At 39.3% G+C, this 72,089-nt stretch overlaps 1 protein-coding gene across 2 annotated transcripts; it reads left to right on the top strand.

The window, feature by feature from the left end:
* The first annotated feature begins 36,329 nt into the window (after positions 1-36,329).
* On the top strand, positions 36,330-49,920 carry BET1 (Bet1 golgi vesicular membrane trafficking protein). 2 transcript variants are annotated; one of them, XM_059712333.1, is made up of 4 exons: positions 36,336-36,512; positions 44,002-44,114; positions 46,372-46,428; positions 48,676-49,920. In XM_059712333.1, exons 1-4 carry the CDS (start codon positions 36,494-36,496, stop codon positions 48,829-48,831), a joined length of 345 nt encoding a protein of 114 aa, XP_059568316.1. In that variant the 5' UTR covers positions 36,336-36,493; the 3' UTR covers positions 48,832-49,920. The 2 variants fall into 2 exon arrangements, with proteins under 2 accessions (XP_059568317.1, XP_059568316.1); XM_059712334.1 differs by lacking the exon at positions 46,372-46,428 and having other exon boundaries at positions 36,330-36,512.
* The last annotated feature ends 22,169 nt before the right edge of the window (positions 49,921-72,089 follow it).

Raw genomic sequence — 72,089 nt, 5'->3', positions numbered from 1 at the left:
CAACATGAGGTAAATATTAGTGTCTTCTTTTTAAATGTGAATAACTAAATCTCGGAGTGTTTAGACAACTTTCCCCAAATGACACTCTTAGAGGCAGAGGTGAAATTGAATCCCAGACTGATACGACAGTATATGCTCTCCAGTCTCAAACATGTCCTCCCCAGTGGTAGCAAAGAGTAAACATGGATGCCTGTGAAATGTCAGGGATATGCACTAAAGAGACTCCCTTTCTTAAGTCTTGTTTTAAGTTAAGAGTTTGTATTTCCACAATATATGTGTGAAATTAAAGCTAAAAGAAATGATTGTTTTTTCCCCCTCGAGATTTCAGGTAAGATGAATCACGCGTACCCTTTGGTTTGATGCCAATGGTAGATTAGGAGTGTGTGTCATTCAGGGGTGAAGCCTGAATCCAATGCTGCTGGTTTAGCTTTACTATCCAGACCTACACTTGGTCTCAAGTTGGAACTGAAAATTTGAGCCAATAAGGATCAGGAAAAGTAACTCCACCTCAGTATATCAACCTAAAAACCTCACTTCAGTGAACAAGCTCAACATCCAATTCAACAGGTCATTCATCAGTTACCTTTGGCTGTGTCTTGTTTATTATTATACTCAGGTGTTGTCCCTTAAGTTACTCAACTCAAAGTTCAGGGTAATAAATTCTTCTTAGAGATAGGAATTAAGAAAGAGGTTGATTTTATTAGGTAATGAGAGGTATATACCACACTGCTTCTACCTGCCCATCAGATCTAAACTTCCTGAAATCAAAGGTGGAAAGTGGAAGAGGAAGAGATTTAGTTTATGAAATGCTTGGTAAGATATTAAACCACAACAGGGAAAGCAAATGTTTCTTTTGCTTGTGAGGTGTCAGGTCTCCATTTCTAATTAGAATGTAATTTTTTAAATGGAAAGGCATTATTTTTTTGTATTTTTTTTTCTGCAATGATTTTAGGGATGCAGATACCTTTGAGTTAATGTTTTCATTTCCTTTATATAGATACCCGGAAGTGGTATTGCTGGGTCACATGATAGATCTATTTTAATTTTTGGAGGAGCCTCCATACTATCTTTCATTGTGGCTGCACCCATTTACATTCTCACCCTCAGTGCTCCCTGGTTTCTCCACACCATGGGGACCACTTATCTCTTGTCTTCTGGATAATAGTCATTATAACAGGTGTGAGGGGCGATCTCATTGTGGTTTTGTTTTCTATTTTCCTGATGATTAATGATGCTGAACACATTTTCGTGAACCTGTTAGCCATCTGTAGATCTTCTTTGGAAAAATATCCACATCCTCTGTACATTTTAAAATCCGATGGGTTTGCTGTTGTCTTTTGTTTGGGGCTTTTTGTTTGTTTTACTTCTTTTATATTTTGGGTTTATTGTTATTTGTTTGCTGTTGAATTGTGTGGGGTTTTAAAGGGCATATATTTTTATAAAACATATTTTAAAAGTGTTTGGCCTTTTATATAACACTCACTGCTTGGGTTTCATCTTCCCGCACCACAGGCTGAGAATTGTATCCAGGAAAAAAGACTTAATGAAAATGGGACGCACCTTTGTGCCCTCCAGCCCCACAAGCATTGTGGTTCTGCCTTGGCTCCAGTGCTATCACTGCAAACAATTATTTTTATAAGTTTTCCCCAGGTAAGTCCAATACCAGCTACTCCTCATGGCTAAAATCATAAATTTGCTTATGGGGTCTTGGAGCAAGGAAAAACTCGAGTTATTTTTAAGTTACCATTTATTGCTATACTTTTGACAGAGAAAAACCTCAGGGGTAACTTTATAAGCATTTCATAGAATTTTCTGAGGATTTTTCAATTTAATTAAAATCTTATTTGAGAACATTCAACCGATTTCAATAGTCACAGTGAATAGTTATTACAAAATAAAGGCCAACAGACCAAAATAAGCCTTAGCGATCATTATTTCTAAAAGCTTCCGTGTAATTGAGTTTTTAAAAATTCAGAGTCCATTTTTTTTATATAAACAATGTTGACCTTGGCAAGTTTATTTTATCAAAAGTTAACTTAGATTTTATAAACCACTTTTAGGATATATTATCATCCATTTCTTTGGATAATATTGCCCAACATACCAACTGGAAATTAAGAACATCCATGAAATATTTCTGATCACTACCTTCAAACTAGATTAAATTCCTAGAAGAAAACCTTCCCATTGCTTAATTCATATACCTTTCTACTCACCCAATACCAGAGGAATTGTTCCCTTCACCTTAGCAATTTATAGAGGGATCCTTCTCCCTTCTTCTATTTCTTGTTGGCTTCTCAAAACAATCGTAGGCATCCTGAGATAAATAGAATCATTCAGATACGAATTAAATCAAAAGTACTTTTAGAAACGTGACTGGTAGAATATATTTGTAAGGAAATTCAGACATCATTTTAGCAAACAACCCTGGCTTGTTCTGTTAAAGCATGAAGTTGCTCAGAAATATGATAACAGGTAGCACTTTCTTCATGGTGATACTGACTGGACTTATGTTTCAAGACCCATGAGCTTAGCTCCTATATACAGGGTGGGACAAAAGTAGGGTTACCATTGTTCATATGGAAAATAATGCAATAATTAATACATAATAACCATACAAGAATAAACTAGTTCATGCACTCACAACTAACTGTAAACCTACTTTTACCCCACCCTGAATTCCTTAACTTGAAATCCTCCCCAGTTATGTTGTGCTTGTGATCTGAAAAGAATCTATGACTTTTCTGTTCCTTCCAAACAGTCTTTTTGTGCCTCTGTATTTACCAGGTATGTAGCTAGCACATCTGGATGTCATACTGTAGCTTAACTAAAATGATTGTGTTTTGGTGCTAATTCAAACAAGAAAAAAATTTAAAGTTTAAAAGGCTTGGTGTTGGGTCCTTGGCAAATCAAAGAACCTGTTGGGCACCTTCTCTCCTTTTTGAATGAGGCCTGGAGAGGAGGAAGAGGCCCATAATGAATGTTTTAGACCCATCACGACTATTTCTATTCAACCAGGAGCAATAACCCCTGTTTCTATGAGTAGGGAGCACAGAGAGTGGAAAATTATGCCCACATACTTTTGAGCCAACATGGGAGGGCAATACAAATGGAAAGTTACCATAAGTATGCACTATTTAAAATTCCAGATTTAGGATGCATTCAATGTGGGTCAAACATGTCCGTTTCTTTGGCATGTTTGGCCAGTGAGTCCCAGGCCATTTGGGAACTTGAAGTGTTCACTGCAGCCATAAGCAGAGGCACTATTGGCCCAGCCTGTGCTGGAATCTTCTCTTCACCCTCTGTGTATCTAAGTGGAGAGCAGCTGCTGCTTTGGATTGTTCTGTGAATGGCAAGAGAGCGGCTGAGGTTAATTAGGCAATAAAACATGAGTGAGCATGCATCAGCAGTGATTAATCACATCTCAAACCTTGTGCTGGGAAACAAGAGGTGAGACTGATGGGCTTGGTGTCCTGAAAGTGAGGTAATACCTGCTGAGACTTGAGGTCTGAAGTGCCTCCTCATGGCTGGTGGAACATCCAGAGAGCTGCCCTTTGCTGGCTGTTGGACTTTGTGTATGCTCATGCAGGAAGTGTAACATTCATGCAAGGGCTTCTTGTAAGTAGAATGAGTTTGCAAGTGATGTCACAATGCAACAAATTTTATGATGCTTTTCCTGAACAAGGAGGGGCAGGTATCTAATTTTATGCACAATATCCAGAGGAGAAAGCTGAGGGTTAGAGAAATTAAGTGACTCAACCAAACATCACAAGCTACACACAAAAAAAAAGACAGAAAGGAACTAAATGAAGAAATGATGAATTTGCATGGAACAGGCGTTCACCTAGGTAGCAACATGGACCTTCAAGTTAGAAGTAAGAGAATATTCAAAGCAGAGCCAAATAAATGAACGTTTATTTGAAAAGGAATGGGAATCTCTAAATGTATTTTGATATGGAAAGTGATATAGCAGTGTTTAATGGGGATTAGTCTTGTGGCAAAGAACAAGATTGACAGCAAAAAATTACTCCCCTTATAATAACAAAAACTGCCAGGTAGTACTTTTTGAGCAGTTAACTATGTTCTAAAACCTCCACTATCAACTTTACATGTCACCTCCAAGTAAGCTAAAAAAGAAGTGATATTATTAGCTCTGCTATATGAATTAAAAAAAATCATTGGCATAGCATTTCTAAGTAGCAAAGCCTGGCCTCAAAGACTCATGTCATGTTCTCATCCCATGATTTATTTTTAGGAAGAGCAAGTGAAGTTAGCCTTGAGGAGCAACCACTGTAAGTCAAGACATCTTCATCATCATCATCTGTCTGGACTAGTGTAGGAACTTCCTACTACTATTTGTTTTTACCTTCTGTATTAGCTTTTTACTGTTGCATAACAAACCATCCCAACTTTTAGCTGCTTCAAATGACAAACACTATCTCATGTACTTTCTGAGAGTCAGGAGTCGGGCTGGCTTGTTCTGACTTTGAGTTGTCAGGAGATTGACAGGGGCTACTGATCTGAAGGCTTGTGTGGGGCTGGAGGATTTGCTTCCAATTTGGCTGCCTCCTGGGACTATTGACAGGAGGTTCCAGTTCCTTGCCTGAGGTCCTAGTTCCTCACAACATGGCAGCTGGCTTCCCCCAGAGCAAATGATTTAAGCGTGTGGAGGAGGTTACGTTGACCTAGCCTTAGAAGTGATACACTGTCCCTGTATCATGTCCTGTTCATAAGGAGTGAGACACTAAAGCCATCCCACACTCAAGGGAATGAGAATTAAGCTCCATCTCCTGAAGCAAGGAGTATAAAAGAATTTGTAGACATTAAAACTGCACTCCCCTCTTTAATAGATTTTACATCCTACAGTACAGTATTTTAAAAACAAATCCGTTTACAACTCTATTCTTACTTTTCAATCGTATTTCATTGATTTGAAGGCAAAAACCCAACTTCTTTGAGTCCTACTTGATGTGGCCAGTGGCCCTACCCTCTCCAATGTCATCTCTCATTTTTCCTCAGTTCTCTGTCCTCAGGTCACACTCTGGCTTTTAGTTCTGCAAACATGCCAACTTCCTTTTGGTTCAGGGCCTCTGCACATGCTGTTGCTGGAGCCCAGAATGACCCTCCTCTTGCTTTCACTTACTCATCATTCAGTTCTCCGTCCAAAGGATACTTCCTCGGGAGAGCTTCTCTGACTCACTAGTCTTCATAAGCTCCCCAGCTACAAGGTCTTGTTAGAGCCTATACTTTCATCTGTGGGGCCGATCACAATTTGTGACCACTTATTAATCTGATTATTTGGCTATGGGTCTAAGAGTCTGTGACTGCTTTGTTTACCATTAAATAACACAGGGTCAGGTTGGTGTTAGTGCCCAGTAAATATGTCTGTTTCAAATGGGTTACTAGGGAAAAAAATATGAATCCACAGGACAGATACTTCTTTTGCTTTGAGATCCAAGTTAAAAGAGGTAAGCAAATACATCTTTCTCTCTAATTATATTTATTTTTAAACATATATATATTTTTTATTTCAGAGAGGGAGAGAGAGAGAGAGATTGAAACATCAATGATGAGAGAGAATCATTGATCAGCTGCCTCCTGCATGCCCCACACTGGGGATCGAGCCTGCAACCTGGGCATATGCCCAGACTGGGAATCTAACCATAATCTCCTGGTTCATAGGTGCTCAACCATTGAGCAACACTGGCTGGACCTCTCTAATTTTAAACAAAGACCAAAAGAAAAACATTGTGAATGTGCATAAAGTGGACTATCCTGTACCAATGATGGAGACAGCAGCATGGGAAACACGATTAGAGGAGGGTAAGGAAAGGACACATGTAATTTGGACCCTGCTGCTTGGTTTTGGATCTGGCTAGGTCCTTGAAGAGATACAGTTTTGATTTAATCACACCGAACCGGAACAGCCCAGGTTCTGAAATGTTAGAAAGTAGCTGCGCATCAAGGTGCAGCTGCAGATAGGAGGCTCATGATTCCTAGAAGTTTTATTCTAATGCTTTGCTCCATCATCTGCCTGCAACTCCATCTCCCATAAACTGATTTTAAAAGATGCACATATGGTGGTCTCTGAGCCATAACCCATGGACAAGAGCAGCATCTAAAAAGCATCACATCCCCAGTCTTACCCTCCTCATTAACATTAAGGGTGAGACTCCTGGATTAGAACCATTCTCGGCTGTGGGGTGGTCTTTACAATAGGAAGAAGCATCTGGGGGATGGTTGGAAATTGTCCACTGCTCCTCATGGTGTTGTCAAATCCTTTGCACACCCAAGGACTAAGATGCTTGCATTTCAGAGCATCAGTTCACAGAGCATTGCAAGCAAGAAACAAAAATAGTTTGTTGGGAAATGAGCTCAGTCCCAGCAGCACAGCTCTGAGCCGAGACAGAAGACAAACAAAGCTACTGCTAAGAATAAAAGCAAGTTCACTGTTTCTCTCATTATGGTGTCTCTTGCTTGAGCCCCTTAAAACCTCATCCTTTGTGTTCAGGCCTGAAACAAAGGCTCACCAGTGATCTGAGTGAGCCTCTCTAATTGGGTGCTTGCAGTTCATCTTCTTTTATATTAAAAACAAAATAAGCTCATCAGCACTACAGCCTCAGGGGTCTACATGGAACATGTTTTTGGAGAAAAAGGTTTTATGTTTATTAGTATTGCACAAAGCCCATTATACAAAAACTTCGGAAATCTGCCTGGACCTCAGCAAGCTGGGGTTCCAAATGTGCACCCTTGCTGTCACAAGCCATAGGTCACCCCAAAGGTTCTTCACTCACCCCAGGTTATTTGAGTCAGGGGACCTTTAAAGGGACATCCCTCCAACAAGTCATAGCCATTCAATTTAGGATGAAGCTGCAGGTAAGACAATCCCTTCAAAGTGAAAAATTTTTAAGTATGTATCTACTAACCTACTATATGTCCAGCCAGGTAGGTGATATGGGTGGATATTCTCTTCATGCACATAGTCATTTATGAGGTAGATGTGAGTTCCTGTTTTACAGATGAAGTCAGTGAGGTAGCAAGAGATTAATGACTTGCCCCAGGTTCTAGAAGTAAGAGGAGGAGTAAAAATTCAGAAAATGTAAATCCAGGTCTATCTAATCTCAGAGCCTCTTGTCCTCCTACCCAAATGGATAGCCTCGTATATAAATTAGGATTTGAACAAAAGTCCTTTTGCGTGTCTCATCCCAAACTAGGCAGGTAGACTGGTGCCAAGAAAGTACAGGACCAGCAGACCTGGGTTTGAGTTCAGTATCTGTTGCTGGGACGCACTGGGTTACCTGCTGGGCCAGTTTCTTTATCGCTGATTAGGTTGGCTGCTCTACTGGAGAAAGACTTTGAGTACTCGTTATGAATCAAGCAACCGGTATGTCAAGAACTAAGAAATAATGTTCCACAAGGGTAAGCACAGCAGGAAGAAAACCAAATTAATTTCAATTGCTGCCAGAGGGGAAAAAAAGACATTGCAGCAACTGATACCAAATGCTGACTATTATGAGACAGAGCACAAGAGAAAGTGACTTCAAGTTAAACCTGACCAGATAGATCAGCAGTTCTTACCCTGTGGGTCGCGACCCCTTTGGGGGTCGAACGACCCTTTCACAGGCGCCTTAGACCATCGGAAAACACATATATAATTACATATTGTTTTTGTGATTAATCACCATGCCTTAATTATGTTCAACTTGTAACAATGAAAATACATCCTGCATATCAGATATTTACATTACGATTCATAACAGTAGCAAAATTACAGTTATGAAGTAGCAACAAAAATAATTTTATGGTTGGGGGTCACCACAACATGAGGAACTGTATTAAAGGGTTGCAGCATTAGGAAGGTTGAGAACCACTGAGATAGATGAATAGAAGTCTTCAAGTAATTGCCTACTAGTAGCTGCTGCCTGAACGGCACTGGGATGTTTGTAAGGAAGTCACCATTCCACCCAGCCCAAGCATTTCACAACACCTGGAAAGGAGGAACAGATTTTGTGACTCTATTAAATATATATGTAAGCACCATTTCAATTACTGTTCTTAAAGGTGGCTGATTTACATATGCTTCTTAGTCTTTTTCTACTCCTCACACAACAGGTACATAATAAACGTTGAAGCAAGAAAATAATGGAATGCAAGTAAGCAAATAACGCGACAGGTTTGCTCTATTCGGCTTCATAAGGCAAACTGAAGTTGCATTTTGCTAAGACAGGAGAGGTGTAAAGTGAGATAGAAATGTGCTAACATTTTTTTTACCAGTAAGGTGTAAAATAAGATAGAAATGGGTGTCTGATTGGCCAAAAAATTTTAAGGTAGAAACCCATTCCTCAAATATTTCTTGCTAAATTGAGGTGTGACTTTTCACACTGTTTCTATGTGAATCATTATCATAAATCACCTGCCTATAATTAAAATAATTGGTACAGAGTTACTGTGTCAAGAGTCAACATAACTCTTCTTTCATATGAATATGCTAGTTGTATGTTAATATAATGTATGCTAAGAGACCATCTACAAATATCTGACCTGATCTCATGCAGAGACGTAGATCGTGGAGACAGTAAATGCAGAGCAAAGCAGCAAGCTCAGATTAGCATAGGTGCTTTTTTAGGGTGTCTACATCCATAAAATTGTTTCCAAATGTGGGTTTGCCGTAGGAAATACCCAGAAATTTTTATTATTTTAAATCAAATTGGCCAACTATGGCCCAAGGGCCAAATGCAGCCCTTATCTTATCACCTGTTTTTATAAATAAAGCTTTATTGGAACACAATAGCATCCGTTTATTTATGTATTATCTATGTCTGCTTTGAAGCTACAAGGGCAGGGTTGAGTAATTTTGAGAGAGACTTGAAATGCTGGACATATTCACTACCTAGTAATGCACAGAAAAAGTTCGTCCGCTCCTGCTCTAAATGATGTCCACTTCTCCTTCAACTCCTACCACACAGACCCAATCCAATCAATAAGCTGGTTAAGATCCTATTATTGAGTAACTGGCATACTCACTTCTTACTGAGTAATTTGGGGCAAAATCTTCCCCGGGAACATCCACTAACAGGGTAGAAATAACAGGGTTGGCTGATTGCACAGATCAGTACCAGGATCATGGCCAACACTATAATCTCTCAAGCAGCAAATATGGACTCATGGCTTCTCTCTCATGGCTCTTTTCTCAGTGTTTTGTGTGATATAGGACGTATAAGGCCCATATCATGCTATAACACAACTGACATTCTATCTGGATATAATAGATTTACAAGAAATTAAAGCTCTACAAGATTTAAATTTTAGAATTAGCTTCAACAATCTATTCAAACTTTCAAGCACCTTAAGCTTAAAAAGAAGCAAAAAAAGAGCCATTAATTTTTCTTGGGTCATTAGGGGTTCTTTGGTTACAATTATATGAGGGTATTCCTACTTAAATTATTTTGACACTGTAGGTTATTAATAAAAATATACAAAATCCATATACAACTAAATGTGTGTAATATCAACAGAGCATACCAACATGTTTGTACTAGTCTTCTAGCATAGGTCCCAGAACTGGGAGGGGATGATGAGAAAAAAACCCGGGCTTGTTGAAGTCAACAGGGTGATCACTGGGCACATTTCTGCCCTAGTGCACTGCACTCATTAGTAGTTAGAGTCCTAGGATGACTTCTTTTCTAATGATATCTTCATTACTAGGAAACTGTCTATGCCTAAGCAGGATATGACCAATACTTCATTTGACATTTGTCATTGTGCTATGAATACATTTCTCTATTTTGACTGTACAGTTATGATAAAGTAAGGGTTCTTGCTAGTTCTCTCAGAGAAAAAAGAAACAGACATTTAAAACTGGGCAAGTTTTCTGGCAGTAAGAATTCTACAAGGGTTCATGACATTTCCATGAAGCTGTCTATAACACATCACCTATCAACCTCTTTGACACTATCTACACCAAAACATCCCAAAGGCAGTCAGAGGTGAAGGCTCTGGAGTCTAATTAACCCGAAAGTGTCAAGTTTTCAAATTCGCTCCAGCATGAAGACTCTAGGAAACTTCATATGTATATTAACTCAACAAATATTTATTAAGTTTAAGGCAATATTAAGGATACAAAAATGAGGAAGAACAGGTTTTTAATTCCAAGCACTTTAAAATCTGTGTCATAAGGGAGTACTAGTTTGAGCTGTGAGCTGGAAAACCCCTGACAAAAATTATTCAAGGCTTTTCTGTAGTAAATCAAATCTAGCCTTTCAGAAAATAATTTCCTAAGTTAAAAGGATTTTGTTAGAAGGAAAGATGTGGTATACTGTCTTGAAATGGTCATGGGTTGTTGTTTTTTTAACCTATCCTCCCATTGTACTTACTTTGAATTTTTACATAATAAATTTCTTAATTATTTCAAGCAATTCAGCCTATTTAAGTCCCAGGGATGTAAAGTACAGCATAGAGAATCCTGTATAATAAAGAGCTAATATGCTAATTAGACCAGAGGGAGGAACGACTTTCCGGAAGGACCAGTGAATGGGGGAGCAGGGCCACGGGGCTGAGAGCCAGCTGGGGCTGCAAGCCAGCTGGGACTGCGAGGGTCTACGTTTGCACGAATTTCACGCATCGGGCCTCTAGTATAGTCAATAATATTGTGATAACTATGCATGGTGCCAGGAAATATTGGGGGTGACACATTATAATGTATATGATTGTCTAATCAATATGCATACACCTGAAACCAATACAAAATTAACATTGAAAGTAAATTGTATTTGTGAAAAAGATCAGCCTATTTAATGCCTGAGTTTGACACTATTTTTGAAAAAATATGGAGCTTTTAATAACCTTTAGTAATTGTGAAAGATCAAAGCTTTTAAAAAGAGTTATGTGTGTTCATTGTGTTATTTAAAGTTTAAAAGGGAAAAGCAAAAATCTATAGCTCCTAACTAGAACAGGATCCTAGAACAGAGAAAGGTCGTATTTGAAATAACTAGGGAAATCTGAATGAAGTCTGTATTTAATTAATGGTATCGTACCAATATTGGTTTCTTTATTTTGATAAATGAACTGTGATCATATAAAATGTTAATATTAGGGGAAACTGGATGGCAAAGTATATGGAAACTCTTCTGTAAATCTAAAATAATTCAAAACAAAACTAGTACAGATAATGCATATCCCAAATCACTCCAGATGTGAGAGTAGGCAAACAGGAGCACAGAGATAGGACATTACCAGGACTTATTTTTTCTGAGAGCATTGGAACTGCAGGCTTCCAGGGGTTCATTCAGTGTGAAACGTGCCACGCTGTTATGAGATTTAGAGACAAAAGCATATAATTCTCCGTGAGAGTAGAACTAGAGGGACCCTTCAGTCTATCCCAGTGATTCTCAACTTATCCATGGGTATTCCCCTCTGGGCCACTTGCCATGCAACACCTCCAGAGGGTGTGGAGGTTTGCCAGAAGTGACACAGCTGCAGAAACAAACCGTCGTCTTAGTCTCAGGTTTAACTTCAAAAAGTTCACATAACATTTTTTTTTTTACTTTTTACTTATTTACCTGTTACCCCACAGTTTTTATAAAACTGATGCTCAACAACAAACAAAAACCTAATGCTCTTATTACTTAAAATATATGAGCTGATGATACCATGTTGATGCAAGGGTTATCGTGTAACCTTTGACACAACACTGTGAAATCTGGTGTGTATGTGGGAGGGCGGACTTCGATTTGAGAAGGATAGAGCTCCTGGTCTAATAGATGTGTTGCAATTTGGTCAAGATCTCTGCCACCCAAGTAAAGACCGACCACTACACACTTGTGGGTGTGCAGTGGATCCTGTGTATGTGGGTCTTGGGCACCTGGTGCTACTCTCACTTTTCCCACCACCGATTCCTGCAGTCAGAGAAGCTTTCATCTCAGAGAGTTCCTGAGGAGCTTTTCCTTTTTATGTTTGGTGTTTGTTTTTTTCATCCTCTCTCTCCCATATGGAAATAGGAAGAAGTTCTTTCAATATATCAAGTTCAGTCAGTTTAGCAGCCTGGGGGACTGGCATGCACTATCAGGTGCCTGTTCTTTCAGCTTGTTACCCTGTTAAAACCCTCCAAATGGCGTCTGAAACACTGAATGAGACTATGCGTCCTCTAGAGCCACACTTCTGTCAGGTCTTTTAAGTACAAGGTGAAGTTATTTCAATGGGATGACTTCAGGCAGTAAAGATCAGTACGCAACTCTGATTTGAGAAATTTCACTCCCAATCCCACTCACATAAGTAAAGGCAGACCTGTTTGAATTATTTAGATAATCCCCCAATTTATAGATTGTTTGGCTTAATTGCTTAACCTGACATTTATTACTCACGTAACATTTCCCTAATCATTCAGAAAGTTTGATTGCCTGTTTTCCTCTTTAATTCCAACTCATGACCAAAATTAATATGGTAAAAAATGTTCTAACTACTATTTTATCAATTAATTCTAACTGCAATACAATGTACACCGATGTAAATTGTAATTAGTCTGATGAACTAAGAATCCTAAATATTAAATTGCATATCCATGTTTAAAAATTAGGACAGGAGATCTAACAACCCGTGTTTCTGGTAAATGGTTAATTTTGTAACCACAGCTCAAAAAGCATGTTTTGTTTTGTTTTTCTTTTCTTATTAGGGAGGCAGTAAGAAAAATCAAGTCAGCTGGGAAAATCAAAACCAAATAAAAAAAAAACTAAGAACTTTAGACAGCTGTACCAGTTCCTGGATAAGTCTAGGAATGACACCAACTCTGATTCTCAGATTTCAAGCTTCCAAGAAACTTTTGGTAGGGAATGTTAATGAAAGAGGTTTTGGCAATGTGACACTGTGACATTTTAGAATTGTCATTTATCTCCTAGCTTGTCAAAATGTAAGAATGTTTCCTATATTTTCCCACTGATGACCTTTAGGATTCATTTCTAAATACCTTTTATAAATTGGAAAATGTGTTTTCCAAGTTTATAATTTACACATTTTCATGCATTATAAGTTTAAACCAGAATTGTCTTTTGCACATGATATTTGTCTAATCCTACCACATAGTTGAAAGAAAATTGCTAGATTTACCTATACCCAGTATTCATGGAATATTAATGCACTGGATTTTCTTCTCTACATTTCTCTTGAGTTCTTAGAAAAGCAATGTGAATTTTAATCAGACCACATCATATAGGAGCTATGAAAATTTTTCAACATATTTGTAGTATTCTTTTTTCCCATCATAATATATAAAACTGAATTTAAAAAGCATAAGCTGAAAACAAAAATCTCTCATTTGAACTTTTAATTGCTACCCCATAAAATTGTTACCTTCAGAAATCTGAAGATAGGGAAAAATATCCCAGTAACAGAAATTGACTCTAAACCATAAGACATCAACATTGATTTTAGTCCAGCTATCTCTTCTCTCCTCTATAATCCCAATATTCTTAATGCTATTAGTCAGGGCTCTTCAGAAAACACAGAATATTATACATATATATGGAAAGAGAGAGAATACAAATAAGGAATCGACTTACATGATTATAGAATCCGAAAAGTCCCAAGATCTGCAGTTGGCAAGCTAGAGTCCAGGAGATCCAATGAGCCAAAGGAGCTGAAGGCAGGAGAAGTCTCAGCTCAAAGATCATCAAGTAGAGAGCATGAATTCTCCTTTACTCTATATATATATATATATATATATATATATATATATATATATATTATTGATTTTTTACAGAGAGGAAGGGAGAGGGATAGAGAGTTAGAAACATCCATGAGAGAGAAACATAGATCATCTGCCTCCTGCACACCCCCCACTGGGGATGTGCCTGCAACCAAGGTACATGCCCTTGACCGGAATCGAACCCGGGACCCTTCAATCTGCAGGCCAACACTCTATCCACTGAGCCAAACCGATTAGGGCCTTTACTCTACTTTTTGTGCTACTCAGGCCTTCAGCAGATTGCATGAGGCCCACCCACACTGGCGAGGGCAAGCTGCTTTACTCAGAGACTCAAAGTTAATCTCATCCAGAAACATTCTTACAGACAGACCCATAATAATGTTTAACCAAATATCTGGGTACTCCATTGCCTAGTCGGGGATGACATGAAATTACCCATCATACAAATCAACTCATAATAGGATGTTGATCATCAGAGAGCTTCCAAGCTCTCTTGATATTTCAGCGTAAGAATAATTCTATTGGGAGATAATTTATGGGTCAAACTGTATCATCTGTAATTTATATTGTGCAGCCTACTTTCCTTTTTTTAAAAAATCCTCACCTGAGGATATTTTTTATTGATTTTTAGAGAGAGAGAAAAAGAGAGAGAGAGAGAGAAACATTGATATGAGAAAGAAACATTGATCAGTTGCTTCCGGTATGCACCCCAATCAGGACAAAACCTGCAACCTAGGTATGTATGTTCTCTGACTGGGAACCGAACCTTTTGGTGTATAGGATGATGCTCCAACAAGCTGATCCACCCAGCCATGGCTACTTTCCTTCTTTTATCCTCTGATTTCTTGAAAAATACTTCCTCTATTCTACATGGCGGGTAAGAGAGACCATTAAAGAAAATATTTTTAAACTGTAGATGCTGTTGTATCTGAAGGCAATGTTTCTGGACTTTCTGATTCAGTGAGCTAATAGATTTGTTGTTGTTAAGTTCATTTGAATTAAAACTAAGAGAGCCTTGACTAACACAAACTATGTTCCTATGCTAAATAAACATCCTTTTCTCTTGGTGATCCTACTTATATACTGAAGAGTATCTGTTATATGGGTAGATCGTCCTTGCTGACCAAGTGTACAGCTTTGGGAAGGGATCAGCTAGAGCCATGGAGAGGATTAGGATTTTTTAAAAATATATATTTATTGATTTCAGAGAGGAAACAGAGAGATAGAAACATCAATGGTGAGAGAGAATCATTGATTGGCTGCCTCCTGCACACCCCACACTGAGGATCGATCCTGCAACCCAGGCATGTGCCTGACCGGGAATATAACCGTTAACTCCTTATTCAATAGGTTGATGCTCAACCACTGAGCCACACTAGCTGGGCAGGATTAGGATTCTTGGCCTTCCAGCTGGACTGTCCTGGATAACAATGGGATGGTAATTTTATAGCCACATAACCTTCCTGAAAACAAGTCAATAAGATCGTAGGAAGGGTAAGTCCGGAACTAACACCACCTGAATTGCAGACATTTAAAAGAGGCAGCGCTTCCTTCCCTCCCTCCTCCCCAGCGGCGCTCCTCCTGCTTCCCTCGTGTCTCTCTCTCTCTCTCTCTCTCTCTCTCTCTCTCTCTCTCTCTCTCTCTCTCTCTCGTCCTTGGCTGGAATCGAACCTCAGGCCCTTCCATCCCCAGCCCAATGCTCTATCCACTGAGGCAAACCAATTTGCACTCTTCTCCTCTCTTTTTTTAGGGCCTAAAGTAGAGGGTTTCGATCACCTTTTTTCTGTAGATTCAACTAAGACCACTTGTTGAGGTTGAAGCACTCACATTTGCCTCTTGTTGATCACTGAGAGAGAAAGAATTCTACAGGGCCCCTACTTAAATTGTGAAATCCCTACATGAGGGGAGACAAAAGGAGAATATGTCATTTTTTTCCATTTCTCTAATATTCAGAAATATTCCCCTGAGAAAATTGGGGAGAAGTGACAGGGAATAAGGTTATGTGTGCCTAGCTCCTGATAAGTCTTCTCAGACTCTGAAAGGATAACAGGATAACTCCCTGTGGACTAAAAGGCATCTCTGGTCAGCCTCGGTCTGGAAGAAAGTCTTGGCTTAGTAGTCCTTTTCCAGAGAGCAGGTTGCCTAACTTAGTGAAGAAGTTGCACCATGGGTATGTTTTCCATCCCATTCCTCTGACCTCATCCTCTTAGATTTCTTCTCTGCAAAGCCAATTGAACAGTTGTATCTCAGACTCAGGCTAAAAATCTCTCGGATGAGTTGTCACACCTGTATCCTACTCTCACCTCACCCTAGCATAACCACGTGCACATGTTTATGTACATTAAAAGATGGTGAGAACATCAAGAGAGAATATTGGGAGGGAGATGGGTATACTGACTACTTATTATCTCATTCTAATCTCTAATTTATTACTACAGTTCTTCCAGAACACTAGTATTTTGCTGTGCTTTTCTCTGAAGTTTTCCCTGCCCCTGTACTTCACCATGGACTGCACCCACTCTACAGGGACTGTCATGTGTTGAAAGCACAGTGTAACTAATAGAAATAAACAGTGCAATGCCCCCTCCCCTAAGGTACTCCTTCTACATGGTGTCTCTCACTAATGGTCAAAGACAAACAACAGGGTAGATGGATGGTAGAGGGTTCAGTGGGAATGGGTAGCAATTGGAGAAACAAAACCTTAAAAGAATGGTTCTTTCTCTTGTTCTTTTCCTTTTTCTTTTTGAAATGACCTACCTAAAGAAAAAAAAATTGCTATATCATCTGAGGGGGAAACGTCATATTTTGTTCTGTTACTGTATAAAAACTGAAAAATATTATCAAGTTATAAATTAAAAATCAAGGAAAATAAGGAACCTCCTTCATGAAGTGGCCAACCTCTCATTACAGATTGTGCCCTCTCCCATCCTTTTCAAGTTATTCCTTGTCTCTTCCCTGTAGGTTCCTGTGTAGCCATACTAAAAAAGCCAAAGCTTGTCCATCCTCTAGCCAATCCCAGTCAGTATTACAAACTGATATGAAAAGAGACATTATTAAACGTCAGATCTGTGCTCTGGCCAGTGTGGCTCAGTTGGCTGAGTAGCATCCAAGCACCAAACGGTTGCCAGTTCAATTCCTGGTCAAGGGCACTTGTCTGGGTTATGGTGTCAATCCCCAGTAGAGGACGTTCAGGAAGCAGCTGATCAATGGTTCTCTCTCATTGATGTTTCTCTCTCCCCCCTACAACCTTCGTCTCTCTGTAAAATAAATAAAAACACATTTTTTTAAAAGTCAGCTTTGTGCCAAAAGATTTTCCCCCCTGTGATTTACATATTTTCTTGGATCTTCTGAATCCACACGATAACTAACCAAATCGCGCTTAGTCATGTCTTTCAAAGGGTCCTAGCAGCATGAGCACAATAATCCCACGCTCAGACAGATGCCATGTTGACCAACTGCCTTTCCCCAGCAGCTATTACTACACAGTGCAGAGCTATGTCATTCACTCATTCCAGTGAGGCCTCTCAACCAAACCACAGGCCCCTACCAACTTATGTAATCTACCCAACTATGACTTTTGAAGGAATGGTTCATTAGAGATTTACTACAAGTGGTTTTAGGAGACATTCCTTCTAAAAACAGGGAAGTTTGGCTCCAAAAATTTTGTCTTCCCTTTTGTGAACCTTCTGAAAATTTTAGTGTGGAAATAATCCATACAGGTTTAATTTTCTCAGCATCTATTCATCTTTGTGGATTTCCTCCCAACTCCCACACACATTCCTCACATCCTGCTTTTCTTGAAAAGCAGAAAGTAGACTATTCTGGGTCTGCTCAGTGTGGGGCATAACGGAATAGTTCTTTCATGGTTCCCATAAAGTTTGCTTTCAGGTAGGTCCTGAGACTCTGCCCCTCGGCCACAGACTCTGTGTTCTCCTGAAGTCCAATCAGACTCAGATTCTTCTTGGGCTCCTCTCACACGGCCAGCTGCCCAGCCCCTGACCCCACCATGCATGGCTCCTCGTACTCTTTCCTTGAACTTTCCAAGTGTTTCCTTCCTTATGCTGTGTATTCTGACAATTTGCCAGCTCATCATGCTCACTTGAATTCTAACCTCTCCATAATGAGCCCTAGCCTGTGTGGCTCAGCCCTGCCCAGTGTGGTACAGTGATTACAGCATCAACTCGCACACCAAAGGGTCTAGGGTTCAATTCCCAGTCAAGGCACGTACCTGAATTGCAGGTTCGATCTCTGGTCTTTGGTCAGGGCGCTTGCAGGAGGCAACCAATTGATGTGACTCCTTCACATGGATGTTTCTCTAAAAAATATCCTTGGGTGAGGATTAGCAACAACAACAAAAACAAAATGAAACTAATGAGCATGTTCACATCAAATGTCTTAAATCAATAGCTACTTCAGAAACCTGAAGGCTTAAAGGGAAAACCTAAGGAAATACACACATGCATATAAACACTGTTACAAACAGCAATGCAAGAGTCCAAAGATTGACCTTCTCCTATTCAAACATCTCATCTTTCTCCCTATTTTCCCCATATATTTGAACTGAATTTGCTTTCCCTCAAAATGTAGTAGAGCTTTTAACACAGTGGAATTTACTTCTAAGGTATTAAAGTCAATATTAGCAAACACGGTGAATCCTGCTTTATAGTTTATATACATTATTTTATTTGACATTTATAACTACTAAGTAGACCCCAGACAAAAATATATTTATGCGAAAAAATATATTGAAAACTCCTGATGTGCCAAGAGAAGGGAGAGTGATAAAAGACCAACAGTTTGGGATGCTCTATGGAAAATGGATTATAGGGTGCAAGAGGGGCTATGAGAAGAATAGCTGGAAAGCTGTTGTGGTATAGTTGTGACATGATTGTGGCATAGACTAGAGTGACATTGGTGGTGGAGGAAGAGAAGAGAGGCAGATTAGAGAGATACTTAGGATATAAAATCAATAGTCTATGTTGATGAACTGGATTTGGGGTTGAGCAGAATGTAATTTCCAAGTGTAAGTTGTTAAGAAACTCCTAGGGTTCTGGATGTGTTAACTGGCTGGATGAAAGTGCTGTTCATGAAACTAGGAAACAACGGAAGAGTACATTTAGGGGAAGTAGATCATGAGTTTGGTTTTAGACAGATTGAGTTTGAGGTACGCCTAGATTATCCCGAATGAGATCTCCGATAGACCGTTAGATATACAGAACTGGAGCTGAGAGGAGTGGTCTGTGCTGGAAATACAAACATGAGAGGTGTCCGTGTGTGGCTGTTGACAGCATGCACATAACTGTGGTCATATGGCTAAAAGCTGTAGAATGACAAGAGTCTCTAGGAAAGTGCTTCTAGGAAGAGAAACAACCTAAAAAGACTGAGAATATATGACCACAGAGCTAGAAGGCATCAGAGGAGGTTGCAATTAAACAGATGCTCTAACCGTAAAAGAAGGAATGAAAATGTGGCTAATGATACTGAGAAGTCACATTACAGCTTTTTTATATTTATGGGCACGGACTTAAAAGCTGTTTTTTTGTGACATAAGTTTCAGAAAACTAGGAGGGACAGATGAGAGTGGAGTGGCTGAAGTAATAGCGTGCCAGGCAACTCACAAGTGCTTTCCCGATATAACCTTATCTAATCCTCACAGCAACTCTTGCAGATGAAGAAATTAAAGTTTGGAGAAGTAAGACAAGATGACCTGCCCAAGCTCACACAATTCTAGAATGAGTTCTAGCACCAAATGTCAAAGATATTTGATTTTAGTTTTGTTGTTAATTGTTTTTAAATTAAAGATGAAATACTTCTAAAAGTGAAAGTGGAATAAATTTGAAAGTTACTTTTGAAATATTCAAAACAAAGAAATATAGTATTTATTTTAAGGTGTTCTGTTTCATTTTATCAGTACATGAACATAGTTGGAAAGGGTTATTATAAAAGCACCTGCACCCTCACCCATCCTCACATCATTTCTATTCTGCAGAGCAATCGCTTTGAACCCTTTCAGCTGTGTGTTTGCTCTTGGTTATGTTGTATTTATTTTCATCTTGCTAAATAATATGCTTATGCTACTGTTTCTGATTTAATAATTTTTGGATGCTAACTGCACCCTTGGTGTTAGGATAGATACAGCCTAATTACACATCCCCACTATCCCTTGTCTCCCTGGTCAATTTAATTACATCATGATCTCAGTTATAGGAAATCACATTATACGTTAATGTAACTTTGTAAAACTTGTCCATTTGAGACAATTGTATTATTTTTATTTTTCTCTTGAGTTCATGATTGCCTCATTTTAACTTGCATGCCTCGCCCAAACCAGTCACTAGTTGTTCCAAAATGCTCAAATTTGTCAACTAGGCACTCCTGTTTCCCAGCATTTTCATGCCTCATTATGCTTTTATCCTCCCTCCATTTACTTTCTGTCTTCTGGCTTCCCTTGGAAGTGTGCTCTTCTCTTTAGGCTCTCACCTCTTCCTCTTTCAAAAGAAATCTGTCATCAGAGGATGGAAAAACAATCGGATACTGACCTATCCCAGGTCATTGACACTTGGAGGGTTAATCCCTCAACTATGAAAGGTAAAGACTTGTTCCCTGCAGAAGGCAGGTGAATAAAGGACACAGAGATCCTGTTCCCACCATGAAATCAGCCTGAGAGCTCCCCACGAGTCGCTGTGGGTGTTGGAGTGCTGTCTCATGAATTTCACGAGCATTGGCCTGCTGTTGATTTAAGACAAGAACCTAGCAGGCCCCGAGGCCCCGCCCTCCACAGGACCCGTGCCATGGCCATTCTTATAGAAACATTCCAGTGAAGGCTGACTTCAAAACCATCTATACACTCTACATTATTAATCTTGCGTTTAACAAAATCATTTCTTAAAATGTAATCTATGTTCAGTAAGTTGTTTTTCCTAGTTGTTAAAGCACATTATTAAATATTTTATAAGCAATTGCTGTCACTCTGTCAGGAATAAAATGACATCAGGGAATTTTACATTCATTTTTTAGGAAGTCATGATGCAGTCAGTCATAAAGCGAAGCAAGACACTTTGTAGTCACTATTCACATGTTTTTGCAAGGCCCATTGGCTGTTTAAGAACAATTAAGTGACCCTAAATATTACAATTGTAAACTAGATACTATTAGATGTGTTGGTTGTGTTGTTCAACCTAATTGCCACTCTCATATAGAATTAAGCTGGATTTTACAAAGGGTCATATTATCTTGCTCTAAAGACAATGACAGCCCCTGGTTAAGGTTGGCACATAGACCACAGACCAGTAAGTGATAAAGACCTCTTAAATTGTGAGATCTTGGCTGGTCAAATTTCACCAGACAAAGCCTCCCTGGCCTACCCATTGGCTAGGTCAGTTACTCTCAAAGTGAGGTCCCCACAGCAGCAACATCAGAATGACTTAATTACGATCTATTAGAAATGCGAATTCTTAGGTCCAACTTCAGATCTACTAAGTCAGAAATTTTTTGAATGGGGCTTACACCAGTAGTTCCCAAATGACAGTATGCCTTAGAATCCCCTGGACACCCGGTGTTGGGATCAACCCAAATCCAGTAGCTCCCAGGTGATGCTGAGGCTGCCAGTCAGGGGATTACACTTGAGAACTAAGGACCTAGGAAGATAAAACCATATGAATTAAATGCATTACTAAATGTAATGTGACTATCTTTGTCCCGTGATTTTGTTTGGGGGAATATTATTTCCTTTAGATCTATCTGGAAGAGAAAGGGAGAGTCAATCCCTGAACACGTTTATTGACACCTGTTGTGTGGCAGGCATGAAACAGACAAGGAACACACCCCTAGAGTTTACATATCAGCAGGGAAAACAATAAACCACCAATAATGAAACAATAAATTTTAATTATGGGTGTTTTACATGCTTTAAAGTCCTAAAAAATAGTGCTGTGTTAATCAAGTGTCTAACTGGGGAACCGGACTTGAAAAATCGGAAAGTGATTTTCAGCTTGCACTCTGAGAGATGATGTGTTAATTTTCTATTGCTGCTGTAACAAATTACACAAATGTAGTGGCTTAAACAACACATGTTTTTCCTACATATCTGTAGGACAGAATCCTGACAGGGATCTCACGTACAAAATCGAGGCATCAGCAGGGCTCTATTCCTTCCTGGATGCAATAAAAGGGAATCTGTTTCTTCGCCCTTTCAAGTTTCTAGAGGCTGCTCTCATCCTTGGCTCATGCTCCCCTTCTTCTATCATCAATGCCATCAAAACTGCACTCTCTATGTCTGTCTTCAGAGTCCCCTCGTCCTCTAACCTACACTCCTCTCCTGCCTCTCTTTCTTTTTTTTTAAGGACCCTTCTAATTACATTGGGCACACCTGGATAATCCAGACTAATGGAGGTCAGCTGATTAGCAACTGTAATTCTATCTGCAACTAATTACCCCTTAGCTTGGATGCATTCACAGGTTCTGGGGATCAAGATACCGATCTTTTTTACAAATAGCATTCTGTTTACTACAGATGATAGGAATTTAACGTAGCTAAAATTAGGGAAAGAACATTCTAAACATGCGTGGTTCCATAAACAACATATGTGAAGACCCAGGGAGTGACAGGAACATGATGTTTTAAAAGGTGAAGATTAAAAGGTGAAGTATGTAAATTTCTAATGATTATGTTGGCTATCTGAAACTAATATAATATTGCATATCAGCTGTGGTTGAACTTATTTTTGAAAGTATGAATAAATGTCAATGTGACCTGAGTAAGAAAATGAGGGAGAAGTGGTGAATGGTGATTTGGAGGTAGGATCTTCAGAAGAAACTAGGGGCCTGGTGCACAAAATTCGTGCACTGGGTGGGGGGGGGGAGTGTCCCTCAGCCCAGCCTGCCCCCTCTCACATACTGGGAGCCCTCAGGCGTTGACCCCCATCACCCTCCAATCACAGGATCGGCCCCTTGCCCAGGCCTGACGCCTCTGACAGAGGCATCAGGCCTGGGCAGGGGACCCTCATTTCCCCCCATCACTGGTTCTGCCCCCAGCCCAGGCCTGATGCCTCTGGCCTAGGTGTCCGGCCCGGGCAGCGGGGACCCGCAGTGGCAGCGGGGGGCGCCGCGATCACACGGGCTCTGCCCCTGCCCCTGCAGGATGCCTCTGGCCTAGGCATCCGGCCCGGGCAGCGGGGACCCACAGCTGCAGTGGCCCCACGATCGTGGGCTTCGCTTTAGGCCCAGGCAAGGGACCCCTAGCTCCCGGGACTGCCAGCTTCGACCGTGCCCAGCTCCCATCGCTGGCTCCACCCCTACTTCCTGCTATCACTGGCCAGGGCGGAAAAGGCACCTGATTCTCCGGTCATGGCTGAGGGGCAGGGCAAAGGCAGCCCCAGGGCCGCCTTTGCCCTGCCCCCCAGCTCTTAGCTCCCCCCTGGGTTTCCGATCACTGTCAGTGGCAGGGGGCTTCTTCCTGCTTTCCCTTTCGCCTCCCTGCATTGTGCCTACATATGCAAATTAACTGCCATCTTGTTGGCAGTTAACTGCCAATCATAGTTGTCAGTTAATTTTTTTTTTTTGCATATAGCCCTGATTAGCCAATGAAAAGGGTAGCTCATACGCCAATTACCATTTTTCTCTTTTATTAGTGTTGATAAATTTGCAAGCTAATTAATACTATAATTTTTGCAAAAGAGATAAACAAAAATAAATCACCAGAAATATGCTAAACTCATATTACAGCAAATATACCCCAAAACTTTACCCAAGCAATGTCCAAACAGATCCACTTTTCAATTTAAAAGTGAACATTTTGCTTTGTAATAATGATTCATGTATTTCTGGGAATGCTTAAATGCACTCAGGTTTCCTAGATTTCTACCAGAAATATCAACAGAAGACAGGTCACTCTTCTTGAAAGCTACATAATAGATGGAGAGCTTTTAGTAGGAAAAGGAAGCTTCCATGTTATCTTTCTTACCCAGGCAAACTAGATTTTATCTATTTGCCATGATGATACTTTTTAAATAATAATTTATCATTATCAGCAAACATTACTTGGAAATTTCAGTGTAGGAATATTTTTCTTCTGGTGTATAAAATGTCCTGAGAGATACCCAGGAAGATAGTTTGTACATAAGTACTCTATTTTGCCCTTGGGAAGACCCTAGAAGGCACTACTGCTCTGAGCCTAAATCCAATTTTCTGTTCAAGAGCAGGAACTCTTATGTTAGGCAGCCTAAAAGTCCTGCCATTACCTACAAATTTATCCAAATAGGTCCATTTTCCATGTCCAATTTTTTTGGGGGAAAGATAATTGTGGCTTTTATCAAAGAATTATCTTACTTTTAGAAGCATAAGATTTTTAGGGCAGTGAAACTATTCATATGATACTATAGTGGTAGATAATTGTCATTATACATTTGCCTCAAAGTATATAATAATTTAAAATTTTGACACATATTGCCAAACTATTTGTCATAGAGGTTTTACTGATTCACATTTCCATCAACAGTATATTTCTCAAATCAACCAACTCTAGACACTTTCATTTAAAATTTTTGCTCATCTCAAAGGCTATCTATTATTTCCTATTGTTCATACATGATATCAGTATTTTGAACATCAGTAATTAGTTTGAACATTATTGTTAACTTAATATCTTCTTTAGAGAATTGCCTTTATCCTAATAGTTATTGAAATATTTATTTTTTATTTTTGAATTTTAATGCTTATTTCAGGTTATAACATATATTTGGGCAATATATATTTTCAGCTTAATGTGTATTATCTAGTGTAGACTAAATTATTGTAACAATTAGACCCCTACATTTATCATGGCTCAATTTAATGAAGTGGTTTTGGGGCCCAAGTGCCTTTGATCTTATAATGTCACTGTCTGCTCCTTCCTAATCATCATATACATCCGGGTGGGAAGACACCATGGAGGAAGTATACTTGCCTTTCATAAACCTTGGTCCAGAAGTTAGCATGAATTACCTCCACTCATATTCCATTGGCTACACTTGGTAGCAAATGGGATGGGGAAGTTTAGCCCCTGACTAGGCTGTTACTTCCCATCTACAACTGGATAGTATAGAAAGGATGAGCAAAATCTAGCAGACGGATACAATTTCTGATATTTGCAAATTATTTTCTGACTAGGGGCCCGGTGCACGAAATTCGTGCACTGGGTGTGTGTGGAGGGGGGGAGTGTCCCTCAGCCCAGCCTGCCCCCTCTCACATACTGGGAGCCCTCAGGCGTTGACCCCCATCACCCTCCAATCGCAGGATCGGCCCCTTGCCCAGGCCTGACGCCTCTGGCCTAGGCATCCGGCCCGGGCAGCGGGGACCCGCAGCTGCAGTGGCCCCACGATCGTGGGCTTCGCTTTAGGCCCAGGCAAGGGACCCCTAGCTCCTGGGACTGCCAGCTTCGACCGTGCCCAGCTCCCATCGCTGGCTCCACCCCTACTTCCTGCTATCACTGGCCAGGGCGGAAAAGGCACCTGATTCTCCGATCATGGCTGGGGGGCAGGGCAAAGGCGGGGGTCGCCTTTGCCCTGCCCCCCAGCTCTTAGCTCCCCCCTGGGTTTCCGATCACTGTCAGTGGCAGGGGGCTTCTTCCTGCTTTCCCTTTTGCCTCCCTGCATTGTGCCTACATATGCAAATTAACCGCCATCTTGTTGGCAGTTAACTGCCAATCTTAGTTGGCAGTTAATTTGCATATAGCCCTGATTAGCCAATGAAAAGGGTATCGTCGTACGCCAATTACCATTTTTCTCTTTTATTAGTGTAGATTACTGCCTGGGGACATGGGATCTGAGCAGAAAGTGGTAGCCTCGAACTTACAACAGTCGTCTCATTGGGCCAGGGAGACAGAAATTGGAGTTCAGAGCCTCCAAGACAACCAGGACGTGAAGGACCATGGTTTCAGAAAATAAAGGGGACCTGCAGAGAAGTGAGTCCAACTTCTGTACATAATCTGCCCTCAGTGCACTTGCTGACTTCACCCAGTTCAAGTGTGGCTCTGAGAAACCATGACGGACGCAGCTTCTAAAAGGCTAAACCATTAAGCAGATTACACAATGATTAGATGGTACTAGGAAGACAGACTTTTTAGTTCACCAAGGAGAAATGACCCAGGCACAGGAAGAATGAGAGCCTGACGTAGGACTAAAGGCAGATCAAAATTAGAGTAGTTCAACTGGATATAACCATAATGAAATTAAATCTCTGAACACACACACACACACACACACACACATCTGGCAATTCCTCTGAAAAGCTCTCTGTATCTGTATATGAGTAGAGTGATAAACTAGTTATAGGAACCCCAAAATGATTGAAAATTTTTCTCTCTTCTCCCTTCACCTGTTGGTTTTCCTTGGAACACTGAACAAATGCTGGCGAACAGCCTTACATCAGTAGGCTGCTTTTACTTAATTGTCCTCCAGATATGATTTGCTTGTACTACCATGACTTACACAGACTCTGTGAGATGTTAGAAAAAATGTTTTTCTTTTTACCTCTTGTGGCCTTGGAAATCCTGGAATTATGGAATAGTTGGGAGGTCCGTGTCGGACGTGGCTTTGGTTACAAATTGGAATTTTTAAAAATGAAAAATTCATGATTGTCTTTTAAAAACAAACTGTAGAACATGCAATTAGTTTAGGTATTTAATATGAAAATATAGCCCCACTCCTTTATTTAATGTGGCTGTACAACTGGGAGCAAAAATACATTCTACTTCTCAACTATACATACTTCATACTTGCTCTCTGTCATAAACACTAAATATGTCAATTTCCTTGTGTTGAAGTCACATTATTAATTTTAAAAAATACACCTATTTTCTGAAAATATCTTACATTTAATTTTTTTAGAAAAAAAGCTAAAGAGTAAAAAAGACATAGAAATTAAAATATTTTATGCTTCTAACAAAAATAAGAAGGAATAAGCCTGCCTTGTAGAATGTGTGTGTGTGTGTGTGTGTCTGTGTGTGTGTTTTCGGGGGAAAAAGAAGAGGGAAATGAAATTCTAATTATATCTTAGTAAATACACTTTATTTCTCGAATGAAATGGATTTTTAAAAGGTTCTGGAAATGAAGAGTGTAGCAAAAAAAGCAGAAAAGACTTTCTATCATTATATTTGTATCCCATTGTATTTAAACTTACATGCAACATATTATAATTAAATTGTGTGTGTATGTGTGATATGTGTACTGAAAGTAAGGGTCCAATTTAAAATTTAGGCTAATTAGTGGCATCAAAATAACTTCCTTGGTCTGAAATGGAAACTACCCACATTCCTCCACATACATACAGAAATTAGAGTACCCAGGCATACCAAATACAGCTTAAAATAGCTGGGCATTTATATAAACATAAAAATATGTTCTGTAAATGTGGATTAAATCCTATGGGTTATGTGGGGAGAAAATAACTACTTTTGATCTATACTTTTGCCTTAAGGATATTCGTGAAAGTGTTGTTGTTTTTTATTGTGTAGTTATTTTAAATATTTTATAATTAGTTCCTAAAAGAACTGTTAGAGTCATCATAAAGCAGAAAAAATAAATACATTTTTAAGCTCTGGATTTCTGTTATATTTAGATTTTAAATCTAAGTATAGTTTGTCAGTTTCACTCCATCTTTTTGTAACAGAACCAGTTCTGAAATTTGTGGATCAGTCCCAGAATGGTTTCATTTTACCCGTACAGAAAAAGGACACAAATGTAAATGACAAAACACTACTAAGTTAGAGAGCTGCAAAGATTCACATGTCTACTATTGTGCCTCAAAAGTGAATAGTGAAGATCAGATACAGCCTCTAGCTTGGATTATCTCCAAACAACTTCAAGGAAACTAAAACATAGCTCTTCACCCATTTCCCCCAATAAATCATGGAGAATTTGTTAAATGGGACTGAAATCATGATCAGAGAAGATTAGATTTTTGGAGTGTTTGAGGAGAGTGGAACTAAATGCAAGGAAGTTGAAGAAGCCCCAGAAAGATTTGAGGTGTTTGAACCTTATAACAATATTATTAGTTTGGGAATGGAAAGAGAAGGGCGAATCAGTAAGACATGTCCATAGAGCTTGATAGCTGGTTTGATGTTGGGGGCAAAGTGGAAAAAAGTCAAAACGGCCCAGACGTTTTGAGACTTAATCAGATCATAAACAAGAATAGAAAATCAGGCAGGCAAGCTGTTTGAGAGAGAGAACTATTGAGTGTGAAATGCTGTGGCATATCTAAACAGAAATGCTCAAAAGAATAACTCATTGGAAGTAAAGAAAGGGACCACGACTATAGTGATAGATTAGGACGGCAGCAGTGTCTGCAAATAAATGACACATGGCTACTCACTGTCTGTCCCAATTCTCTCCTATCCGTTGGTTGAGTTACAACTGTGGTGTCATCTGCGTAAGCAGATCGCTAGGATGATTTTGAAATGGAGGGGAAGGGACAAGTGCTGATGTGAGCAGAGATTGACGTCTGCTGACGGTTGCCTGCGAGTAACTCTTAAGTCACACAGCATATGGAGAAAATTTTGAACTAACCCTATCTTAAGACCTTCTAGTTAAGGAAATGTTTCAATAGACTTGGCAAGCCACTTCATTATGTCACTAGCAGTAGAATCTGTCAGGTACTTTCTTCCTTCATTTAAGTAAGCCCTCACCCCGAGAATATTAGCAAGGTGTGAGGACCAAAATCCACTTCTTCAGCTGGGCTGAGGGCACTAGTCACCTCTTATGGAAGAAAATTCTCTTTGTAACTCTTCTTTTCCTACTCTCTCTAGTACAGGAATAAGGCACTAGTTAAAAATACTCATGGCCATTGGTGGTGAATGTCATTGGCCACCATCCCTCTTAATAGTTGGCACATGGTTGCACACACACAAAGTTATTCTTTAACGGAAGAGACCCAGATTTCAGAGGAATGCATAAACATGAGTATTTACGTAACACTTTATCATTTAGAAACATCTTTCATTTTTCAAAGCTTTCGCATTGAGATATAAAAGCTTATGCTGGTGTAGAATCAAGCATCCATGCTAAGTACTCAGAAGTGCCACGTTAACACTTTAATAGAGTTTGGGGCGCTGGGGCTACAGTGGCAAATTCTTCCTCCCCCACTCCTATGAAATCAATTGTATAATTCTTTCTATAAGAATTCTTAGTTTCACATATCTCCTTGCTAATAGTCTGTGATCAAACCACTTTTTTGACCTTGGGGCCCTATTCAAGAGAATTTTAGAGTGGGGGAAGGGGAGAAGTTCTTTGGCAAAAGAAGAAATCAAATTTGTAGTGTCTCCCATCTAGCAATAAACAGTTTTTACAGGTGAGTAAAAAATGAAGCAAAGATGGCATTTACTTTATAACTGTAGAGTATAAATTATGAGTCTATATTTATGCCCCAAACGGTCTTCCTATGGGAAAGAAAAACTTGCTAGAAAAGAATTTAAAATTAATAAAATGCTCTATTTCATTAAAATGTTGGGATTTGATTTGATGTCAGAATGCCTGTTGATAACCAATGGGCTACTAAAGAGAGATGAGGGAGTGTGGACTCTCTGTGAAAGTCACAACTTCAGTTTCACTCTCCACTTCAGGGAAGAAGATCATCTTTATCCTTGGCTCCCAAGAGAAGATGGTCTTTCAACCCCAGTAAAGAAAATTCAATGAAAGAAACAGGAGTGAAGGTATAGGGCCAAACTCACCTTAGTTAAAAATACAAGTCATTGTCCTTACTGACAAACCCTAACTTTTATGGCCAGTTTATGATAGCCATAAAGGCCCCAGTAATGTGAGTGAGCACCATAGCCTTTACTTTTCTAAGCTATTCCATGAAATCTGTTTACACAAGTGCTCAAACCGCATACAAGCTTTAATGTACTAATAAACAATATTGTCCCCTACCCCTGCAAACACTTCTTAGAGAAACTGCTGAGCCCAGTTTTAGAGTACCTATCACTCAGCATCAACTGATTGGAGTGACTAAGGACAGACACCTTACTCACATTTGACTAATCTGATTTTCTCTTTCCAGGACATTGCTACAGGGATCAAACTGGAGCATCAGAAACACATGGAGCTGTGACTTTCATTTGGGGACAGTTATAGGAATCTGGTCTTTATAGAGAAGAATGAAATAGGTGACAGGAGAAATGAGAAACTAATTTTGTTTAGGGGGACAAAATTAGCTGCATTAGGTCTTTCCACAAAGAAGCCAGGTTTAAATTTTACGCAGTTGAGTTCCATGATTTCCCCCTTGGAATTCTCTCTCCCTTCCTTCTTTTCTTCCTCCCTTCTTTCCTTCCTCTCTCTCCATCCCTCTCTAGCTATCTATATCTACTTTGTCTGCTCCAAAATGCAAAAAAACTAAAATGTCCTGGAAAAAATAACTTTATAACAATTTTTTACTCATTGTTAACTTTAGTGTTCATTTAATAATTACCTTTTAAAGCAATTTGTAAGTTAGATACTCCAATTTCCAAAGCATTTCTGAGCATGAATGATTATCAGTTCATCCTAGTCAATTACATGAATTACTACTAGCCTGCAAAACTCATGTTAAATTACAAAAACCATTTGAAACTTTTATACATTTAAAATTTTTATTTAATGCTTCTTTTGCACTTTAATATTGGAATTAATGTTGGATTTTACTATTTTGGGGTGGATGGAATATCCAAAAATAAGAGTGTAGTCCCTAAAATAGCCTGAAAACCACCCTGAAGGATTCAAGGACCATGCAACTGATATGGTATCACATGAATGATGCTGGGCCTGAAATGACATCTGCTAAAACTTCTTCAAGAGTTATGATAATGCTTTGTTAATACTCTGATTTAAATGGTCTGAGGTGAGGCCCAAGCCTTGCTAATTTTCTTCTTCTCCTTTTTTCTTAAACTTTTGCACTGTTTATTGTGTGTTCCATATCGACATAAGAAGTTTAATTCTGGATTTCCTTTTAGTAAACTTTTTATTGTTGTATAGCATGCATACAAAATGTACACAAATTATAAGTGCACAACTTAATTACTTTTCACACATTTAATACTCTATGTAATACACCAAAATTAAATATGTAATACATTACCTGTGTCCCAGAGCTACTTTTGCCACCTAAAGGTTGTTTTGCTTATCTTTGAACTTTATGTCAATGAAATAATACTTGTTTCAATCTAGTTTCTTTCACTGAATATCACATTTGTGAGATTCATCTACTGTTGTATGTTGTATGAGGTTTTTCATTCTCATTCCATAAAATTCAAATGTATTTTATCCAGTTTATCCATTTCTTCTTTGGGTGGACAATGTATGCATGTATACCTTTATGTTAGTATATACCTAAAAAAATGAAGTGGTGGTTCATGAGAATATGTGTATATTTCAGCTTTAGTAGATATTATTAAATACTTACCCAAGTGGTTAATTTACATATCCACTTAGCATTTGAGGGTTCTGGTTGCTCCACATCCACATCTCTATCAGCATTTGGCCATGTTATTTATATTGTATTATATTGTATTGTATTATATTATATATTATATTATATTATATTATATTATATTATATTATATTATATTATATTATATATACATGTAGTCATTTTGGAGGAGGTCTAGTATTACCTAATGGGTTAATTTGCATTTTTATGATGTCTGATTATGTTGAGCAACATTTCAAGTATATATTGGCCATTTGGATATCCTCTTTTATGGAGAGTTTTTCAAGTTATTTGCCCATTTTTTTATTGAATTGACTGTCCTCCTTTTTAATTTGCAGAAGTTCTTTATGTATTCTTCACATAAATCCTTTGCCAAATACACATATTCCAAATATTATATTTCACTCAGTGACTTTTCACTTTCTTAATGATGTTACTTAAGGAACAGGAGTTCTTATTTTTAATGTAGCAAAATTTATCAAATATCCCCTTTTAGGTTAGTGATTTTTGTGTTCTGTTTAAGAAATTCTTTCTCTCCCAAACATACATATCTTTTTTTCTTCAAGTTTTATTTTATCTTTCATTTTAGATCTATAATCCATCTCAAATTAATTTTGTATAAAGAAGATGTAGTGATAACTATTTTTTAGTATGTTAATATATATTTAATTCGTGTCATTTATTGAAAAGATTACCTTTGCTCCATTGTACTACAAGTATCACCTTTGCATAAGTCAAGTGACAATTATACATTTTACAGAATTGAGGTCTGTTGACATAGCTGCACCACAAAGCAAATCAAGAAGAGGAAGTCAGTACAAATCAGTTACATGGGGGAAAAATGCTGAAAGAACAAATACATTTTAAAAGAAATGCCAGACTTGATCCTCCTGGAATATGGTAGCAAACAACAATAATTTTTGATACAAGGATTAAATCATTTTAATACTCTCTCATGCTTTGAAGCTGTTAAATCCAGTGTGTAAACATTTTTAAAAAAAAAATATTGAAGATATACAAATCTGATCATCTCAGCTAACTCTAGGATTATGGTTAAGAATAGAAAAGGTGACAAACTGGATCTTTTGGGCTTTGGATACAGAGTACTTCTGTGTCAATAAACTAAGGCTGTGTTGAAACAACTTGTGCTGTGACACAGTCTTGGCCCAATTCTAGAAATCAAGGGTAATGAGATCATTGTGTGCAATAAAACAGAAAACTTAGGGGAATGTGTCCTACATAAAAACTGATGGCATATCTCAAGCCCTGAACAACTTTTTGAAATGGTGTGTCTCTTATATATACATCTCATATATACATCTAATCTGCACTAATGGGGAAAAACATTCAGTGAATGGGGTAATAAAATGACATGTCTGTCAAAGTGTCTAACGGTGCTGTGCAAATAAAACTGAGTTGTGTACTTCATTTTTCCTTTCGTGCTTTGAATGTATCGATATTAAAATCCAATATACTTCTTGAATAACAAATGCTATGAAAAATGACTATCAAGTTGACTAAATTAGTCTTGAATGATAGGTAATGAAGAAACTTAAAACACCAGAATTTCCTAGGCAATGGAAATTAAACCTTTCATCTTTAATCTAACATGTTTTAGAAATGTCTAAGATGTCTCTAAACTTGAGATATTAAAAGGGAAGTCTATGCAAAGTGCCCATTTTGAAATTTAGCTCTACTGTGAGTCCAGATATTTGGGGAGGGGGTGTGTGGAATCAAAGTTACTGATTAACTGACATTAAAAAAAGAATTATTTCCCAGAATGAGGTCTTAGTAACACATCAAAATTGCTGGAGTGAAACACAGGAAAAAGCTCCATGCCTGCAATCACACCCACCACTCAGGTTTGCTAGGATCATGGCCATCTCAAGGACATTTCTTCTACTGCCTGTGCATGCCAAGACACAACAGTTTTACTCATCAGTGGCCCAGTAACCACTTACTGATGACAGAAACCAATCTGGTGGTGGCTGGGGAGAACCTTGCAACTAACAACCTCATTCCTTTCTTAAATTTCAATTCGAGTATAATAAATATACAGTGGGGCCTTGACTTATGAGTGTCCCGACTAACGAGTTTTTTGAGATACCAGCTGTCTCTCCCGCCCGATTTTTTGCATTGAGTTGACAGAGTAATTTGAGTTAACGAGCTCCTTAACGAGCTCGGTCTCCGAAGGAATAAAACTCTTAAGTCAAGGCCCCACTGTACTCTATTTTCTTGCTTCCCTGTAAACGTCACCACTCAGTTAGCTTACCTTGATCAATCTCTCCCTGTGGCTATGTCTGTCTTCCGTATTCACTCGCTCCCTTTCTTTTTCTATACCAATTATAGCCCTATCACCTTGGAAAATATGTGTTTTCCGATGGTCTTAGGCGACCCCTGTGAAAGGGTCGTTTGACCCCCAAAGGTGTCGCAACCCACAGGTTGAGAACCGCTGAAAAACAAAACACCATGACAATTTGGTGGGAGGGGCGGTGTGTAGATTGTGACAAAAGCAAAGCAAACAAACAAACAAAAAAACCCTTTGTTTTTTAGTACCTTTAATGGAGCTTTCCTCCTGCTTTTGAATAAGAGATACTGAGTTTTCATTTTGCACTAGGTCCCACAATCCTGTAGTTGGTTCTGCTGAAGATTTTATCAATGAGGTTCAGCCTCATTTTTATCAATTAAGGCTAAGAAGCATTACATCAGTGCTACAATATTCCTGAATTATGGAAAGGGAAGATCAAATTGGTGGCTCTTTAAAAACTCCTGGAAAAAGTTTTTTGAATTCTCAAGAACTTTTAAGCAAAAGTAATTCTCTAACAAGAATAATCAAAATATTTTTAAAAGTTTGTGTCTTCTTTAATGATATTGCATTATTTTAGGATTAAATTATTTTTCCTACTGCTTTCCCCTGAAAATATATAGCATTTCACCTGTATTATAGGTGACATAGACTTTGGCCAACAGAGGAACCACAATAACCCTGTGTTTTCTGGCTGGGTTGGGAACCTTACCACCATTTTATTCTCCAGCAAAAATGTGTTCTAAGTACAAAAATAACTGACTTACTAATTAACTTTTGTCTCATAACCTGTTTGTAAGTTAAGATCTGATTTTAGTTTGCATTTTCTTACAGTTCAAATATGACACTTGATGCACTGAATTTGCTTCATGACTAGAAAATTTGTTAATGTTTATTTAGCCAGTTTTGAGAGCTTTGTGTGCTATTTTCCCTTGGATTAGCCATGAAATTTGGTCAGGAAGAAGCAGAACAAATGGTCAGCAAGCAGACAAATGGGAAAAAGAAAGTTTCATATTTTGTACCAAGATTCAGATAAAGCCTGCTCATATTCTTGCTTCTGTAATTACTACAAGAAATACTTAAGTCATGTTTAGTCACTAATTTTCTAAAGATTCCCTAAGGTTGAGATATTTTCTATGAAATTTTCCTATGAGAATAAAGAGAATGTTCTAAATGCTATTAATCTCTAATTTTATTGGTCTCTTCCATCAGCAAGAAGAGTTAGGAATTTTCACTTTAAAAGGCAAAGAAAAATAGAAAATAAAGTGAAAAGAATTCCCTCTAGTCTCTATGTCTACTCTGACCATGTTTAATAATTACTCTTCTGTATATTAAATTCATCATATCTGCCTCATCTTTTGAATTTACAATCTTCTCATATGAGATCATCCTATTTTGAAACTGACTAGCAACAGTAGCAATTAACAACTATTTGAATTTTTAGGTCCCAAGCTCAATATAAACCAGCTTTGCCTGTCTTGAGTTATATTCTTGATAGACTTTATTTTTTTTCTTTGACTGTATTTTATCTTTATATCTCCCTACCATGTAAAGAAAGTAGTTGATAAAGAGGATGAGTACACATGTAATTTAAATAGTCTGTTTTGGTAAATTTAACATTCAACTTTTAAAAATTATATGAAAAGACCCTTCTTTATATAAGATGATGTTTCTGACATGTTTTGGTTATAGAACATGTGTACTTTTGCAAAAGAAGAGCCTGTCACAGATTGTAAAGAAAAAAAAAAAAAAAGCTTTGCCATCATTTCTCTTATTTGCTTCATGATTAGAAAATTTGTTAATGTTTTGAGAACTTTGTGTGCTATTTTCCCTTGGATTAGCCATGAAATTTGGTTAGGGTTAGGGTTAGGGGTTTATTTGCAAAAATTGTGTCTGATGCAATCTTCATTTAATTCCATTGTGTTTAGAGAAGAGTGGTTTGTTTTATTTTTTATGAAGACTGTTTTCTCTCAAAATGCTATTGGATTAAGCTTATTTCCCAGGTTAATAGCTGTTATTAAAAACTGTTTTTGTTTGGATTTTACAAAAACAACCTGAAGGCAGAGATTTCTCTGCCACTGCTATAGTCGATGCTCATATTGGGAAACTATGAGGGAAATGATCAGAGCCTGCATTTTCAGAAATCTCTAGCATGGAGATTATTCCACTGTCATATAGCAGCAAAAACAAACAAAAACCCAGTAGTGTTTTTTTTGTTTTTGTTTTAGCATTTACTGTATTTCAGGCTAACACACACACACTCACACGTTATTTCCTTAATCCTCATGAAAACCCTGAGATAAAATGAAATTTAGGACGAACCTCGTTTTCAGGACCATCCCTACCCACCAACAAGCTTTTAAACTCTTACTTAAATTGTATTTCCGAATCCTCTGTGTAAATTAAAAAGGTCAAAAGAGTTTAGGGGTCCTTAGGTCCCTGAACAACTAATACCATGGTTCTTTCTAGAAATGCAAGCAACCTGGAACTTTACTGGGCAACCCGGCACACAAATCGTTAACCCTCTTCCTTCCCTACTCTGTGGTCTCAGATTTCTTACTTGGATGACCAGAAACTTGGAAAAAGCTTCTTCGCTTTTCCCTGAACTAATTTTGGAGGTGTGAGGAAGAGAGAGGCAGAATCAGAAAAGTAAGTCAACCGTCCTTTCATGGGTTGGGAAGAACCGATCTGTTAGCTTACACTCGCTTAAACCGAGAGCAGTGAGTCCAGCAGCAAAGATCCAAGTGTTGCTTGTAATTACAGAAACGCTCACCCTTCTTCTGCAAGCTTGGAGCCGGGTTCACACCACGCCCCGCCCTACTCCCTGCATCTGGGAGGAACTACATTTCCCAGAATGCCATTCAGGCTTCCTCGCCAGGCGCCAAAGAGCGCTTGATAACGCCATCAACCCGCGCGATGTTTAGACTCCACTGCTGTCGTGGCGCTACCGGGGAAGAAGTTGGTGATTTGCCGGGCCCTGGCCCCGAAGACGAGGTCCGGTGACCCCTGGCCCCTTCCTGCCTCCCCTCCGCCTGCCTTTCCTTCTGTCTTCTGCCGGGATGAGGCGCGCAGGCCTGGGTAAGGAGAGGGCTGAGGGCCGAAGTTCGGGGGTCCTGGAGCCGGCCGTGCTGGGCGCAGGGGCGCGGGACGGAGTCGGACAGGTCGCGTGTCACTGGAACCTGGGCCAGAAAGCAGGTGTAAGGAGAGGTCTTTGGAGGCGGTGCCAAGTGGAAACGCGTCATTTGTCTCGGGTCCTAGGGGTTTCCTTAAGTTCGGTTCAGCCCCAAGTTTGAATGGGAGGTTCAGAGAGAGTAAGTAGTGGGGGGCGTGGGGGTGGAGTGGGCGCAGGTGCCAGCTCCGCAGTGAGGGCGTTAGTGGTGGTGACCGACCACAGCCTGGTGAGATGCGCTTGTTCCCCGGAGCCTGGCCCCGGTTCTCCTCCCTGCTGGCCCTGCATGTTCAGTTTCTTCAGAAGCCAAATTTGAGAGAGTGTTGCGTGCGAAGCACACTAATAATAATAATAATAATAATAATAATAATAATAGTCTGGCAATAGTGAGTTACAAAGGTGAATGTACGTGTCATTGCTGTTAAAGTCCGATTCTGACATCGGGGTCAGAGGCCATTTTGCCCAGAACATTTCTTATCTGAGCCTCGTTCCACCGTAAAGGCAGTAAAATGCTTGGCATTTGTTCTGGACCTTTTGGTTTATTTAGGAAGCCTGTTGACCAGCCAGCAGGAGTAAGTTAGGCACGAGGACTCTTACCCGGCCAGTTTAATGCACAGCGGTCAAAACAGCATTTCCTGGTTCTGAAGTTCTCTATTAAGAGACAATTTAAAAAAGAAAAGAACCCTGCTGAATCATCGTACAGTAACCTGAGGAAAAAATGTATGAAATATTTGGGGAAAAAAAAAGTTGTTACATTTTTCAGTTGTTATGATAAGATGGAAAAAGAGGGGGGGGAAACTTTTCAAAAGTGTCAGGAATTTAAAGTTAGTGAAAGTTGACAGTAACTCTAGACTTGTGCATTGATTAATAAATTGTAGTATGAGAAACCACTTTGGAAAAATATAGTTTTGATGAATGCTTACATCAGAAAAAGTTGACCAGCTAAATCATATAGAAAAAAATAACTAATTTTGAGCATGCTTAGTTTTATATGCCTACATGTTTTTCCTTTGTGTCATTACTGATAACAACAAACATTTGTTGTGTACTTGGGTAAGCTCTAGGCTGGTGATGGCGAACCTTTTGAGCTCGGCGTGTCAGCATTTTGAAAAACCCTAACTTAACTCTGGTGCCGTGTCACATATAGAAATTTTTTGATCTTTGCAACCATAGTAAAACAAAGACTTATATTTTTGATATTTATTTTATATATTTAAATGCCATTTAACAAAGAAAAATCAACCAAAAAAATGAGTTCGCGTGACACGCGTGTCATAGGTTCGCCATCACTAGGCAGACAATTGTTTGTTGCCCTGTTTATCCTCCCCAACGCTTCCAGTCTATTGGGGGTAGGAACACCTTCAGAGGTAAATTCTAGTTAGTACAAGGTGGCCATTACACATCCAAATGCCAGGTAAGTTCTACAGATAGTGAATGTTTAGGCATGTCAGAGAGAGAGTGCTGTGCACTTTGTGGAGACATAGGAACTTGACCTAGAGCTTGAAGATACAGGGTGCGAGCGGTAAGTTCCAGCTGGAAGGATGACACCACTCCCCCAAAAAGAATTGTAGGACTGGAATTATGAATGGTCGTTGAAGGGATTATGATCAAGTCAGTTTGACTGAAGTAGGAGACGTGGAACCAGAACTACCACCTTGTGGAGATCTTTGAGTGCCGGGTCAGGGAGTTTGGATCTTATCAGTAGGCCTATTAACCCTTGGAATATTTTGTTCGGCAGTATGTCGTGATAAATTGCAGGAACAGGTGGTGATTCTCAGCCCTAACTATACATTAGAATCACCTAATCACCTGGAGAGCTTTCAAGGCATGCTACCTGGACCCCCCAGCTGAGACTAATTAAATTAGAATCTCTAGGATAGAGCCTTTTTTCTTTCAAGCTCCCTTGTAGTTGAGAGGAAAGATGATTGATGACTTAGGTGTCTGTCCATTGCTATCATTTACATTCGTAAGGGAGGCAGGCTTTTTTTTTTTTAAGTATCAATGTGTATTGACTTGGAATTTTAAACTTGGGATAAAGAAATAGTGAGCCCTATCTGGGTTGGCTCAGTGGATAGAGCATCGGCCTGCAGACTGAAGGGTCCCAGGTTCAATTCCGGTCAAGGGCATGTACCTAGGCTACGGGGCACATCCCCAGTAGGGGGTGTGCAGGAGTCAGCTGATCGATGTTTCTCTCTCATCGATGTTTCTAGCTCTCTATCCCTCTGCCTTCCTCTCTGTAAAAAAATCAATAAAATATATATTTTTTAAAAAAGAAATAGTGAATCTGATAGATATTCACATGGAGAAGCTGCAACACTTTACATGAATCTCTTTAAGTGATTTGGCTCAGCTACTGATAGAAACTACCCAAAAGAAGTAGCATTTGTCTTAATGGACAAAGGCTGATGATGGATGGCTGGCACTCACTAGCTTTCCTAGAACTTTCATAGCAGTGGTCCACACAAAAAGAAGTGGCTAACTTTGGAATAGCAACTCCTAGAATTTTATTTAACACTTTTGTAGTTTTTATAGTGGGGGTGGGTGATAGTATGTGGAAAGTTTGAAATTCTTTAATAAGAAATGTGTATTGAAAGATTGCTGGGTGATGAGAATTTTGCTTTCAATAAATGGAATGATATAGAAGTACTATAAAATTAAAATTAAGGTAAACAAAGAAAATAAAGCAAATAATCATTCATTTAGAAATGAATTCCTTGGTAAAGTTGACAAGTGATTATGTTCAGCCAGTCATTAATTACTTATTGGGCAAATGTTCTACATTTAGAACCTTACTCATAAAAGAAGAAGACATATACCTTTTCTTTAAGGATTTTGGTCCTCATTAAAGTAGAGTCTGTACAGCGTATCATTAACTGATGGTATGGGAATGCATGTTTAAACAACTATTTTAACTGAGTGGGGGAAGTACTATACATAATCACTTGAGTTCTTCACTTTTATAATAGCACATTTGGAGAGCTTTATGGATAATATGTCAGCAGAGGGAAAATTTGGGGAATGCAACTCCTTCTCCTCTGGAATATACTTGTTTGACATGTTGTTGTGTTTTTGTGTGTGTGGTGGTGGAGATTGTGTAAGTGTTTGCTGCATATAAAGTACTCATTATAGGGGATAAAGGATTATGAGATACTGTTTCTGCCCTCAAAGAAGCTTATGATTCTACTAGTGTCCCAGTGCACGGATTCATGCACATTGAAAGGAAATATATTAGAAGAAATATTTTAATATTGCTATTCGCCCTTTCTCTATAAAAGTGTTCATCAAATTCATGATCGACAATGACAGATCAAAATATGCGCCTGCAATTGGCGCTAGCGAGAGCTTTACAAGTATATGTATCATGAATGAGCGAGTCAACTTAGCCATCTACACTAATAAAAGAGAAAAATGGTAATTGACGTACAACGCTACCCTTTTCATTGGCTAATCAGGGCTATATGCAAATTAACTGCCAACTAAGATTGGCAGTTAACTGCCAACAAGATGGCGGTTAATTTGCATATGTAGGCACAATGCAGGGAGGCGAAAGGGAAAGCAGGAAGAAGCCCCCTGCCACTGACAGTGATCGGAAACCCAGGGGGGAGCTAAGAGCTGGGGGGCAGGGCAAAGGCGGCCCTGGGGCCGCCTATGCCCTGCCCCCCAGCCATGATCGGAGAATCAGGCGCCTTTGCCGCCCTGGCCAGTGATAGCAGGAAGTAGGGGTGGAGCCAGCGATGGGAGCTGGGCACGGTTGAAGCTGGCAGTCCCAGGAGCTAGGGGTCCCTTGCCTGGGCCTAAAGCGAAGCCCACGATCGCGGGGCCGCTGCAGCTGCGGGTCCCCGCTGCCTGGGCTGGGCGCCTCAGCCAGAGGCGTCCTGCAGGGGCAGGGGCGGAGCCCATGCGATCGGGGCACCCCCCGCTGCCACTGCAGGTCCCCGCTGTCCGGGCTGGACGCCTAGGCCAGAGGCGTTAGGCCTGGGCAGGGGCGGAGCCTGCAACCGCGGGGAGCTGGGGGTCCCCTGCCCAGGCCTGACACCTCTGCCGGAGGCCTCAGGCCTGGTCAAGGGGCCGATCCGGTGATTGGTGATCGGAGGGTGATGAGGATCAACTCCTCTGGCCAAGGCATCAGGCCTGGGTGGGGGGTGAAGCCGGGGGTTGGGGGGATATGATGGTCCCCTTGCCCAGGCCTGAAGCCTGGGTCAGAGGCGTCAGGCTTGGGCAGGGGGTGGAGCAAGCGATCAGAGGGAGATGGGGGTCCCCTGCCCAGGCCTGATTCCTGGGCCAGAGGCCTCAGGCCTGGGTGGGAGCCAGAGCCAGTGATCGGGGAGAGATGGGGGTCCCCTGTCCAAGCCTGACACCTCTGGCGGAGGCGTCAGGCCTGGGCAAGGGGCCGATCAGGCGATCGGAGGGTGATGGGGGTCTACGCCTCTGGCTGAGGCATCATGCCTGGGCAAGGGGAAGAGCCAGCAATCGGAAGGGTCTGGTGGTCCCCTGCCCAGGCCTGACGCCTGGGCCAGAGGCATCAGGCCTGGGCTGGGGGCAGAACCAGTGATGGGGGGAAATGAGGGTCCCCTGCCCAGGCCGATCCTGCAATTGGAGGGTGATGGGGGTCAACGCCTGATGGCTCCCAGTATGTGAGAGGGGCAGGCTGGGCTGAGGGACACTCCCCCCCCCCCCCAACACACACACACACACACACACCTAGTGCACGAATTTCGTGCACCGGGCCCCTAGAGAGAGAGAGAGAGAGAGAGAGAGAGAGTGTGTGTGTGTGTGTGTGTGTGTGTATATTTAAACCTGCTTAATTAGACCTGCTTTCTGATTTAACTAAACTTTTTCCATCCCAGTGAAGCACCCTAACTTTTCTTTCAGGTAATTGTCAGCAACACAGCAGTAAATATCAACATGAAGCAGATTATTATTGTAGATCACACAGGGAGAACAAAGGGTAAAATATTTAACTGCAGTAGTGTTTGACTATATTCTGCACAGTGAGAAAACCTGAAGTCATTTTCAAGGTCCACCATTTCTTCTTTTTAGTCAGGTCAAGTTTCTAAATTTTCTAAAACTCCGTTTCTGGCTAATGAAAATAGGATTCTACCAAGTCTCATATCTACCAATCCAGGATTTGTATGAGGATCAAATGAGATGAGGCACGGGAAAATGCTTCACAGACATTTGGTTAAAGAGTAAAATGTTTGCACCTGGCTATAAAGTAAGTCGTGTTCCTGGACTGAAGAAACTCCAAGGAGGCTAGTCGCTAGGGAGCAGAAGCCAGGTGACAGCAACTGTTTCCGGGCTGGGCTGGGCTGTGGGCCGCAATTTGCACCATGGGGTCTTGGCAGCGTTGGCTGCAATTTGGTGGGCTGTTGCTCTGGGGTGGTGGCGGGGCCTGTTTCCCACTTGGGGGAAGACGATCGGTGCCAGGTCCGCGGTGCCATTTCTTTGTAAATGGCCAGTGCGCATCACAGCAGTTCCTGTGTTGGGCATCTGCCCCCTGGTGGTCAGTGCGCATCATAGCAACTGGTCGGACGGTTGGAGGGACACTTAGTATATTAGCCTTTTATATATATAGATTCTTGACAAAGGCAGGCACATTAAAAGTTGAATAACCATGACTTCAGATTCTATTCATTCATTCATTTACAAGTTGATTGAGTGTACTTTCCTATGTGTATGCATGCGTTTGTGGGGGATATATAGCCAGGAATGAAAGAAATTTAGTTTCTGCCCATGGAGTGTGGTCTGGTGTGCTATATTAGTGTTTTGTACAGTCAGAGCTGTAAGAATTCAAGTGAGAGAGCTATGCTTTTTAGAGAAAATGAGATTTGTGCTGTGCCTTAAAAGAACTTTCTATGCACGCCTCAAACATCTTTCAACCACCAGCACTGACCACTACTTCCTGTTCTTCCAGATATTCTTTGAGTTTACTAGACATCTGGTTTCTCTATCATCCCATTCCTCCATATTCTCAGGCCTCTATTGAAACTACTACAATCCCTGTCCAATCTAGACCCCATAATTCATATCTTTAACCATTATTTTGGCAAGCAGTCTCAATCTCTTGGTGTTCTGTCCTTCTGCAGCCCAACACTGTAAACCTCCAACTCTTGAGCAATCCAACTATCCAGCTTCTCGTGGGCTAACTCAGGCTGATGAGCTCTTTTTCCCCCCCACACATCTGAGAGGATTGAAACTGCTCCTATACATTGCCTCAGCCAGGCTTATTTTATGTCCCTGTGTATTCCCAATTTCCTCCCTTCTCTTTACTGTTTTTCCTGATTTTCAGTCTTCAGAGACGGCCTTTTTTTTTTTTTATGAGAAAATTGGTGGTATTATTTTTTTAATGTGCTTAAATAACACCCTAAACCAGCGGTCGCCAACCTTTTGGACCTCACGGACCACCTAGTGGTCCACAGACCACCGGTTGGCAACCGCTGCTAAACTATCTTTTCTTTTCTCATTGTCTTCACTGCCCAAGGCTCACTCCACCTGTTTGATTGCCTGATGAATACCAAGTACTATATTAGGCAGTGGCAGGGATTGCATTCCTGTATCTCAGTGCTATTTTCTAGAAGATGAGCTCCAAAAAGTAGCACCAGGAAGAACAATGGACCTGACACATCAAAGTTTCTCAAATGTTTGTTAAGAATGAATGATCCCCTCTCTCAGCTCTCAGCGGTATTCTCTATTAAGTTATTCCACCTCTCTTCTGTTTAAGAGAGAGATGCCAATAAAGGACCCTCCCTCTGCCATGAGCTCCCTCCTGCTAATAGTATCCTCTTTCTCCCTTACTCTTCAGAGCCAGGCTTCTTCCATGGGGAGTCGGTATTACTACTTTTAGGCCTTTTTATTTTTTTATTATTTTTTTAAAATATATTTTATTGATTTTTTACAGAGAGGAAGGGAGAGAGATAGAGAGTCAGAAACATCGATCAGCTGCCTCCTGCACATCTCCCAATGGGGATGTGCCCGCAACCAAGGTACATGCCCTTGACTGGGATCGAACCCGGAACCCTTGAGTCCGCAGGCCGACGCTCTATCCACTGAGCCAAACCGGTTTCGGCTTTTAGGCCTTTTTAAAAATGTATAGTTCTATGGAACAGGAAATGTGTCCTGAATACCCTTGTATGTATAGCAGTACTTATTTGAGTGTGTTGTGGGCAGTCAATACACAGTTAATAAATATGTATTGAAATGAATTGAATATTCTTTGCTTAAGAGAAGGCATTGAAGAAATTGTTCTATTTTGTTATTTTAAAAACTCATTTGAAATGTGACTATTATTGACATACGTGGTCTGCAACGCCCTCCAGGGGTCTTTTTCGGTTCTTTTTTATCAAAGTTTTAAAAGTGGCCTATGTTTGCTACAACTAGACTTGTGACTGATCGTTGCAGGTGAAGGCAGCTATGGGAACTATGGCTATGCTAATAGTGGATATAGTGCCTGTGAAGAAGAAAATGACAGACTCACTGAAAGTCTGAGACACAAAGTAACTGCTATAAAATCTGTAAGTATACAGTAAGTACTTTTAAATTTGTATATTTATATGCGTATATATTACACTTTTATTGGCATCATATTAAGGAATTCAGTTACCCAAATAGTGTGGTTCAGTGAGGTATGCTCAAAGTTTAGACAAGATTTGAGTAGGTTTAAAAATGTGCCTAATGAAAACATATGGTACATTTGTTTATCCTTTTTAAACTTCAGCTGTTTTTTGTCGTTAAATCTAAAATACTGTCTGTGGTGTCCGTAGGAATGTCTCCGAGCAGTCCATCCTCCACACCCAAGCAGCTCTTCTTCTGACCTTTCCTCCTTAGCCTTCATGCTTCTACCTTTTACTTCACAGCAATCACCAAGTCTTATGCATCTTTCTTTCTAATGCTTCTTTCTATTTCTGATTTTCCATTTCTAATACTATCCCCTGGTTCTTTATTGGGAAAGCCTTTAACCTATCTTTTCCTAAATTTTTAACATGTTCTGATCTGAGCTACATACTATCACCAGTCATCTTAGTGTATTTTTAAAATTGTATCCTGCACTCTCAGAAGACTTCACTGTCCTCCCGTGAGGTAAGAAAGTTCACACTCTGTAGGTTGATCAAATAGGTTCTTTAAAGATTGTCCATAACTTCTCAGACCTTATCTCCTGCATTTTCAGGACGTGTGTATACTTTCTGCCAGACACTGACTTTCCTACTCCCACATCTTTGATCGTGCTATCCCTTTGCCTTAGTGTCCTCTCCCTCCTTACAGTGGCTGAGCTTTTGCCTGTCTGAAAGGCCCCACTCCATTGCACCCCTTACTTCCTCTATGCTTTACCCTACTATGACGTCAAAAGTGACATTTTTCTTTATAAAAAGACCATTTGTACCATTTCTGTCATCCTTATTGTATGGTGATCTGCATTGGAATTATTTGTATGTAAAAGAAATTTACTAAATGTAGGGTTTTCTGTTGTACTTATTTTTATATTCTATACAAAACCTAGTATAATTTCTTATCAGTTGTATTGAATTAAATGTATTAAATAAAGGAATGAAAAAGATGGTTTTAAAAGTGTGTGTGATATATTCTGCATTACAATAAACATGTTGTACACTAACAGAGCATTCAGTAGAAGCTCATATTGCCAAAACTTAATTGGTATTTCACTAGTCTTGGAAAATAGAATTGTATTCAGCCTGGAGACTATTATATTCTGAAATGAGTATTGTTTTCAGAGCCATACTAAATCAAAAGGAGTTGATCTGTGAACTAAGCAACATTGTATAATGTTAATACTTTAGCAAATATAACATTGAGAGGGAATTAAGAACTAGATGATTTAAAAAAAAACTCCAATGTTGAATATTTAGGCTCCTTGTTAGAAGAAAGCTATTTCCCCTGGAAATTCCTTTCCGTGGCATAAATGACAGTTGTAGACAGCAGTTAGGTGATTTGGGCTATCAAGCTTTATATATAGTTGCTTTATTATCATATTCTGATCTGTAGAATTCTGGTATGGTTTTGTGTCAGAAATACTCCCGTACTGTGTTCACACAAAATAAGCTGAGAACAATATTTGCAGTGGTTTGCCAAGGTTTTTAGTAGTTGTGATTATATTTATTCAAATATCTTGGAAATGAAGGCTTTGATGAATTTGTCATATAAAGTATTAAACACGTTTTGGTTTGAATAGCAGCCATAATCACGCTGATTTCTTTTGGCTCACCCTCTTTTCTGCATAGCTTTAGAATATGGATGACAACTTGTAATTTTTTTTCAATTTGTTATATTTAAAAAGAAATACCTTAAGAATCTAAAGGAATAATCAATGTAGGCATATATTCAATGTCAATTTCAGAAGGAAAATATTAAATATTTGTATCTGAATTTGAATTGATAATACAGGTACTTATGTACATCTTTAAAAACATAAAGAAAGAAATATATAGATAAATGCTGTTGTATGAATAATTATAAAGAAAGGAAAACCATGCAAAGATAGGTGAATCAGAAGTATATACCAAAATTCAAAAATGGAATTGAATATTAAATGAAATCCAAATGAAGAGCAGGGAAGCAATGTCCTTACTGAGAAGGAGTAAAAGTTCTAAGTTTATTTTCCATTAATATCAGTGAAAATGTATCAGAAGAAGAGAGTATATTTTCTACTTCTAGAATACAGTTTCTGAGAAAATGTATATTTAAAATGGCATTATATTTGCTTTATAACACTTAAATACTTTTATATGAGTAGTAATGTATATGCTTTCTTTATAGCTTTCCATTGAGATAGGCCATGAAGTTAAAACTCAAAATAAATTATTAGCTGAAATGGTAAGTAAGATTTTAACTTTTTTTAAAAAATATATTTTATTGATTTTTTACAGAGATGAAGGGAGAGAAATAGAGAGTTAGAAACATCGATGAGAGAGAAACATCGATCAGCTGCCTCCTGCACATCTCCTACTGGGGATGTGCCTACAACCCAGGTACATGCCCTTGACCGGAATCGAACCTGGGACCTTTCAGTCCGCAGGCCGACACTCTATCCACTGAGCCAAACCGGTTTCGGCAAAATTTTAACTTTAAGACCGAGATCTAATATTCTTAAAGTTAGCATGTTAATCAGGATTAATATCGTTTTAACTTTTATCCATTTTGGAATAGATCTAGGGATTGTATGTCCTGGATTTTAATCCATTTATATCTAATTGGTTTTGAATAACTACAAAGTTTGTCTTTGCCATATTTTTACATTTTTCATCTTGCCTAACACACATAAGTATGAGGAAAAAGGAGAAACTAAGTATCTTTAATCCTGTGTTTAGAAACACAGTTGAAGACTCAGGATAAGTGACTATTTAGAGTGTTCTTTGAGATCTCAATGCATGTAGACTGCCAAGTAATCTAAAAGCACTGTACATCTAATCAACCAAATGCCTTGTACTTAATGTAAACCTATTTCTTTTGCTTGATATCCTAAGGATCACTTCTGAACAAATCAATAGGATTTGAACATAGTAACATCTAGAACCTTTTATCTCTAGTCTAAACAATCTCAGCAATATATATATACTAGTACCTTTTCTTCTATAAGCCACTCTCCATTCTTAAATATTTATTTTCGATGTCAAGCTTCTCCAGACCTTCCCCAGTTTCTCCACATGCTTTTAAAATTGTACTATCCAAAAATGAATATGGCATTGAAATCAATGTTCCTATGAAGGTTGTGCATTAGAATCATGTGGGGTGCTTTCTGAAAATTTTGATGTCTGGTCCTCACTCTAAATATACTGATTCAGAATATCAGGGGAAGGGATTTAGGTATATGCATTTTGTAAAAAGCATCCCAAAAGACTCTGATACATAGCCCTGCTGAAGAACTATCTATCTATCTATCTATCTATCTATCTATCTATCTATCTATCTATCTATATAACATAGAGAAATATGCTAATTAACTGGGACACCGAAATGGTTCGACCAGACAGGAGGAGGTTGTGCACGCAGCGTTGGGGGCAGGGCAGCAGGGGCCTCCACGTGCCTGCGCTGGGGGAGGCCCTGATCAGCAGCGGCCATGGCTGCTTCAAGGGCGGGAGAGGGAGGCAGGGCCGGACGGCGACTCGAGGGTGGGCAGCGCCGCGTGATTTCGAATTACACGCTGGGCTCCTAGTAGATGTATAAAGTGCTTGAGCTACATAGCCAGAGCTATATAAAAGCTGTCATAATGCCAGGACCTTTACATCTCAGCATATTGAGTTCCTATGAAAGTGCAATATTTCTATTCCATACCTAGTCCTCATCAGAAGGCCTTTTCCAGCTATGTTTTAATATGGTAGTTTTCCCCATCCATACTTGTAGTTATTACTCTGTCTCACCACTTCTACATGATATTCTCTTAACTTTTACTCTACTTCAAAGTCAGCTATTTAAATTAAAGGATCTTAAAAGTAAAGGTACATTTAACTGCTAACCAACCATATTACATTTTGGATGAATTGCTATAATGGGAAGCAGACCCATTTGTTCTTGGAGAATATGCCCCAACAAAAAGTGGTAAAAAAAAAACAAAAAAAAAAAACAACAACAACAAAAAAAAACACCAAAATGCTTTTCTGGCAGCTATGAAGCTGGGGAGATCCCAGCCGGCCCAGGACATCAGCTCTCGTCCTCCCAGCCCTTCGACCCTCCCCTGAAGGTCCTCAGTAAAATGGTTTGATCTCCACGCACCCCAAAAAAGTGGGAAACCTGTGTGATAGTAGACAAACTATGTTTATTGTTAATGGTTTTTAATCCACATAATTGGAATAAGACCTAAATAGTTTAGGATTGTGAAGAATTCTGTGGCTGAAAGAAATGTTTATTGGATAATAAAAGAGCTTTTTATTCATTGAGAGAATTACTCAGTTTTGCATGGAATAATAGGGCTGATTTTCTAAGTTATAAACAGGTTTCTGAATTGATTAAACACTAAAAATGTCATTAAGAATGTGTTCTAATAACAATATATCCAATTACTTAAGTGCATATGTAGAGTATTAGATCTAAGCATTATATTCTGTTTTTCTTTTCTCCTCATAGGATTCACAATTTGATTCTACAACTGGATTTCTAGGTAGAACTATGGAAAAACTGAAGATTTTATCCAGAGGGAGCCAAAGCAAGCTGATGTGCTATATGATGCTGTTTTCATTGTTTGTCTTTTTTGTCATTTATTGGATTATTAAACTGAGGTGATGCAAGTAAGTGTCAGTTTGGAATTTGTTCCATCTTAAGTGGTTTGGGGTACCACTTTGGTAAAAAAATCAGCATCAAAACATTCCTCATTTTCAAATATGGCTTTTTCCATTCACAGTTACAGAATTTTACCTGTTTTATAAATCACATTACATAATACAGTGCTCTTTGAATACTGTTTCTTAACACATTAAGTGCCCAGTCACCGGTGTCTGACACTATACTTTCCGTCCAGAAGGGAAAACAGGCTGGGCGCTTAATGACTCATTTTGCCCCTATTTTCAGGGGTATTGAGATAGCCAAAGGCAGTCCAGCCCGAACCATTGTTTTTCTGTTGTTTGCTGTCAGATTAAATAGCAATATAGTGTTCTGTTGTTACCACAAATGTAGGTTTATGTTCCATGTAAAGAAACTTAGTGGGAGGATAACAGAATGGGGAGCCTGACGCTGAGCTCTTGCAGTGGCGGACAGTTTGTGGTGGAATGATAATCACTTTCTTGAGTGACATCAACCCTAATGCTGTACTCCCCTTTCCTCCTTGATTTGGTTAAATTGTAGGCAGATTTCTTTTTACCTATGATGTTTTTCTAATAATTTTTGATTATATGACTCCTCTTCCCCCTTTGCCCGAGGACCTCATTCTTTAATAAATCTTATTATTTTGACATGTTTCTAGTAGGTGCAAAACAAATGTGAACCAGTATAATTGTTATTTTATATTAACTTTATGCATACCATTGACTTGGCTTAAAATAGCTTTATGATTTTAGCTACTTAGGCCATTTGGTTATCATTTGTGACAGAATGTGAAACTAAAGTAATTGCTAAGTTCTGACTGGAAATAACATGTTCAAGAAAATTAATTGTCTCTGCATTATTATGTGCTCAAAATAGATAATTGAAAGTAGTCAGCATTGAACTTAGGGGTAAGAGTATTGTTGTTTTGATCCAGTATATTTGTTTATAGAAAGCAAAACAAAGGTAGAATGTTGAGTAGAAAGAAATATTAAAATGTTCTTAAATACTCTGTATTGCTGTTTTGGAATTTACTCATTTATGAGCTCTAAAAATAAATTTTTAATGAAATAAGTTGAACTTTGTTGCTTCTTTATTCAAGTCCCTTATAGTTTTACATAGAACCTGAGAAATGGTCCTAAAAACTCCGGTTCTAAGCAAAATCAAGAAAAGTTAACATATTTGTATTATTTCAGAACTTTATTCAAACAAATGTGATAAATCATAACTGCAGCTTCAAAAATATTTAATTTTCAAATATTTCTATTTATAAATCTATTATCATTGCAGTACTTTTCTCTAAATACCTATGTTTTCTGGGTGGGTTTGTTGTCATTTGGGCCTCTGCTTGACAGTTAAAACACAAGAGCTGAGAAGGGTTAAGTAACAGCCTGACAAACCTGAGGCTGATGTGACACTGGTTTGAGTTAGGTGACCTGGGTTCAAATATCCATTCCTCTACTTGCTCAGTGTGTGGGGACCTGTTTCTTCATTAAATCACCCATTTCATAGGGTCATTGTGAGAGACAGATAATATATTGGAAAGCACCTTACTCATGATAGTTAATAAATGTTAGTTCTCCCTATTATTATAGACACATCAGAAAAGGGAATTATTTTAAGGGTAAGACGATAAGTTGGTTTCAGGCTGTGATGATGACAGGACCTCTAAGTGGAAATTTCTATCAAACAATTAGAGATTGATTTTTTTCAAGAATTATTTAATTATGTACTCTGTGTCAATTATGTGACAGCCAGAGCTCAGGGAAGACTCAGAAATCGTTGCAATAATTAAAATTGCAAAAAGAAAAGAACAAAAGGCCAAAGAAAAATAACTGGAAAATGGAAACAGAAGGGAATCAATAAGAAGTAAACAAGATCAAGGCCCTAGAAAACCAATGACAGCAAGACAAGGATGGAATTCAAGATTAAGTATTGGCTATTATATGAAAGTACTTTGTAAAATATATTAAAACACTATTTAAATGTTGGATAGTATCAAGGAGGTGATGATAAGGGGCTTGGGGTAATGTAAATGTGATTGTTATCACTGCCTTCTTCAACATTTCTTATTTTAGAATTCTTTTTAAGAACTGCCTAAAATCAAGTCCCTAACCAGTATTTCATATAACCCCTCTCTCATCACTGCCTTTTCTGAGATTCCTGACAGATAGCTCCTGAAAGGACATGCCCCTGTCCCATCACGGGTCCATTTGCTAGCACCCTTTTCTTCCTTGTGTTTGGGGAGCCACTAGGAAATAATGCTCCCAGAAATAAAACTTGGGGGGAAACATCAAATATGGAAAACTTCTAATCCTTTATAATCCTTTACAAGCTCATTGCTAACTCTGAAAAGAAAATTATTGCTAGATGTATCTGGGAAGTTGATTCTAATAAACAGGCAAAACATCCACATTATAATTTTTATTCAAACCACACATGACTTGCATATGTTTGGGTGGTAGGGACGCACTATAAGTCCCATATTTTAAATGGTAAAGCAGATTCAGAAAGCAATTCATAAAAATGTAAACAAATCCCAAATGTCCGAAATGTTCTGCAAAATATCTACTTCGTTTCACTAAGAGTTGGTCCTTGGAAGTGTGCCAACACATTTGGAAATAATAAAAGGTATAACTTATATGCACTATCCCATACAGATATGAGACATAGGTCTCCACAATGAGGGAAGGGACAATTGTACATATTATCGCTAGAATTTAAATTAGCATGCAAATTAATTCTTAGATACTACTTGAGTAGAGAGTACTTGTTAAATCTAAAACAAATATGCAACATTTTAAGCATTTGAATTCTAGAGCAGAAAACCCTGGCACCTGCACCCATAGAAAGCTTTTGGTTCTCTGAAATGATCTAGTTTTCCTAATTTTTCTATGCTCTTAAATTTCAAATCATATGTATTGAATTTGCTTCCTTGTAGAGAAAGTGGAAAAAGTGCTTGATAATTTGGGTTCATTTAGTTAGTAAATAACTTCATCAGGCCACAGTGATGAATTAACTGACTAAATATTTATTGGGAAGCAAATTAGCATTGTAGCTAAGACTGAAAGCTATGAAGTCACACTACCTGAGCATAAATCCTGGCTCCACTACTCACATGATGATTTGGGGTTGATGACCTCGCCACTCTAGTTATTCTATTTGTAAAAGAGGAATAACAATTAAATCTAAAGCAGTGATACAAAATCAGAGGGTTATTGTGATAATATTACTTGTAAAGAATTTAGAAGGGTTCCTAGAACTCAATGGTACTGCCTTCAGGGTAGTTGCTCAAAGTTCTCTTTTCAAACTTTTCAAATTTTAATTTATTCTTCAAAATATAAACTACAAAAATTCATAAAACAAGAGCATTTTAATATTTACTATGATTTTAATACGCTTGCTTTAATTCTTGTACCTTCATATAACCTAGAATAAATCTCCAGGAAGTTCTCATGAAATAAAGTTTAATATAAATTAAATATGTATGTAAGGAAGTGAAAAGAAAAAAAGTATACTCAATATATTTGTACATATATTCATATATATATATAATACATATATATGCATATATAAAATACTGAGAAAGAGAAAAACTTTAGTCATCTTTGTATTTATACAGTTTTCAATCTAAATTATATTAAATTTTTGAAGGATGTGACCATTCCAAAGACAGGCAATATAAAAATTTTATGTAAAGTAGTTTGCCTTTTTTTTTAAAATATATTTTATTGATTTTTTACAGAGAGGAAGGGAGAGGGATAGAAAGCTAGAAACATCGATGGGAGAGACACATCGATCAGCTGCCTCCTGCACACCCCCTACTGGGGATGTGCCCGCAACCAAGGTACATGCCCTTGACCGGAATTGAACCTGGGACCCCTCAGTCTGCAGGCCGACGCTCTATCCACTGAACCAAACTGGCCAGGGCAAGTAGTTTGCCTTTTAATTGAGTGTGCAAGTGTTGCTTTATTCAACATATACTTTTGCTTTTGTAACTAGGAATGGGATGATGTGTATTTTCAGAAAACTTAATTTCTAATTGAACAATTCCTACTGGTACTAATCTATGCCAAGTTAACTCAAAATGGGTTATATTTTCATATAACCATGAGTATTTTCTCATGACTCAAATTTTTGTTCTAGTACTTACATAGAATCGTAAATATATTTCTCTTGGAGCTGTACCATTGGGTATTTAAAACTCATTTCTTCCTTTCCAATGAGCAAATTTTTAGAAACTACATCTCCAAAAAATACCTGCAGTTTCTAATGACCACATATCCCATATACTCAGTTTTTCTATATTTTTAGAGCTATAAATTCCTAATAGTAAAAGAACATGAAAATGATTCATAAAAAAGAAAATGTTAGCTATCAAAAATAAAATATATTGCTCTAACTGGTTTGCCTCTGGATATGCATAACCCATGGACACAGACAATCCTATGTAATAAAGAGGTAATATGCAAATTGACCCTCATGTCCTTGCATCACCAGATGGCCACCCCCACATCATCACAAGATGGCCACCCCCACATTGTCACAAGGTGGCCAGCAGGGGAGGGCAGTTGGGGGCCATTGGGCCGGCAGGGAGGGCAATTGGGGGTCATGGGGCAGGCAGGAAAGGGCAGTTGGGGGCAATTGGGCTGACAGAGAAGCAGTTAGGCATCAATCAAACCAGCAGTTAGGCATCAATCAGGCCGGCAGGGGAGCTATTAGGGGGTGATCAGGTTGGGAGGCAGAAGCAGTTAGGGGCAATCAGGTAGGCAGGCAGGCAGGCAGGTGAGTGGTTAGGAGCCAGCAGTCCCAGATTATGAGAGGAATGTCCCAGATGGGAGAGGGTGCAGGCTGGGCTGAGGGACACCCGCCCACCCCCCACCCCCCCTGGCCCCCAGTGCACAAATTTTGTGCACCAGGCCTCTAGTAGCACATGAAAGACTCGGGTAGGGGAGCAGGGTGGAGGGGTCAACTTGGCCCATTATGGGGCATACTCTGACAGTATGAATATTGCTTCCCATCCCAGAATCCAAAGGGGCTAGAGACACTCTCTTCCTACCCTTCTGAGACCCTGGCTATAGGCTCAGAATCTAAGCCTAACCAATTGGGTACTTGCACCAGGACTTCCAATGATGCAGGTAGCTGAGAAAGTACCAATGGCAGAAGCCTCAGCATCAATAGTTCAACAAACATAGATGTATAGTCCAGTGGCAGCAGCCTTAAGCATCCCGAGCTGAGTCATCTGTCAAAGACCACAAAACAGTAGCCTTGGTGTCCACTAGCAGCAATGCCAGTGGCAACCAACCCAGAGTGCTCATGAGCTATGGCTGGCCGTGCTTCCTGCTCTCCCATTGCCCCGATCCATTTTCTGTTCCTGATCCCCCACCTTCCAGAATGACTATGTTGACAACATCCAAACCGATTAATTTTCTCTTCTAGTGATCCAAAGCTGTGTTCTTAACAGAAAACTCTGACTGATATACCTTGCCATTCGTGATACAAGTTCAAATATTAATTTTAATTTTCCTAAGAGAAAACACACAAAATAGACATATCTGTTTTACCTTATATATTTGCCACCTCAACTTGGAGGAGAAGAAAAAGTTCTGTGAATTGTGGGGTGAATTAATCAATTTGTTAAGAAGTATTTCTCATCTGTTGTGGTGCTGTATAACCACCTATGCAGACTGTAACGGCAGCAATGACTCTATTCAGATCAACGTCTGATGGTGCTGAATTGTATACTTTGTCTTTCAGATAATGTATCCTTATTACAAAGGCTGTTTCATTTTTAACTAGGTAACTTACTCTTGAGAGTGTGATATTGATGTTTTTAGTCTCTACACTGTTGTTACTTTATTTTTACTTAGCTGATTAGGACAATACTGATGCTAATTCAACATTTGAACATCCTCTGGGTCATACATAAACATAAACAGACTAACTTGTATATGCTGCAGTAATCTAAAAGGCTTTATCACAGCATCATTGTTCTAGAAAAAAACTGGATGCTATTTCCAATGGTCTCTGGTTGCTGTAGGGGGGGGGGGGGGAAGAAATGAGAATTATATAATGTATATATTCTATCATATAGAATCCTCTGATTCTATGTATACCCACAGCTGTGCTTAAATTTCCTTTCATTCACTAAGTCTGTTGGCATCTTCATGTTAACAGAAATTTAAACTTTAATAATGAAAAGAGGATAAAAATATTCCCAATCTTAAATGAAAGGAAGATGTAATGAAATAAATGTTTATTTTCCAAAGGGCCCAAATATAAACATACTGATCAATGGGATTTTTGTCACATAGAAGACTTTTTATTCTACTTTTTATTAGGTCCACTAGTTTATTTATTTATTTATTTATTTATTTATTTATTTATTTATTTATTTTTGAGGGGAAGAAACACGGGAAGATGCTTGGATATTATAAAACATGCTTCATGCCTGGATATTATAAAACAATGACTTTGCTGCTGTGTGTTTGTGCTATTGGGTTTTGTTTTAAGAAAAAATGCTTTATTCCTAATTCGATTCTCAATCCATCTTTGTGAATTTGTGATTCTGGGTACTAACAGAGAAGAAAATATGTTATTTTTTTTAAGGAAGAATGAATTGTTCATTGGCTCCAGTACTCAATCTGAAGAAAAAATGGGCTCTATCCTTTGACTTAACCCTAATCACCATTCAGCAGTTATTATACTTCTACACAATCCCTATCCATGCAACTGTCCACATCTAATTATTTGGAACTATTTTGTGTTATGTAGGTGTCGCTATTTCACAATCACAATTTAAATAAACAATATTTGGCACCCAGAGTAACTAGTAAAGATCTCTTTAGGAAAGAGGGGAAATATAGTTTATATTAAAATGTTTTAAATGGCTAGATAAAATGTTTTCAAGTTCAATAGTATCCAGTAAAGCTCGCTATCTGGAAAAATATTTCTTAAAAGTTGAGAACTATAAATATATGAGAGATTGATATAAAAGTCTTAACTCATATAATAAACACATTTATTAAATATATCAACCTTTAAAAATCCTTAAGTCTAAAACCACTAAACTGCAGAAAAGATGTGTCATTAAGAAAAAGCAAAGCCACAATAGGTTTCTATTCCACAAGAAATAAAATAGTTAATTTTAAATTATTATTTCTAGCACTTAATTGCTTCTATTATCACAAGAAACAGTAAAATAATTTTTTTTAAGTCAAAGGTTATGAGACTTTAGGGCAGCGGTTCTCAACCTGTGGGTTGCGACCCCTTTGGGGGTCGAATGACCCTTTCACAGGGGTCGCCTAAGACCATCGGAAAACACATATATAATTACATATTGTTTTTGTTATTAATCACTATGCTGTAATTATGTTCAATTTGTAACAATGAAAATACATCCTGCATATCAGATATTTATATTACGATTCATAACAGCAAAATTACAGTTATGAAGTAGCAACGAAAATAATTTTATGGTTGGGGGTCACCACAACATGAGGAACTGTATTAAAGGGTTGTGGCATTAGGAAGGTTGAGAACCACTGCTTTAGGGGCAATATGATCCAGGCCACCACTTTAAAAATGATAAAACTAAGAGATCACCATATAAATTGAATTGCCTGTGAACAATAACCTGCACAAAATTAAAGGTATTATGACAATTTTAAGAATGTAATTTACCCAAAAGTCTTACTACCCCACTAACTGAAGTTTTGGTGGGGCAGGAAAAACTTAGAGTCAGAAACACACAGGTTTTAATTTTAGCTTTTCCATTTTATCAGTGTGGCAAGTCATGTCATCTCTCTGGCCCTGTTTCTTTTCTCTGAACTGGGGATACTTTTATTTATATCATAGTACTGTTGAGGGGATCGTTCATTCACTCATTAAACAAAATATTTAATTAGACCCTCCATATGCCATGCACTTTACTCAGGCACTCAGAATATAATGAAACAGAAAGCAGGCCATAGAGAAGCTAAATTCACAGATAAACAAAAGAAGCATATTTTGATAAAGAAGTAAATAAGTTGGATAATCAGAGTAAGAGTTCGTGGGAAGAATGGTCAGAAATGACCTCTCTGAGGAGCTGAGATTGTGAGAATGCAGATGAGCCAGCCAAGCTAAGAGCTTGGGGGGAAAGGCCAGTTGGGCAGAAGAAATAGCCAAGCGCAATAGTATGGAGGCTGACTCAATGAGATGACTCATAAAAAAACAACTCCAGCCCTGGTGGAGTGGCTGGGTTGGTTAGAGCATCGTCCTGTACACCCAAAGGTTGCAGGTTTGATTCCCTGTCAGGGCACATACCCAGGTTGTGGGTTCTATTTCTGGTCCCTGGTCAGGGGCCTTATGGGAGGCAACCAATCGATATTTTTCTCACATGATGTTTCTCTCTCTCTTTCTCTCTCCCTTCCTCTCTTTCTCTCAAATCAATAAAATGAATCCTCAGGTGAGGATTGAAAAAACAATTACACCTCCAGAACATCCAGCTTCTCCCTCACCGCTCTACCCACTCCCACCTACTCACACTTAGGTAGTCATCCTGCTTTGCAGACAAACGCCTCACTGCACATGCAACAACAGTTGTGGTGAGTTTCAATGGCATAAAATCTAGTGAGTGAAAGAGCAACCAATAAAAGCATTTAGGGAAATTCATTATTAGTGGTAATGTAATCATTTAAGCCTAATTGCCTGAGACAGTTTCAAAAAGGAAGGGAAAAAATCATGTTGAATGCAATTAGCTAGGAATGTGAAATCTTGGAATAGGTCATCAATTCTAAAACACTCAAATAAAAAGGAGCCTGCTATTTGCCTTTCTACAATTTAATTAATAGTTAACTGTCTGTGCTATATTAAGTTTTCACCACAGTAAGTAATTTAACAACATATTAAAATAATATCCAAGTTCAGTTACTTGATCTCAGAGTGGTAGCAAAAGTTGCTAAATTATCCAGGCTGAGCTGAGCAAAAAACTTATAAAAGTTTTCAGCTTGATGTCCCTGGAGGGGTTTGTATATTTTATGTGTCTTGTTAACTTTACTGAAAAATGGCTCTGGGAAAAACAGGAGACCACAGACCATCCAAATAAAATCGTCTTTAAATGATGCAACAACTAAACTCTACCACTAAGCTCCATGGAACCTTTTGATCAAGTACTCCGGTCAAGCACCAGGCACTAGTCCTGTTAAAGAGAAAAGCCTGGGCTCAAAAAAGGCATCACTGGGGCTAAAGCTCAAAATATTAAACCTAGATTTAATACTTGACCTAATTACTGTTTCAGCCTCTCCCAGAAACATCATCTTAATCAACCAATCTGGAATTTTCTGGTCAAAACCAAGGAGGCAATGTGCACAATAAAAACTTTTGCCATTTTCTTTCCCCTCCAAAAAGGTTGTCCTGACCTAAAAATAATTCCTCCTTTTCTTTTGTTAGTAGTTTTCTTGCCCCAGCCTTCTTCCTATGAAATCCTTCCACTTTGGAGTGCCCTCTGCTTGCTAGATGGGATGCTGCCTGATTCATCAAATCTTCAAATTTACTCAATGAATGTTGTTCTTCAACAGCCTCCTGATTCAGCATACATAAAAATCAGACTTATGAAGACAGACCTGTATTAAAGGCAGGAAATATCCCAAGTCTGATCCTCGTTTACATGTCAACAGATTCTGTAGCATGTTACAATCACTATAAAAGAGAATTGCTCCATCACTGTTGAGCTGAAAGTTCTGTGAACAGTGAACACATCTGTATCCCATGTTCCCATCCTTGGACAAAGATGATCTACAGGAGACCAGACTGTATCCAAGTGTTTATCTATTAACCGCAGATGATCAAGATGAGCTAAAATGTTAGACAAAAAGGCACTGTAATGCTAAGCTAATTCCTATTTTAAAAATTACAATAAAATTGATTTTTTTCCTTTCACAGTAACCCAAAAAACTATTGTACAAACCTGTCTGCATTCTGCTTGACTACTAGATAAAGCTGATAGCACCAACGCATTCTTATTTTAAATTATTTAAATTGTCATTACACCACTTAATGTGAATATTATATATATATGTATGTTTACCATAAGTAGATACCTTTCAAATGTATCCTGTTTAGTTAAGTTCTCAAAATAATCTTTGTCGTATTTTCTTTGCTCTACTTTTGAAAGTACAAAGTTTATCCTTCCTTCACAATGTGATAAATCACTCTGGATATAAGAGGGATAAGGAAGAGCAAGGCTAAAAAAATGACTTGGGTTTTCTGTCACATAAGCCTTCCACTGATTACCTGCTCGGCTTTTCTGCAACTCTCCTGAGATTGTATTTATTTCATCTTTAACCAAAATTTTCAAATTACTTAGAAACTACGATGTAGGGTTTTTGTGTACGTGTATGTTTCCCCCCACAGTGGATCCTTCAGGTTCCAAGTAATGACAACACTGGAAGTCTGTTTCTGCTAATTTCGGTTCTTCTTGGCATTTTTCCAGAAGCCTAAAAGGAAACAGGCTCTTTTCAGTGCCATCTGTCACAGGCACAGAATTATATAATAACATGTCAAAATAATGACTCCGAGGTACTGTGAAATCCTACAGTGCCTTCCAAAACTTCTAAGAAAGAAGGAAGTTTTTTTTCTTTTACAAGTACATTTTGTAGACACATACTACTTTGAAAACGGAAAATCAATATATGGCGTTATGGTTGAGCATAATATTAAAAGACAGTATCATGACAGTCTTCAACTATTCAAGAGAAAGCAGCATTTTCCACATATGCTCATTATATCTGGGATCATTTCAGCTTTCAAAAATGGTAGCTGTCTGCTTATAATTAGATCATAAAGGATGACTCAATGGCAATTGAAGAATCTATACAAAAACAGTATTAACCCAGCTGATATTTCTCCTATCAAAATTGCTGTTAAAGCTTTCAGATACTTTCTAGCATGTGATAGAAAAATTTTGCATTATCTTATTAAAATAAAAACCAATTTGTTCTTTTTTCATAAAGCCACACATAAGAAAATTCCTGACCAAAAGTAAAAAGAATAGCCTACCTTGTCCTAAATACACATGCTCATCACAGAGATTTTAGAAAACAGAAAAGTATGAAAGGGGAAATAAAAATCGTCTATATTTTCACTTTTCAAAGATATCTACTCTTAATATTCTGGCACATTTTGTTCCAGTTTTAAAAACTTTTCATGTTGAAAGAATTTTAGGCTTATAGAAAAGTTGCAAAAACAGCACTGAAAGTAAACTAATATCCTCCACACCACTCCCCTTAAGGTTAATAATATCTTGCATAACCACAGTACAATTACTCAACCTAAGAAATAAGCATTAGCACAAGATTATTAACTAAACCACAGACTTCATTTCTATTTCTCCACGTCCTTTTCCTGTTCCAGGATTCTCTTCAGGATCTCATCCTGCCTGTAGTTGTCACGTCTCTATGGTCTCCTCTGACCTGTGACATGTGGTGAAATTGACACTCCTGAAGAGTACTGGTCAGTTACATTGCAGAACGTTTGGTTTTGTTTGATGCTTTCTTTTGATGAGATTGAGGTTATGTGTTTTGGGCAAGAATAGTACAGATGCAATGGTTTCCTCTCAGTATATCTTATTAGGGAGCATACAGTGTCATCATGTGTGGGTTCCGTTAACCTTGATCACTTTGTAAAAGTGGTGTCTGCCAGGTTTCTTCATTCTATAGTTGAGATTTCCCCCTTTGTAATTAATACATATTTTGGAAGAGGTACTTTCAACTGCAAATATTGTGTTTCTCCTCAAACTTCCACCGTTAGCTTTAGGACCCATCAGTGGAGCTTGCCCGCAGTAATTTGCTGTAGTGTTCTAAGGGTGATTTTCTATTTCCTTCATTACTTTTTAAATCTATTCGCTGGGATCCTTCTCTAAGGAAGAGCTGTCTCTTCTCCATTTATATATTTACTCAAATGCTTATTGATATCAGTATCGTCTTACGGATATTTATTTAATTTTATGGGTTGTACTCCAATTCAATTTTTTCTTTCGTAAATTGTTCTGGCTTTGACCATTGGGAATCTTTTCCATTTGGCTCCAGTGCCCTTTCAACCTGCCTCTATCTCTTTTAGAGCACTGCCTCTCATTCTGCCACTGCAGGAGGTAAGCAACTCATATTGCACATTTTCTGTCCCAGGCCTGCAGCCAACCAAATCCCTGCGAAAGACCTGGTTCCTTTTATTAGGTCATGGTGTTAAAAACCAAGATCCATGTGGTAGCATATGCGCATTGTTACTTGAGTGTCACTCCTAGTCCCTCTCAATTGACAGAGCTTGAGAATATATGTATGTATACTAACCTATATGTAGACACAGACCTAAATTTATTTCTGAATCTAATATTTGTATAGATATTAAAACCATAAGGTCATACTGATGCCTACAATTCCAATACAACACCATATATGGACTTATTCTAGTCTTCCTCCTATCCTTATATTTCACTTCTTTCTAGTATTGACAGAAAACTGGTTCTCATTGTCTACAATATATGTTTTTATTTGCCTATCTCCAGTATACACAGAAATAGTTTCTGAATTATGAACCCATACCCATGTGAGAAACAAATTTACGAAGTACATTATTTGTGTTTGGTTCTTTTTTATCTTTAGCTTTACACCAATTCACTCAAAATAATGTTCTGGAAAGAAAGTTAGGTCAGTTCTTTCTTTTTTCATCTTCTTCAGTGTTATTTTACCCATCTGTAATACAGTTAGAAATTCATTTGCTACAGTTTCTATTCCATTTGGGGTTCGTTCACATCCTGGTGGATTTAAAAGACACTTTACATACTATATAATTTATTCTTTGTGCTGTAAAATTCTATGAATTTTGACAAATGCATAGTCTTATAGCCACCACCACAGTCGAGATATAGAACACACATGTACCTTCAACCCCCAGTCTCCAAAGCGAGTTGAGAAGCCCGTGTGTAGCACGCTCCAGAGCAGTCTTGTTTAAAAAAAGATACACCTCCCTGGTCTCTTGCTTTTCATGTGCTCATCACAGGACTCAGGGCCCGTGATGAGGGATGTGTGTAGGAAGCCTCAAGACCGGTGTCCTTACCGCTAAATTCCCCGTCATCAATAGCCACCAGCTCTTTACAATGTAAGGGTGTATATGCATATGAATCATTCCCATCCTCGCTCAACACCCTCACCCCGACCCATGTTCCCTCATAGGTCAGTTCCCGTAATCAACCCTGAAAATATATTTTGTTAAAATGTCTAATCCACTGTTTGCTTGCCCAGAGCTAGTGCTGGTGTGATGGGAATGACCTGCTTTTTTGTAGGTCAAAGAGCTAGGGGGAACTGAAGCTCCCAAAACCTCCCTAGAGGCAAGCGAGTCCCTAGGCTTTAGTCATCAGGCAGCACTGCAGGGACATCAGTGGCTATGATCCAAGGACTACCCAAGCCTGTTGACCAGCGTGAGAGGCTTTCTGAAATGGCAGGTTTTCAGGCAGTAGCAAGACTGCAGTGTCTTTAACAGGCCCTGGATTGTTTCCGAAGTTTGGGCAATCTTTCATCCCACATGCGAAGAAGTTTTGACATCTGGGGCAGCCATGATTGCAAGAAGCCCAGGACTTTTTTGATATCTGTTAACTATACTTCACATAGCTCTATAAACCAACCGACTCATTGATTCTTAAAAACGAAATGAAAAGAATCTCAAATTTTCCCACTCTTCTTTGGACTCCTGATACTCTTTACTTTGGGAGCCAACTTTTCATTTTGAAGTTGAAAAGACTGAAGAACGCCAGTTTACAGCTTCAAAAAAAATAGGTGAATAAAATGGGGAAGATAAGGCTGTCTTGAGGCTACAATAAAAGAGAGCCTGAAATGTACAATAACTTTCATAAAATTGGTAGGGGCAGATGGGAAAAGAAAAGATAAGGATGATGCTGTCAGCCCACTTTTTTTCTAAGGCAAACACTGAAGATTTTTTTTCAAACAAAATAGGAATATTCCATTTTACCTCCATACAGGGATTCTTATTAAGAAATGGTTTTCTACTCATCTGAAAACTTTCTTCTCAGCCAGATATCAAAGACTGGAGGTAGAGACATAAACAGGGGTGGGGAGTGCAGAAGGAACACACATGCTGAATCAATCAACCTTAATTGGAATCAACCTTCTATCAATTACCAGCTAAATGACTTTAAGGAAGTCACTTAATCTCTTTGGCTCTCTATTTTCCCATCTGTAAAGTAATACATGCCTCACAGGTTCTTATTAGGATCAAATAAAAATTTTGTGTTGAAATGCCTGGCATTGAATGAGAAAATAACTGTGGTTATATGTGGTTCAACATATTTTGCCTTGAAGCCAACTCTAGGGATAGCATTTCAAGTATATTGGTTTTGTCGCCCAGCTACTTTGGCATTGTCATGGACATTAACACAGGGGAAATAAACTTTGTCTCGGAAGGATGGCAACTCACATTCTAGTGCTAACACTGCATACTCAAGCACATACGAACAGAATAATACACTAGTGCAGTGATGGTGAACCTATGACACGCGTGTCAGAGGTGACATGCAAACTCATTTTTTTTGGTTGATTTTTCTTTGTTAAATGGCATTTAAATATATAAAATAAATATCAAAAATATAAGTCTTTGTTTTACTATGGTTGCAAATATCAAAAAATTTCTATATGTGACACGGCACCAGAGTTAAGTTAGGGTTTTTCAAAATGCTGACACGCCGAGCTCAAAAGGTTCGCCATCACTGCACTAGTGTCTACAGCAGAATTATGGCCAACGACTTGTTCCTTCCTTTCTAGGTAGGAAGGAACAACAATCAGAGCTCGATGCTTCAAAAAAAAGCCTGATTTTAAGAAAAACAAAGCTTCTTACAGGAATTTTCTCAATTGCTCTCCCTATCCCCACAAATTTGACTTAAAGAATCACAGCTGCTGCAAATAACTGCAAAATATCAAAAGGAATTTTATTTAATAAAGCATTTTCCTGCCCCTTTAAAAGTCAGCTTACTTCATGGAAAATTGCTATATTATTAAAACTTTCTTAGTTACATCTCATTAGAAGCACACCCATATCATTAATAAAATTTCCTATTTGTTGCCTTAACCACAAATAGGGTAACTATATAATTTATTGCCCAGACTGAGAGAATTTGGGGAGTGAATGTGGGCTTCATTAGTGAGTTATGCAGGGACCATAAAGCATATTCAGGGATGGTCTTAGAAATACCTGGACAGAGGGTCGCTCTAACTTTCCAGAAAAGGTTGACTAGCCTGATCCCTGAAATCTAAGAGGTCTGATGCACAAGGGAACTGCAGGAGGAAGTGAGGCTGTTTAGATAAGCAGAAGCATATACTGATTCTTTTCTTCCCTGAACTGGAAGCTTTTCATGTCATTTTTATTTTATCATGAACTGTTATTCTAAGAAAAATTCTGTATTGTCACCAAATTTCAGAGCAGGAATAAATTTCCTGTATTGATGGCCTGGACTTGGATTTATTGTTTGCTAAGGCATTTGAAACAGGATGTGATTTTGTGATTATTAGATTTGAACCTCATTGTGTGGCAGCCCTCTCCCCACCAAAGGAATACATTGCTTTCAGCGGGTCTGAGGATATGTTATTAAACACAAATCTGGGCTTGCAGATGAAGTGTGGAGGGGAACAGGAGCATCTAAATATATATTACATTCTATAGCTATTTCTGTTTAAATATGACTTACAGTGTATGCATTATACATTTAAGTCTATTGGATTTATCAATTAGGTGTAGTTAGTGGGAGTTGTCTTAATATTGTGCAATATTCTTTCTGCCAAGTTATTTGCCTAATAACATTACAGAAACACCCTCATTGATTGTTATCATGAGGAACAGTTACTTTAAATGTTTTGATAATGGCATCTCTCCTTTGCAGGAATAAGACAAGGCCTATTGTTCTATGTCCTGTCGCTTAAAAGCTTTCTATGTTCACTTTGAAAATTCACCACTCAGCTATAGCTTCCAGCGAGTATTCAACAGGAGACACTAAAATAAATTCTTTAACAAGAATGATTGAATTTTAAAAACCCGATTAAGTTTTTATTTGTCAAAAGCCAGATATTATGTAACACATCTATCCCCAGTTGTTATTTGTAAATTCATTTTTCTCTTTTTCTTGAGGTGATGCATCTGTTTTATAATCCAAGTAGTATTTTTGAACTGTTTTCTATGTGCTGGCCACTATCATCATTGTGAGCACACCCAAGTGAATAAGGTGTGTGCCCTGTCTCAGGGTGCTCACTATCCCATTTCTGTTATTTACTGGTAGAATGAAGTAACAGGGTAAGGATTATGACTGTATATTTGTATAGGTACTAGTACGTGGGGTTCAGGAAAAAAAAGTGCAAAATATGCAAATTCTAACGTTATTTTGAAGTCTAGCTATTTAAAAGGTCAAAAGAAGTGTTTTTCTCTCAATGGCTAATAGAAATGGAGGAAAATCTGCCAAGCAAAGAGATTTAATTTGGCTGTGCATTCATTAGCTCCTTCATGCACTGCCACTCTGCCCGACAAGAGGAGGTGCTTACTGACTGTTCAGGGGGATGCCAGGCATGAGTGCATTTCCCAGAGAGGAAACCCAATTTTCCGCTAATATTTATTTATTTTTCCCCCTCTATTAAACGAAGGTCTTTGCAAAACCCACCTATTTACCTCCTTCACGAATGCTGGACTGTACAAAATTTTATTTCAGAGTAAAATATCTTCAATGCAAATGCTCTTGTGTAACACTAATTTTATATAAGAAATTATGAATTTAGATATTTTACTTACAAAGTGCCATTGACTGAGAGTGATTAATTTATACTCTTCCTGCAAAAACAAAAGAAAAACGACTTGTAGATATTCATCAAATTAATATATATTTGGGTACTCTGACTTTTTCCAAGGTTGATTTAAAATAATATGTTAAATTTCCTGCAGGTCAAGGTTAAAATTCATAGCTGAACTCAGTGAGGCTGACTAAGGCATTTAAAATCATAAACCAAGTGGGAAAAGAACAAACTGTCATTTTCAAAATGATGGGGAATCAAGATAAGCGATATGAAAAATAAACATAAATCATTAAAGTAACCACAAAAATAAAAAGTTATGTTTCATGAGATTTCAGTGTTATAAATTGAAGGAAGTAGAAAATTAACCACATGAAGTGAGTATACCTTAAAGGGACTGTCTTCACTTTTAGGACTCAAGGATTTTTTGCTTTCCAGACAAAAGCAGGTCATAAACGAGTCTTTCCATCCAAAGAAAAAAGTGGTCTAAAATCTAGGTCTCCTTCCTGGTCACTCCTATCCACCAACACTACAGTAAACAAACGCAAGAGCTTACTTTGTTTTATAGGTAGCTGGAAAGAGACAGCCAAGTTACAACGATTTACAACGGAGGGGTATTCCTTAGGGGAGTAAGCATTTTTTCCAGGAAAGTCAGATCCTTCCTAAAGCTGTTCACTGTTGGAGACCCTTGTTACCAAATAATCACATATTTCTCCTGTCTGCGGTCTGAACAGATTGTAAATTGCCCCATCAGACTCTATCTACAAAACATAAATTCAAATATAAATTAAGATTTTTAAGATGGAGCGTGTAAATCAAATGTGATGTCCTCTGAGCACTGGGCATCTACAGCTACATCAATTGGAAGCCCACGAAATAAGCCCTTCCCTTTTTGCCTGTGCCAGGGATAACCTGTGTCAATGAGAATGTAACAGAAGTGATGTTAAGTCATTTTCATGATTAGATTATTAAAAGGCATGGTGGCATCTATCTATCTATCTATCTATCTATCTATCTATCTATCTATCTATCACCTATCTTTCCACTTACTGCAAGAGAAGCAAGCTTCCATGTCTTGGGACACTCAGGCAGCCCTGTGGAGAGGTCTAGATGTTGAAGAGTGAGGTTTCCAGCAAATCACACACTAGCCAGTAACCATGTAACTGAACCTTCTTAGAAATGGTTCCATCTGTGAAGTCAGGGCTACAGATGATGCAGCCTCTGCAAAATTGTGACCGCAAGCCAGCCCCTGAGTCAGAACTACCCAGCTGAGTTCTCTTGAATGCTGGGTCCTCAGAAACTGTGAGATGATTCTATGTTGTCTTAAGCTACTGCATTTTGGAGTAATTTGTTATGCAAGTGATTTAAAACAAATACAGTGAAAATAGGATAACTGCTATAAATAGAGTGCTCCTAAATGTGTGACTAACCAAACACAATAAAAGGGTACTTTTTCCTTACATAATAGTTCTGGGCAGGAGAACGGGTGGTTGAAGCAGCTCGCTTCCATGAAGTCATGTGTGCACCCAGGCTGCCTGAGGGTTTGCTGGCTCCAACATGCGGCTTCCAGGTCACTCTCACAAGGAAACAGATTTCTTTGCCCAACAGAAAAATGCAGTTATCATCCAGATTTCCAAAGGTATTGGTAGAGGGTTGAGAAAAGCCGTTTCTAATTCTTCTTTGTATTTCCTCTGTGGTTATTCTTCCCTGACTATGTGCTAGTTTGAGCATCTATTTCTTTTCTCTTGCTTAAGTGAGCTAGCTCTTTATCTTTTTTACTAGAGGCCCGGTGCACAAAAATTTGTGCACCCGGGCGGGAGGGAGGGTGCCTCAGCCCGGCCTGTGCCCTCTTGCAGTCTGGGACCCCTTGGGGGATAACGACCTGCTGGCTTAGGCCTGCTCCCGGGTGGCAGAGGGCAGGCCCAATCCCTAGGTGCAGCCCCTGGTCACGCTCAGAGCAGGGCCGATTGGGGAGTTGGGGCGCCGCCCCCTATCAAGCACAGAGCAGGGCCAATCCGCGGGTTGGGGCGCTGCCCCTGTCACGCACAGAGCAGGGCCCATCAGGGGGTTGGGGAGCTCCCCCGTCACGCACAGAGCAGGGTCAATCAGGGGGTTGGGGAGCTCCCCCCTGTCACTCACAGAGTAGGGCCGATAGGGGAGTTGGGGCACCGCCCCCTGTCACACACAGAGCAGGGCGGATCAGGGGGTTGGGGCGCTGCTCTCTATCACCCACAGAGCAAGGCCGATCAGGGGGTTGGGGCACTGCCACTGTCACACTCAAGGCAGGGCCAATGGGGAGGTTATGGCTCTACCCCATCACACACAGAGCAGGGCCTGTTGTGGGGGGCGGAGGGGTTGGGGCGCTGCCCTCTATCACATGCAGAGCCGCAGGGCAATCAAGGGGTTGGGGAGCTCCCTCCTATCAGGCACAGAGCAGGGCCGATCAGGGGGTTGGGGCGCCTTCCCCTGGCAGGAACAGAGCAGGGCGGATAGGGAGGTTATGGCCCCGCCCCCTGTCACACACAGAGCCGCAGGGCGATCAGGGGGTTTGGGCGCTGCCCCCTGTCATGCTGATTCTGGTGCTGGGAGGCATATTACCCTTTTACTATATAGGATAGAGGCCTATAGGGGCCAGGATAGGGGTCAGCTGGTTTGTCCTGAAGGGTGTCCTGGATCAGGGTGGGGGTCCCCACTGGGGGGCCTGGCCAGTCTGGGTGAGGGGCTGAGGGCTGTTTTCAGGCTGGCAGGTGACAGAAGCTCCCAACTGCTCCTTTTTTTCTTTCTTCTTTTTTTTATTCTGGGCCAGCTTTAGCTCTGAGGCTCCAGCTCTTAGGCCTCCGCTGCTGAAAGCAGGTATCTGGTTTGTTTAGGTTCTATAATCGAAACAATGTATAACTCCAGCTCTGAGATCCCGGCTTGCTGAAAGCAGGTTTCTGGGGTTTTGTTTAGCTTCTATATTTGTTACAATGTTTCTTAAACTGCAAGCTCAGAGGCTGGCAAGGCAGGCAGGGAACGTTGGTTTCCTCTGTCACTGAAGCAAGCAAGCCTCATGTTAGTTTCAAGCTGCCTTGCTGCCGGCCGCCATCTTAGCTGGCAGTTAATTTGCATATCGCCCTGATTAGCCAATGGGAAGGGTAGTGGTCGTACACTAATTACCATGTTTCTCTTTTATTAGATTAGATTAGTATTTTAAAAAGAAAAAAGTTTAGTTGTTTGCCAACTCAATTCCATGTTTATTCTATTAATGCCTCATTTCTGTTTATTTTGTTTACATTTCAGCTTCTTTATGGGGATGTATAATTTATTATTTTATTTTTTATATTAAGTGGCTATAAATATTTAATGTATTTATCTCTGAGCAATGATTTAGTAGTATGCCACTAATTCTGACATATACTGGTTTTATTATTGTTATAGACATTATGTAATTTTAGTTTGTATTTCCTCTTTGATCTAACAGTCATTTTAGGGATAATATAGTAAATAAATGAAGTGACATTCCATATTTTATAATACGGAAACTTTTTTATCCTCAACCAGTGACACAAAACCCAAATCTTGAAACATATGAACAAGAAAAACTTTTCTTTTGCTGTCATTACTGCTACTAGTACTATTACTTACACTTTTGCACATAGGTATGTCATAAATCTAAATGAAGCCACATGGTTTAAAGTTAATAGGAGGTGGAATGGGAAGTAAAAGCATTAAGTGTAAACTTGTGCTCCTGTCCTCAAACACATGATTGTCCCCTAAATAGCTCTTCTTTACACTTTTGTGTGAGGTGAGGGTGCAACACACTTCTGGAAGCCCTACCCCAACTTTTGCTTCACGTTCAGAAAGGAGAAATGAAATTTGGTGCCTGTCTAAATTTACCACATTTGCAATTTTTTCACATAGAGTTTTCTTTACATTTCAAAACACAGCATTTTTCTAGGGTGAATCCTGAATTGATTTATGAAATACATTATTTATTTTGCTTCAAAATGAAGAAATTTTATATATTAAACTCCCAATGGGATGTTCAAATATATTTATCCTTATTATCTATCTTAGAAGAACTTTGGGGGGAAGTAACACCAGTGACCAAACAAGAGTCCAAGCCAATCTCTGAAGCAACTGTCTTTTGGTGGCTCAGATTCTTCACTCCCCCCTTCATTTAGAGGGGTGCAAACCTGGCACCCCTATGGATACTGAAGAGCTGAATGTTTTAGCTGCAGATGACCAGCACTGAAGGCAATTGGATTATTTCTCCAGTGGGCTAAAATCAGGTTTCCCTCTCCTCTCCTCTCCTCTCCTCTCCTCTCCTCTCCTCTCCTCTCCTCTCCTCTCCTCTCCTCTCCTCTCCTCTCCTCTCCTCTCCTCTCCTCTCCTCTCCTCTCCTCTCCTCTCCTCTCCTCTCCTCTCCTCTCCTCTCCTCTCCTCTCCTCTCCTCTCCTCTCCTCTCCTCTCCTCTCCTCTCCTCTCCTCTCCTCTCCTCTCCTCTCCTCTCCTCTCCTCTCCTCTCCTCTCCTCTCCTCTCCTCTCCTCTCCTCTCCTCTCCTCTCCTCTCCTCTCCTCTCCTCTCCTCTCTCTCTCTCTCTCTCTCTCTCTCTCTCTCTCTCTCTCTCTTCATCTCTCTCTCTCTCGCACACGCACATGCACATTCTCTGGCTAGAGTAGTTTTCCATGAACAGTTTCCACCATGTAGTTGGAGAAGCAGCAGAGAACACTGGTATGCAAGAGGGAATGGAAAAACAACAACATAACAACAAAACAAAACAAAACAAAAAACAGCAGAATGGAGGTGGGAGGAATAACAGAGCGACAGCCTGCAGAACAATTGAGTTCCTGGCTTGTGTCCTTATCTGTATTTGGCATCCTTAGGGCATTTCTGTTTAATGATTTTCTTTTTAGCTCAAGCTATTTCAAGTTCCATTCTGTCACTTATAATTAAAACAGTCCCAACTAATATAACCTCCCAGTCATTCCCACTGGAACAGAAAGCAGGGGCTGATCGCCCGTGTTTTGCTCACGCTCTGAGACTGGTACATGGAACTGTATTCTCCCCATAGAGCCCGAGAGTCGACCTCGGAAGATGAATGAACAAAGCGGGGCCTCAGCCCTTGGCCTCCTGCTTCCACCTTCTTGAAGTTGCCGTGGCCGCACTAGGTCCCCCAGGCCTGCTCCTTCTGCAGCCGCTCAGGCCTGCAGGGCTCATGGATCTCAACTGTCGAGTTCGCTGTTGCTGGCCAGGCCCGAGTTATTTTTGCTGCTTTGGCTGGAGAAAGGTGGAAAGGAACTAATGGGCAGCAAATTAGGAAAAGTTGGAAAGTGTGAAGAATGAAAGTTATAAGGAAAGCAAATGGTAAAAAGGCGGGAATGCCAACGCCGCCAGAAACGGTGGGCTTGGTCAGAAGTAAAGGAAAACAGGTGGGGGTCCCAAGGAAGGGAGAGAAATAAATAAGAGAATTATGCAAAAGACTGCACCCACCAGAGAGATAATAAAATTGCATTTCCATTGTTCTTTCCTTTTCCAGTCCCAGCATTTCCTCGCTTTTCAGTCAAAAGATGTTATTCCTACATGGCTCTTTAACCTCAGAAGCTATTCAAACCTTCTCTGCCTCCTACACTACGGGCACCCCAGCCTTCCACTCTAGCTGGTTCTCAACCCTGATTGAGCAAAACCACTTGGGAAATATTTAAAAACACTGACACCTGGGCCCCACATCAGACCACACGCACTAACATCAGGATCTCCGGAAGTGGAACCCCGCATTGGTGTGTTTAAAAGCTGCCCAGCAGGTTGAAGACGGCTCACTCCCCACTCCTTGTGAGCAGAACCGTTAGGATAAAAACTCTCACGATATCACTTCTTTTGCCTCAATTTTCTTCACCCATTGGCATTCATATTTCCTTTCTTCCCTGAGATCTTGGAGGAAAATTGTCTCGTGCCCTTTCCAAGATCATGCCTCTCTGTGTACTGAATCTACTGCCTTGTCTTTGCTACAGTATGGTAACTTGCTGTTGGTCACTCCTCTTTCTTCTTTCACCTGAAAAGTGCCCCAAACAGAAGTACATGTGGCTTAGGTACTTTATTCGATATAGCAACCCTGCACGGTAGATGTGAAAAGATGGGCCGCTCATCAGAACAGGTTATTTTATGGACTGTCAGCAGGGCACTCACTTTATGGATGAGAAAACTAAAAGTCCAAACTAAAACTCCAAGGATAGAGTAATCCTGTGGTCTTATGTAGGAAGTAAGGATTCAAACCTGAGTTTGTCTAATTCTAAATTCTACAATTGTTCTGGCACACCTTAGTATTTGTAAGAATAATACCAAGAATAATACTAATGTCACCAAAGAATAATCATATGAGTAAACAGACATAAGAATTTGAAGGAATAAATTTTTGCACAACCTGCTTATATGTATGTATGTATATA

The sequence above is a fragment of the Myotis daubentonii genome, chromosome 10 (assembly GCF_963259705.1).
Source record: "Myotis daubentonii chromosome 10, mMyoDau2.1, whole genome shotgun sequence".
In the NCBI taxonomy this organism is placed as follows: Eukaryota; Metazoa; Chordata; class Mammalia; order Chiroptera; family Vespertilionidae; genus Myotis; species Myotis daubentonii.
The sequence above is the reverse complement of the archived record's forward strand: the minus strand, read 5'-3'. Positions and strand labels throughout refer to the sequence as shown.

Bases quoted from the DNA above. Each gene is read 5' to 3' on its own strand.
- BET1 (XM_059712333.1), top strand. The intron at 44,115-46,371 runs GTAAGTATACAG...CTTTCTTTATAG, and splicing joins AAGTAACTGCTATAAAATCT to CTTTCCATTGAGATAGGCCA. The intron at 46,429-48,675 runs GTAAGTAAGATT...TTCTCCTCATAG, and splicing joins ATAAATTATTAGCTGAAATG to GATTCACAATTTGATTCTAC.